Raw genomic sequence first — 72,089 nt, forward strand, 5'->3', positions numbered from 1 at the left:
ACCTGACGCTGCCGCGAGTGCGGAGCTAGTAACGCTGTGGAGACGGCCGTCCGAGACCCAAGAGGAGCTCATCGCGAGCCTGGCGGTCCCGGTGAAAAGCCGGTCGCCTAGCCGACCGCGGGCAGAGAGTGGGGAGAGGCCAACCAGGCCAGCACAGCCGGAGCAAGGGAGCGCGAGAAACCCACAGAGGGAGGATGAAGGGAGAGCAGGGGAGGATCGTCGACGGGGACTCGATGAACAAAACCACGAGTCCGTCCAGTTCGAGTTTTGCCCACGTCGCCAAGAAGGTCAGGGAGTGGTCGTTTCGGTTCGACGGAACGGCGAAACCACTCGAGTTCCTGGAACAGATCGAGTGGTCAGCCGACATGTACGGGTTGGAGTTGAATTTAATTCCGCGAGCCATGCCTGAGCTGCTAAAGGGTCGGGCGCTCATGTGGTTTGTAGCCAACAACAGGCAGTGGCAAGCATGGAACGCATTTGCGCGTAGCTTCCAAGCATACTTCCTGCCGAGGGGGTATTTTGAAAAATTACTCCAGGAGGTGAGGTTGAGGAAGCAAAGATGGGGAGAGCCATTCAAGGACTACATGGTGGAGATGCAGACCCTCATGCGGCCACTAAAATGCACGCCCGAAGAGCAGTTGGAGCTCATTACAGACAACAGCATGCCCGATTTGAGGGTGTTCATCCGGCCACATAGGTGCTGAGACCTGGATCACATGATGACGCTGGCCGACGAGTTTGAGGCTCTGGAGAGAGACCGGCTGGAGTTCCAACGGGAGTGTCCGGCGAGTAAAGCAAAAGCAAACAATCCGTTCGCTCGTCCGGCAGTAACGGAGATATGTCGCCGCTGCCAGGGCGAAACGGCAGCCAGCTCTGATTCGACAGGGGAAAAAAGGCCGGTCCCAACGCGGCGGGACGACCAAGCGAACACGAACATAGAGGCGGGGTTCGTGAAAAACCCAGCCCAGGCGTGTCGACGATGCGGGAGTGACCGCCATTGGGCACAAGCATGCAATGGCCGACCTCTAACATTCTGCTGGAGGTGCGGCAAGGTAGGGGCCCCGACATGGCAGTGCTGCCCGAAAGCGGGAAACGCCGCGCGACCCAAGCCGCGGAGGGCCGTGCCAGGGTCGCAAGACGAAGCCCCCCAAAGCTCGTAGGAGAACTCACGGAGGAGGATGTCCAGCTGTCGGCGGTGGTGAGGATCGCGGGCAGCAACTGGAAAGCAACGGTCGATACCGGGGCGACAAGCAGTTTTATCAGCTGCGAGGCGGCGAGTAGACTGGGGGAAGAGAGGCGACAGAAAGAGACGAGGAAGCTGGTGCGGCTGGCTGACGGACGCAGCCGGGAAATCAATTCCCAGATCGAGGTGGAGCTGGCCTTCGGGGACAAGATCGTTACAATCCCGCTTCTCGTGATGCCCGGAGTAATAGATGAGCTGGTCCTGGGATGGGATTTCCTCGCCGCGGTCGGAGCAGAGGTGACCTGTGCGGGACACAGGGTTGTGATCCCTGCGAGAGGCCACCGCCAGGGGCGGTTGGAGGAGAAGTTGTCAGTGGCGGTGGTAGCGAACACGGAAGGGTCTGTCGAGCCCGCATCCGACGGAACGCGAGCGGAGGAGGGATCGGTTGAAAACTTCCTGGCAAAGGAGTTGGAAGAGTTCCGAGAACTGAAGGGAGTGTCGAACATAGCTACACACACGATCATGTGTGGACAAGTGTCAATTTTTTAGGAAGGAGCTACGATACCTGGGGCATTTGGTAACGGGAGACGGAATCTGCACCGATCCCGAGAAAGTGGCGGCCATTAAGGAGTTACAGCCGCCAGCGAATGTCAAAGAGCTACGACAATACTTGGGCGTGGCCTCCTGGTACAGGCGTTTCGTAAAGGGATTCGCCACTTTGGTGCAGCCCCTCAGCACTTTGCTGAAGAGGAAGGCCAAGTGGGAATGGTCAACGGAGCAGCAACAAGCGTTCGAGGACGTAAAAAGTTGGCTGACAGCAGACCCGGTGTTGGCATGCCCAGATTTCTCAAAGAAATTCGTGCTCCAGACGGACGCCAGCGACTACGGACTGGGGGCGATCCTGACGCAAGAGACGGAGAAGGGCGAGAGGGTCATCTCATACGCCAGTAGGACCCTGAATAGCGCGGAAAAGAACTATTCGGCGACTGAAAAGGAGTGTCTGGCCATTATATGGGCTATAATGCGGCCGGAAAAATGCTGACACGAGTGCAAGAGGAGCCGTGGTCAACGGTGTGTGCCGACTTCGTGGTCCCTCTGCCCAGGTCAAAGCATGGGAATGCCATGTTATTGGTGATGGTGGATCGGTTCTCGAAATGGACCGAGTTGGTCCCCTTGAGAAAGGGCACGGCGGAAGCACTAACAAAAGCGTTCCGAGAGCGCATCGTGTCCCGGTTTGGCGTGCCGAAGGTGGTGATCACGGATAATGGCGTCCAGTTCACCAGTAGAGCTTTTAAGAGGAGCAGATGGGTGTACGGCATCAGTTCACGGCCCCGTACACGCCGCAGGAGAACCCGACGGAGCGAACTAACCGGACAGTGAAAACTATGATAGCTCAGTTCACCGAAGGGAACCAGAGGAACTGGTATGAGAAATGGCCAGAGATAATGCTGGCCGTAAATTCAGGAGTCCGAATCCACCGGGTACTCGCCGGCGTTTGTGGTCCAAGGGAGAGAGCCGAGGCTACCAAAGGCTCTATACGATGACGAAGCGCTGGGCACAGGACAGGGCACGCCCACTCCGGACGAGAACGCGGCCAAGTTGAGAGAGGTATTTCAACTGGTGAGGCGGAATCTCGAAAGAGCGGCGCAGTACCAGGCGAGGTATTATAACCTGAGGAGGAGAGCGTGGAAACCCACGATTGGAGACAAGGTATGGGCCAAGCAACACCATCTATCCAACGCGGCCGAAGGGTTTGCGGCAAAACTGGCCCCGAAATATGACGGTCCCTACACCATAATAGATTTCGTGTCCCCGGTCATTTGTAAATTAAAGAAGGACAGCGAGAAACGGACGCGGACCGCCCATATAGGGGACTTGAAGCCACAACCCGGGGAAGGAACCCCTGAAACAGGCCCTGGAACCGAAGGGTAGACGACGCACAAGGAGGGGCAACGGGCGAGGCATACGGAGAAGGATGGACGAGCACGAAAGACAGAAACTAGCGGCAGGGGCAGAAAGGAGAGTCCCAGCTGGATGCCACGCAGGACAAGTTCGTACAGGATACTCCTACAACTAAGGTTCAGTAAAACTAAGAACCACGCGTGTCACGCAGGACAGGAATCGCTCACAAGGGAGGAGCGGGCGGCCCAACTGGATGCCACGCAGGACAAGGCCATACAGGATACTCTTACAATTAAGGTTCAGTAAAACTAAGCAGCAGACGGCGGCCGGCGGACCAATGAAGCTGGACCTACAAGAAAAAAAAAGGGAGGATTAGCTCGTCAGCCAATAGGAACTGATCAAAGGCAAAGAAGGTAGAAGATACCCGGGTTACCATTACCCCAGAGGGCGGGTTGCGTGGTGCGTCGACGGACGAGGGGGCACCCGAGAAGGGGGTTCCGAGATGAGCAGAAGTTCGGGTCCGGGTCCAGGGCATCGAAGCCAGCTCCTAAGGTCGGGGATGGCGGGACAGAGACGGGCGGAGCTGGCCACGGGGGGCGGGCCGATGTTTGGCAGCACGGGCGAAAGGTCGGAGGACCTATTGATCACGGGCTGGGAGATCGGTCAGCACCGTGGATCGGAACCCAAGGACGGGCTGGAAGAAAAGGCATGGTGAGATGAGGAACCCAAGAACTCGGGAGGCTTACCAGATTCAAGGCGAAGCCAAACAACACGTCGCCAGACCTGGAAGTAGAAAGGGCCAAATAAAAAAAAAAAAAGAGAAATAGGAAGAAGTGGGAACCGAAGGAAGGCTAACAAAACCAGGGGGCACCCTAGGGTTAACGCGGCGAGAGGCGCGGATAACTTTCAAAACGGGAGCGAGCGAGAGAGCCAGCTGGAAGGCAAGAGAGAGCCGTCCCACGGGCTTATGTAAGGCACCGTTACAGGGAACGGTGAGCACCGGCACGAGCCCTTATAAAGGAGGGGGCAGCGCACGATCAGGTATTTTCAAAAGTTGACCACGTGGAAAAAAAGGGTAAGATGCAGCAGCATTTAATAAGGTATATAACGGAGCAGCGAAAATGGATTCGCCGCGGGTATCAGGCTATGGGTGATACGCAAAGTCGGCGGCAGGCGTACCAGGTCGAGCGCGAGGAGCAAAGGGCGAGCAGGAGTAGGTCCCCGGAGCTGCAGCTATTGGCCTCACCGCTAGTGTCAACCGCGGGATCCATGGGACCGACGGTGTCCCCGGTGGTATCGCCGGGGTACACCGAGGCGGAAAGTGATCTGGAATTGGTGAGCTGTGAGTCGGCGCCACGGAGAAAACGCGCACGCGAGGCGAAGCGCGAGGAGCCCCGGACCAGCAGACGCGAGGAGCCCCCACACCAAGCGCGAGGAGCACCGGACCAGCAGACGCAAGGAGCCCCGCACCATCAAGCGCGAGGAGCCCCACACCGGCAAGCGCGAGGAGCCCCGGACCAGCAAGCGCGAGGAGCCCCGTTCCAGCAAGCGCGAGAAGCCCCACCCCAGCAAGCGCGAGGAGCGGCCTGAGGGAGGAAGGAGGGGGCGCACGGAGACGCGGAAGGAGGAGCCCAGGGAGCGGGCCTCGAAGCGGGCGTCCACGCGTTCGACGCGTACGGCCAAGGAAGAGGAGTCGTCGGCACGCACAAGGGGGAGGTCGACGGCGCGGCGAGGGGATCAACGACCGACAGACCCACAGGTCGAGGAGCGGCAGCCAACGCCGACCGAAACCGCGGTCAAGGAGCCGCAGACAACGCAGGCCGACATCACGGAAAACAACGCGGCCGCTGAGGCACGACGCCTCGCGGAATGGCACCGGCGGTTCGCGCTGGCCGCGGCGACGGAGGAGCGGAGGCAACGGCGTGTATGGGAGGACGCCCTGACGCTGGCAAAGAGGCTGAAGGCCACGCAGGAGGCTGAAAAGGAGGCGCAAGAAGCGGAGGCGGAGCGCCACAAACGGGACGTCGCGCACCAATGGCGACGAACACGCCAACATCACTGACGGCGGAGGGCCCAGCGGCGGCACCCGAAGTCGAGGTGGCGACCGACGGCGAAGCGGATGACGGCGCGAGAGCAACGGCGGAAGCGAAGAAGGACGAGGCCGCGGAACAACACTCACCTGAGCCATGGGAGAGAGGTCCTTGGCGATGGCCGGAACCCGGCCAGGGCGAGCGACCGAAGCTGGGCCGACAGGCGTCGTGCCCAGGGGAGCGGGCGGAGGCGCGCCGGCCCGAGCTCCAGCGCCAGGCATCGTGGCCCCAGACGAGGTCGGCGGACAACTCACGGTGGCGGTCCGTCAACCGCGAGGAGTGGCCGGCCGTCGTCACGCGCTCTCTCGCGCGGATAAAGCCAACCGCAAGGAGGGTGAAGCGTCTGGTCAACGACGGTGGCGTCCGGTACCGGCTGTTGGTGTCCGCCGATCGGCAGGAGGTATTCCGGGCTAAGTATTGAGGAGAAAAGAAGAGTAGAGAAGAGGAATGGGAAAAAGGAAGTAACGGAAAAAAAGAACAACTAAAAAAAAAAAACAAAAACAAAAAAAAAAAACCTGGTCTTACCTTGCAGCAGAGGAACTAACCCTACGCTTTATCGAGTGGAGCGTAAGGGCAACGCTGTGTCATATCGAGTAGGTCAGAATAGCGACCATACCCTATATCGGGCGGGGCGAAAGAAGCTCCTATGCGAACTATCGATAAGGGGGAATCGAATCGATCGCGCGCATCGAAGAGATACGGCAACGCCGCAAGGCGCAAGGCCGAAAGAGGGCGCCAGGGGGCACCCGGGTCGAGAACAAAGCACGCGCGCGCCAGTCGCGCGGGGTTTTTGAAACATCCCAAACCTGGGACGCGGAAAACCGGGATTTTCCGCCAATAAAAGAAAGGGGGAAGTGTGAGGAAAGGTATTCCCACACGTAGGGGGCAGTATAGGGTTAAGCGCTAACGGCCGTTATCCGGGGATATCCGGAGGCGGCGAATTCCCAAGGAGAGCTCTCCCGGGGTCCCAAGATGAGAGGGGAGGACCCCTGGAGAGAGAGCAGCGGGATGACGGGATCGGGCCGGCAGTGGCCCAGCGCATGACCAAATATGGTCATGAGATCACGCCACCAGCCAGGTCCCGTTGGAGAGCGACAAGGGAATGAAGGAACGCCGATGGAAAAATACGGGCACCGCATGGCGGAAAGTGCCGTTAGCGCCAGGCGGCATCGGCGGCGCCGACGCAGAAGCGAGCCTATAAGAGGAGGGCCGCGACCAGGAACGAGGACAGTCAGCAAACGGAGCTAACAAGAGTGAAGTGAATAGTGAGCCACGAAAGTGAGACCAAGCGAAGGGAAAAGAACTTTAGAAAGCGAACGCGTTGTGTGAGGATTGAGAGGCGGACTCGAGCGTGCAGCCAAGAGCCAAAGACCCCAATCCCTTGAACCAACGGCGCCACGCTTGAAGCGCATCCCACCAGGAGTGAGGCACCCTCGGGCCGAAAAGCCAAGTGAGTCGAGTGAGAGCGAACGCGTCAGGCGCCTGACTGAGAGGCGTATTTGGGCCACGTGCCAAGAATCGCTAGCCCCAGTCAGTAGAGCCGGCGGTGCCACGCTTGACGACGCCGTGGGGGTCCCAGGGAGCGACGCGCTCATCGAACCACAGAGGAGAACCAAGAGGAGAACCAGCACCGGAGTCGGAATAGCGTAAGATAGACTTAAGATACCAATAAAGCATATTAGCATACCAGTACAAGACCCAACCCGTGCCTTCTTACTTGTCGTCGGGGCAACATACAAATATTGTTGCAGCGAGCCTACCGACCGCTGAGCCAGCCCAGCTGCATCAGACGGATAAGAACGGTTCGTTACAAACTATGGCGGCTCACCAACACAATCAAGAGACAGCCCATTCCAAATCTGCCAGTCAGAAGGCACGTGGCGGAAGGGCAGCAAGCTCCTGCTGATCCTTGGTGCAAAACTACGGAGGAAAAAGCTGAGGCCTTTGCGCAGCACCTGGAAGCACGTTTCACGCCAAAGATCACGGCAGCCCTAGAAGACAGAGAAGAAATTAACGCAGTATTACAAGAAAACGGTCCAGATGAAGCTGCTCAAATAATCAGACCTGTGACCATCCAGAAACTCAAATCGGAAATTAAGAAGCTCAAGACGAAAAAGGCACCCGATTTCGACAGTATCGACAGTATCGACAATCGCGTCATTAAATCTCTGCCAACATCCGCCATCGAGTATCTGCTGTTGATATGCAACTCGGCTCTGCAGTTCGGCCACTTCCTAAAGTCCTGGAAATGCGCAAAAATCTCTATGTTAAGGAAACCAGGAAAGCCGAGTGATAGGCTTGAGTCCTATAGACCCATCAGCCAGCTTACAGGCTTCTCCAAAATCCTTGAACACCTCATCCTCAAGCGACTCTTTGAAGAAGAAAGCTTTGCCATGGCTATTCCAAACCATCAATTTGGCTTCAGAAATCAGCACTCAGCGGAACAGCAAATCGGACGAGTCACGCAATTTATCCTCAGATCCTACGAAGCGCAGCGGCATTGCAGTGCTGTGTACATGGATATCCAGGAAGCTTTTGATAGGGTCTGGCATCAGGATCTTCTCTGCAAAGTTAAAACGATAATACCTGACAATTTATACATTCTACTCACCAGCTATCTCTCAGACAGAAGCTTCAAAGTCGTCTGCTGTAACAACATCACCTCAAGCCTAAAGCACATAACCGCTGGAGTGCCGCAAGGAAGCGTACTTGGCCCAGTGCTCTATAATCTTTACACTGCCGACATGCCGCAGCCACCAAGACACGCAAACTCAACCCAAATGCTAGCAACGTACGCTGATGACGCAGTATACCTCGTATCTGCCCTAAGTCCAAAACAAGCCAACGAAAATGTGGAGCGGCTCGTGGCTGATGCATTATCATGGTCTAAGAAATGGGGAATAACCATCAGTCTTGCAAAAACTGCTCATGTTCTACACACTCTCTCACCTGTGCAGCAACACACTCCAGCTCCAAGGTTAGCCGGGCAACTCGTGGCCAAAAAATCCGTCATGCCATACCTGGGAATACATATGGATACGAAGCTCAATTTCAATAAGCATGTAGCGGCTATTGGCACTAAAACAAGGGCCCGGATCAAAAAGCTCGACTGGATCATCGGCAGAAACAGTAAACTCTCACTACCTCCAAAGGTCCTCCTCTATAAGCAGCTGATTGCCCCAATATGGCAGTATGCCATGCCAGTCTGGGGGCCACTGACTTCAAGCATGCAAATGGCCAAGCTCCAGACGATCCAAAGCAAAGCCCTCAGAGCAATGTCAAATGCTCCCCGGTATGTGAGCAACAACGCACTGCATGCGGATCTCCAAGTAGCAACTGTGGAGAAAGTTTATAACAGACTCTGAAGGAACTGCTACACTCGGCTAATGCAGCACACAAATTTACTTGCCTGTGAGATCGCAACGCACCCATACATTCCAAGAAGGCTGGCCAGGCCAAGGTATGCCGCAATGATAGAAGAGCACAATCCAAACAGCAACAGAAGCCTGACAGCCATCCAAACAATACTGCTCCAAGTCAGACGCGAGAACTGGCTGCGCAATCCATTTGCAACACACAATATGGAAATCAGCCGCAGTAGCGCTAATGCAGATGCTACGCAGGCAAATGACGGCCCCAGCAGAGAACCTGATGATGGACGGCGGCAGCTCCAGAATCCAGATGATGGCGGCGGCTGAAAAGAAACTAAAAACCTTTTTATTCTTCCACAGATACGAAGCCACTTCACCTTCACAGAAATTGGTAATCCACATCCAGAATGACGATGCACTGGACCTCGGCCAGCTTCAGCCCTGTTGATGCTGTCCTGCAGTCACAGTTTAGCGCCGACACTCGCAAGGATTCCACTTCGCAGCCGACGACGAGACCAATAGGCGTAATGATGTTCTTCACGGCTGCATACTCCACCTGAAATAATTAAAAACAAAAACAATGTAAAGAAAGTAGCAATAAGTTTAGTGTTACCCTGGCATTTAGCCAAATTATCGATAGCTACTAAAAAAAAATAAATACCAAATAAGCCAATACCGTAAGAAATGTTACCCTGCCAATTTACAGCCACTTCTGCAACTACATGTAATGTAGATAAGCAGTTGGCGCGAAACAATTTGTAAAATATGCTAATTATAAGAGTAGAATAAAGGTGGAGAAATTTAACTTCTCTTATGCCAGGGAGATAGCGTCGTTTAAGATAAGAATCTCCCCAACTCAATTTGACACCATTTGCTCCACCAAATTTTGGCCGGAGCATTTGGTGGTGAAGGAGTTTAAGGCTAAGAAGAAGAATAGGCCCCCCATATCGCTTCCAAATCTTTCCAGCGTGCCACCCTCAACCTCAACTTCCTCTTTCTCAACTTCCCGTCTTGCTCCAACCTTTCCAAAAAACTAACTTCTCTTTTAGTAACCTATCAGAATGTAAGAGGCTTGCGTAGTAAGCTCAGCATTCTTTTCCGGGATAGTGTTGCATTTGCTTCCCACGTTATTGTGTTTACTGAAACCTGGTTAAAGCCGGACATTCTTAGTTCCGAGGTTTTGGCAGGTCTGTACACAACTTTTAGAAAGGACCGTTCGTCTCGACGTGCAGGAGGGGTTCTAATTGCAGTGGACTCTTACTTCACGTCAGAGCACTTCACAGTCCAAGTTCAACAGGAACTGGAATTCCTGTGTGTAAAACTGATTCTTCCCGCTTTCGCTATATTCATTACTTGCTCGTATATCCCACCTTCTTCGGATATTTCAATTTATGAGCAGCACTTGTCCGCTTTAACCGCTGTTGCTTCCTCGCTATCTGATAAAGATCGTATGATAGTTCTTGGTGACTTCAACTTGCCAGGAACTGTTTGGTCTTCGGTAAACGAGTCTAGTATCCTAGTGCCCATGTCACGACATGACTTTGTTGACGGCTTGCTTGACCTGTCCCTGTCTCAAGTCAATCATGTGAAAAATTCCTTGGGTCGATTGCTTGATCTATGCTTTGTATCGGATCCGACCATAGTGTTGTTAACCCGAGCCCTTCCGCTCACTATACCTGAAGACGCCTACCACCCTACTTTCGAGGTGTCGCTAGACATAGGACCAACTGTATTGGATCGGTCGAGTAGACTACCTGAACGTATCCGCTGCTTTCGTAAAGCCGAGTTTGCGAAGCTTAATAACCTAATTAGGGATTTTGATTGGTCCGCTTTGTACTTGTGCACTGATGTCACAAAAGGCACAAACATTTTTTACAATGCTCTTGGCACATTTTTATACCCGATACTCAAAATGAGTATTGGGGTATATTAGATTTGTGGTAAAAGTGGATGTGTGTAACGTCCAGAAGGAATCGTTTCCGACCCCATAGAGTATATATATTCTTGATCAGCATCAATAGCCGAGTCGATTGAGCCATGTCTGTCTGTCCGTCTGTCCGTCCGTCCGTCTGTCCGTCCCCTTCAGCGCCTAATGCTCAAGGACTATAGGAGCCAGAGCAACGATGTTTTGGATCCAAACTTCTGTGATATGTCACTGCTGCAAAAATATTTCAAAACTTTGCCCCGCCCACTTCCGCCCCCACAAAGGGCGAAAATCTGTGGCATCCACAATTTTAAAGATACGAGAAAACCAAAAACGCAGAATCATAGATAACGACCATATCTATCAGATTGCTGAATCTGGATCAGATCAGATCATTTTTATATCCAAAAGGAACAAATCAATTTGCAGTGGCTACGCAGCGCCCGACGTCACGCTCAGACTCTTTGTCGTGTCGTTTAATATTAGCGGCGTCTGCCGGAGGAGAGCCATACTGACTAAGTATCGGGTATAACTGTAGAGTTGCGGTGTCCGCAGCAACTCACAACGTTCCCCCTCGTTATACCCGATACTCAAAAAGAGTATTGGGGTATATTAGATTTGTGGTAAAAGTGGATGTGTGTAACGTCCAGAAGGAATCGTTTCCGACCCTATAAAGTATATATATTCTTGATCAGCATCAATAGCCGAGTCGATTGAGCCCTGTCTGTCTGTCCGTCCGTCCGTCTGTCCGTCTGTCCGTCCGTCCGTCTGTCCGTCCCCTTCAGCGCCTAGTGCTCAAAGACTATAAGAGCTAGAGCAACGATGTTTTGGATCCAGACTTCTGTGATATGTCACTGCTACAAAAATATTTCAAAACTTTGCCCCGCCCACTTCCGCCCCCACAAAGGACGAAAATCTGTGGCATCCACATTTTTAAAGATACGATAAAACCAAAAACGCAGAATCGTAGAGAATGACCATATCTTTTAGACTGCAGAATCTGAATTGGATCGTATTATTATTATACCCAGCATCAAGAAAACAATTTCATTTTTTCTCGCCCTGTCTCTCTCTAACACACACGTAGCATAGGCGGCTTTCCTTAGAGTAAAACATTAGCGCCTAGATCTCAGAGACTATAAAAGCTAGAGCAACCAAATTTGGTATCCACACTCCTAATATATCAGACCGAGACGAGTTTGTTTCAAAATTTCGCCACACCCCCTTCCGCCCACACAAAGGACGAAAATCTGTTGCATCCACAATATTGCAGATTTGAGAAAACTAAAAACGCAGAATCATAGATAACGACCATATCTATCAGATTGCTGAATCTGGATCAGATCAGATAATTTTTGTAGCCAAAAGGAACAAATCAATTTGCATTGGCTACGCAGCGCCCGACGTCACGCTCAGACTGATTTTCTGTCTCTCTCGCACGCACTCTTTGTCGTGTCGTTTAATATTAGCGGCGTCTGCCGGAGGAGAGCCATACTGACTTAGTATCGGGTATAACTGTAGAGTTGCGGTGTACGCAGCAACTCACAACGTTCCCCCTCGTTTGATTCTTGTGTCCCGCTTTCTTGTCCGATTAGATCTGGAAAACCCCCTTGGTTTACCAAAGAGTTATCCAGTCTAAAAAACTTAAAATCAAGACTTTATAAAAAATTTCAAGAAGTGGGTTCTCCTACTTCTCACTCTCGTTATGTAATAGCTCGGTCAAACTTTTCAGTTCTTAATGCTCAATGCTATAAGAACTACCTATCTCGTTGCAGGATACGTTTTTCTCAGGACCCTAAACAGTTTTACTGCTTCGTAAACAGTAAGCGTAGAACGTCCGCACACCCTCGCTATCATTTTGTAATACGTCGGCAAATAATGATCAGGCAATTGCCGATCTTTTTGCCCAGTTTTTCCAAACCACCTATTCTGAGGAACGCTACTCTGGTCAACCGTACCCATACGGATTACCGAGGTCGAACGGCATTTTCAGTCCCTTGTTAAATGAATATTCCTTACTTCAAGATCTTCGACTAGTTAAGCCGGTGTTTTCACCGGGTCCAGACGGGGTTCCAGGTTGTGTACTCAGGTACTGCGCCGAGGCTCTGTGTGGACCATTGCTTAAACTATTCACCCTGTCCATTGATTCCTCTTGCTTCCCCCCAATCTGGAAGGAATCGTTTATAATTCCTCTCCATAAAAAAGGTAGCAAGTCTGATGCAAAAAATTATAGAGGTATAGCAAAGTTATCCGCTATTCCCAAATTGTTTGAGAAGGTTTTAACTCCGCACTTGCAACATCTCTGCAAGTCACTTATATCTCCAACTCAGCATGGATTTATAAGGCGGCGATCAACCACCACGAACTTGTTAGAGTTTACCTCTTTCATTATTAAAGGCTTTCAAGGTAACTTACAGACGGATGTTATTTACACCGACTTTAGTAAAGCATTCGACTCTGTAAACCATTCCCTTTTAGCACATAAACTTGACCTTTTAGGGTTTCCGCCCAACCTCCTGAGATGGATTTCTAGCTTTCTCAAAGAGTCCTCTTCAAAACCTCCCTCTCCTTACCATTAAAGGTTTCTTCGGGAGTACCACAGGGCAGCCATCTAGGCCCCTTACTCTTCACACTCTTTATTAATGACTTGCCTTCAGTATTAACATACTCTCGAGTACTTATGTATGCGGATGATGTTAAACTCTGCGTCCAGTACAAGGACATTTCATTTCATTCTCGCTTGCAATCCGATCTCAATAGCTTTCAGTCATGGTGTTGTGCAAACTTGTTACACCTTAATGCCTCGAAATGCAAAGTTATGACATTTCATCGTTCTAACCCTTTGTTGGCTCCCTACACCCTATTTGGGGGTTCTCTTGAGAGAATTACCCTGGTGGATGATCTGGGTGTTATGTTAGACCCCAGGTTAAAGTTTTCCGAACACATTTCTACCATGGTAAATAAGGCAATGGGCGTGCTTGGGTTTATAAAGAGGTGGTCAAAGGAATTTGACGACCCCTATATAACAAAGACTCTCTATACCTCGCTTGTTCGTCCGATCTTAGAATACGGCTCCTGTGTATGGTGCCCTCAGTACAAAGTACACCAGGACCGTATAGAACCAGTACAGAAAAACTTTTTACTCTTTGCTCTGCGGGGCCTTAACTGGGATGCGGGTGTAAGACTCCCATCTTACTCTAGTAGACTATTATTAGTAAACCTCCCATCCTTAGTTAACCGTAGAAAAATGCTTGGTGTGATATTTATGCACAACTTGATCAGGGGTGACATAGACAGCCCTGATCTGTTGAGCCGCATAAACTTCACGATCCCTATTAGACTGACTAGAAACTTTATACCGTTGTTCCTTCCACTTTGTAGATCGAATTATTCCTTGCATGAACCGTTTAGGGTCTTATGCTCGGATTATAATTCCCTCTACCATATTATATCCTCCACTAATTCTCTTCCTCTTATTAAATTACTAATCCTTACACACCTTTCTAGTAATTAGTAATTGTAGTGGTACTTGTATTTTGTATTATATTGCATGCTTAATTTCTTAATAAGTTTAGTGCTAATTTTCCTCGAATGTTAGTCTAATATCTATCTTTCCTGCATGCTCGCGTTTGGTTCGGCTACGCACCGCGCGTCATGCGGCAGCGCCCCTCGGTCGGTTGGGCGGGAGGAGGGCTGCGTTTTGCCTGGGATCCGCGCGTAACAGCCTTCTGCTGGTGTCACACGGGCCACTTGACGGTGCAGTAATTGCATCGCCTCTTGATAGATGCAGTCATTGCATGTCAACGTCCAAAGTATATGACTTAGGTTCAGATCACAACATGCAAATCATTAAACTCCTCCTGAGACCTGAATATGGAAAAAAGAAGATACTATTACCAAAAAATGCAAATATCAGAAGATTTCAAGCTCACCTAGAACAGCGAATCCATCTGGAGACAAATGACAAACAAATGAACAGACTGCTACACGACATCGACCCAACTGATAGGTACAGCATGCAGAAACTATGGCGGCTCACCAACACAATCAAGAGACAGCCCATTACACATCTGCCAGTCAGAAGGCACGTGGCGGAAGGGCAGCAAGCTCCTGCTGATCCTTGGTGCACCTGGAAGCACGTTTCACGCCAAAGATCACGGCAGCCCTAGAAGACAGAGAAGAAATTAACGCAGTATTACAAGAAAACGGTCCAGATGAAGCTGCTCAAATAATCAGAAATTAAGAAGCTCAAGACGAAAAAGGCACCCGGTCTCGACAGTATCGACAATCGCGTCATTAAATCTCTGCCAACATCCGCCATCGAGTATCTGCTGTTGATATGCAACTCGGCTCTGCAGTTCGGCCACTTCCCAAAGTCCTGGAAATGCGCAAAAATCTCTATGTTAAGGAAACCAGGAAAGCCGAGTGATAGGCTTGAGTCCTATAGACCCATCAGCCAGCTTACAGGCTTGTCCAAAATCCTTGAACGCCTCATCCTCAAGCGACTCTTTGAAGAAGAAAGCTTTGCCATGGCTATTCCAAACCATCAATTTGGCTTTAGAAGTCAGCACTCAGCGGAACAGCAAATCGGACGAGTCACGCAATTTATCCTCAGATCCTACGAAGCGCAGCGGCATTGCAGTGCTGTGTACATGGATATCCAGGAAGCTTTTGATAGAGTCTGGCATCAGGATCTTCTCTGCAAAGTTAAAACGATAATACCTGACAATTTATACATTCTACTCACCAGCTATCTCTCAGACAGAAGCTTCAAAGTCGTCTGCTGTAACAACATCACCTCAAGCCTAAAGCACATAACCGCTGGAGTACCGCAAGGAAGCGTACTTGGCCCAGTGCTCTATAATCTTTACACTGCCGACATGCCGCAGCCACCAAAACTCGCAAACTCAACCCAAATGATAGCAACGTACGCTGATGACGCAGTATATCTCGTACCTGCCCTAAGTCCAAAACAAGCCAACGAAAATGTGGAGCGGCTCCTGGCTGATGCATTATCATGGTCTAAGAAATGGGGAATAACCATCAGTCTTGCAAAAACTGCTCATGTTCTACACACTCTCTCACCTGTGCAGCAACACACTCCAGCTCCAAGGTTAGCCGGGCAACTCCTGGCCAATAAATCCGTCATGCCATACCTGGGAATACATATGGATACGAAGCTCAATTTCAATAAGCATGTAGCGGCTATTGGCACTAAAACAAGGGCCCGGATCAAAAAGCTCGACTGGATCATCGGCAGAAACAGTAAACTCCCACTACCTCCAAAGGTCCTCCTCTATAAGGAGCTGATTGCCCCAATATGGTAGTATGCCTTACCAGTCTGGGGGCCACTGACTTCAAGCATGCAAATGGCCAAGCTCCAGATGATCCAAAGCAAAGCTCTCAGAGCAATGACAAATGCTCCCCGGTATGTGAGCAACAAAGCACTGCATGCGGATCTCCAAGTAGCAACTGTGGAAGAAGTTTATAACAGACTCCGCAGGAACTGCTACACTCGGCTAATGCAGCACACAAATTTACTTGCCTGTGAGATCGCAACGCACCCATACAGTCCAAGAAGGCTGGCCAGGCCAAGGTATGCCGCAATGATAGAAGAGCACAATCCAAACAGCAACAGAAGCCTGACAGCCATCCAAACAATACTGCTCCAAGTCAGACGCGAGAACTGGCTGCGCAATCCATTTGCAACACACAATATGGAAATCAGCCGCAGTAGCGCTAATGCAGCTGCTACGCAGGCAAATGACGGCCCAGCAGAGAACCTGATGATGGACGGCGGCAGCTCCAGAATCCAGATGATGGCGGCGGCTGAAAAGAAACTAAAAACCTTTTTATTCTTCCACAGATACGAAGCCACTTCCCCTTCACAGAAATTGATAATCCACATCCAGAATGACGATGCACTGGACCTCGGCCAGCTTCAGCCCTGTTGATGCTGTCCTGCAGTCACAGTTTAGCGCCGACACTGGCAAGGATTCCACTTCGCAGCCGACGACGAGACCAATAGGCGTAATGATGTTCTTCACGGCTGCATACTCCACCTGAAATCATTAAAAACAAAAACAATGTAAACAAAGTAGCAATAAGTTTAGTGTTACCCTGGCATTTAGCCAAATTATCGATAGCTACTAAAAAAAATAAATACCAAATAAGCCAATACCGTAAGAAATGTTACCCTGCCAATTTACAGCCACTTCTGCAACTACATGTAATGTAGATAAGAAGTTGGCGCGAAACAATTTGTAAAATATGCTAATTATAAGAGTATAAACGAGGGGGAACGTTGTGAGTTGCTGCGGACACCGCAACTCTACGGTTATACCCGATACTAAGTCAGTATGGCTCTCCTCCGGCAGACGCCGCTAATATTTAACGACACGACAAAGAGTGCGTGCGAGAGAGACAGAAAATCAGTCTGAGCGTGACGTCGGGCGCTGCGTAGCCACTGCAAATTGATTTGTTCCTTTTGGCTATAAAAATGATCTGATCTGATCCAGATTCAGCAATCTAATAGATATGGTCATTATCTATGATTCTGCGTTTTTAGTTTTCTCAAATCTGCAATATTGTGGATGCAGCAGATTTTCGTCCTTTGTGGGGGCGGATGGGGGTGGGGCGAAATTCTCAGATATACGTTTTATAGTGACATCTTAAAGGAGTGTGTGTACCAAATTTGGTTACTCTAGCCTTAATAGTCTCTGAGATTTGTGGTTGCCTCAGATTTTCGTCCTTTGCGGGGGCGGAAGGGGGTGTGGCGAAATTTGGACATGAAACGGTCAAGGTCCGATATCACAGGAGTGTGGATACCAAATTTGGTTGCTCTGGCTTTTATAGGTTCTGAGATCCTTGAACTCATATTTTGCAATTGGCAAAACCGACCATGAAACCTGTGTGTTAGAGTGAGACAGAGCGAGAAAGAGTGAAATTGTTTTCGTGATTCTGGCTGTAATAATTATACGATCTGGTTCAGATTTTGCACTCTAGAAGATATAGTCATCTTCTACGATTCTGCGTTTTTAGTTTTCTCGTATCGTCGAAATTGTGGATGCCACAGATTTGCGCCCTTTGTGGGGTCGGAAGTGGGCGGGGCAAAGTTTTGAAATATTTTTGAGCAGTGACATATCACAGAAGTCTGGATCCAAAACATCGTTGCTCTAGCTCTTATAGTCTTTGAGCATTAGGCGCTGAAGGGGACGGACAGACGGACAGACGGACGGACGGACAGACGGACAGACAGACATGGCTCAATCGACTCGGCTATTGATGCTGATCAAGAATATATATACTTTATGAGGTCGGAAACGATTCCTTCTGGACGTTACACACATACACTTTTACCACAAATCTAATATACCCCAATACTCATTTTGAGTATCGGGTATAAAAGACAAACAAATGAACAGACTGCTACACGACATCGACCAAACTGATAGGTACAGCATGCAGAAACTATGGCGGCTCACCAACACAATCAAAAGACAGCCCATTCCAAATCTGCCAGTCAGAAGGCACGTGGCGGAAGGGCAGCAAGCTCCTGCTGATCCTTGGTGCAAAACTACGGAGGAAAAAGCTGAGGCCTTTGCGCAGCACCTGGAAGCACGTTTCACGTCAAAGATCACTTCAGCCCTAGAAGACAGAGAAGAAATTAACGCAGTATTACAAGAAAACGGTCCAGATGAAGCTGCTCAAATAATCAGAAATTAAGAAGCTCAAGACGAAAAAGGCACCCGGTCTCGACAGTATCGACAATCGCGTCATTAAATCTCTGCCAACATCCGCCATCGAGTATCTGCTGTTGATATGCAACTCGGCTCTGCAGTTCGGCCACTTCCGAAATTTCTGGAAATGCGCAAAAATCTCTATGTTAAGGAAACCAGGAAAGCCGAGTGACAGGCTTGAGTCCTACAGACCCATCACCCAGCTTACAGGCTTCTCCAAAATCCTTGAACGCCTCATCCTCAAGCGACTCTTTGAAGAAGAAAGCTTTGCTTTGAAATCTTCTGATATTTGCATGGTTTGGAATAGCCATGGCAAAGCTTTCTTCTTCAAAGAGTCGCTTGAGGATGAGGAGACTGAACTTCACAACGGCGACGACATAGATGATGCAGTGGCTATCCTTGAAAATAACATTTTCATTGCAGCTGAATTGGCTTCGCAAACCTCAAGTAACCAGCACACAGTGTACGGACCGCAAAACTTTCATCTTGACTCGCAAACGCTGAAAGCGATCAAGATCAAAAGAATTCTCTGCAAAATCAACCAAAAAGATAGGTGCTCCAACCCCCTCATTGCACGCACTATCAATCAGCTGACTAACAGAATAAGTAACGGATCAAGCTACAACCAGGGGGAACGTTGTGAGTTGCTGCGGACACCGCAACTCTACAGTTATACCCGATACTAAGTCAGTATGTCTCTCCTCCGGCAGACGCCGCTAATATTAAACGACACGACAAAGAAGGCGTGCGAGAGAGACAGAAAATCAGTCTGAGCGTGACGTCGGGCGCTGCGTAGCCAATGCAAATTGATTTGTTCCTTTTGGCTACAAAAATTATCTGATCTGATCCAAATTCAGCAACCGGATAGATTTAGTCATTCTCTATGATTCTGCGTTTTTAGTTTTCTCGAATCTGCAAATTTGTGGTTGCCTCAGATTTTCGTCCTTTGCGGGGGCGGAAGGGGGTGTGGCGAAATTTTGACACAAAACGGTCAAGGTCCGATATCACTGGAGTGTGGATACCAAATTTGGTTGGTCTAGCTCTTATGGGTTCTGAGATCCTTGAACTCATATTTTGCAATTGGCAAAACCGACCATGAAACCTGTGTGTTAGAGTGAGAAAGAGCGAGAAAGAGTGAAATTGTTTTCGTGATTCTGGCTGTAATAATTATACGATCTGGTTCAGATTTTGCACTCTAGAAGATATAGTCATCTTCTACGATTCTGCGTTTTTAGTTTTCTCGTATCGTCGAAATTGTGGATGCCACAGATTTGCGCCCTTTGTGGGGTCGGAAGTGGGCGGGGCAAAGTTTTGAAATATTTTTGAGCAGTGACATATCACAGAAGTCTGGATCCAAAACATCGTTGCTCTAGCTCTTATAGTCTTTGAGCATTAGGCGCTGAAGGGGACGGACAGACGGACAGACGGACGGACGGACAGACGGACAGACAGACATGGCTCAATCGACTCGGCTATTGATGCTGATCAAGAATATATATACTTTATGAGGTCGGAAACGATTCCTTCTGGACGTTACACACATACACTTTTACCACAAATCTAATATACCCCAATACTCATTTTGAGTATCGGGTATAAAAGACAAACAAATGAACAGACTGCTACACGACATCGACCAAACTGATAGGTACAGCATGCAGAAACTATGGCGGCTCACCAACACAATCAAAAGACAGCCCATTCCAAATCTGCCAGTCAGAAGGCACGTGGCGGAAGGGCAGCAAGCTCCTGCTGATCCTTGGTGCAAAACTACGGAGGAAAAAGCTGAGGCCTTTGCGCAGCACCTGGAAGCACGTTTCACGCCAAAGATCACGGCAGCCCTAGAAGACAGAGAAGAAATTAACGCAGTATTACAAGAAAACGGTCCAGATGAAGCTGCTCAAATAATCAGAAATTAAGAAGCTCAAGACGAAAAAGGCACCCGGTCTCGACAGTATCGACAATCGCGTCATTAAATCTCTGCCAACATCCGCCATCGAGTATCTGCTGTTGATATGCAACTCGGCTCTGCAGTTCGGCCACTTCCGAAATTTCTGGAAATGCGCAAAAATCTCTATGTTAAGGAAACCAGGAAAGCCGAGTGACAGGCTTGAGTCCTACAGACCCATCACCCAGCTTACAGGCTTCTCCAAAATCCTTGAACGCCTCATCCTCAAGCGACTCTTTGAAGAAGAAAGCTTTGCTTTGAAATCTTCTGATATTTGCATGGTTTGGAATAGCCATGGCAAAGCTTTCTTCTTCAAAGAGTCGCTTGAGGATGAGGAGACTGAACTTCACAACGGCGACGACATAGATGATGCAGTGGCTATCCTTGAAAAGAACATTTTCATTGCAGCTGAATTGGCTTCGCAAACCTCAAGTAACCAGCACACAGTGTACGGACCGCAAAACTTTCATCTTGACTCGCAAACGCTGAAAGCGATCAAGATCAAAAGAATTCTCTGCAAAATCAACCAAAAAGATAGGTGCTCCAACCCCCTCATTGCACGCACTATCAATCAGCTGACTAACAGAATAAGTAACGGATCAAGCTACAACCAGGGGGAACGTTGTGAGTTGCTGCGGACACCGCAACTCTACAGTTATACCCGATACTAAGTCAGTATGGCTCTCCTCCGGCAGACGCCGCTAATATTAAACGACACGACAAAGAAGGCGTGCGAGAGAGACAGAAAATCAGTCTGAGCGTGACGTCGGGCGCTGCGTAGCCAATGCAAATTGATTTGTTCCTTTTGGCTACAAAAATTATCTGATCTGATCCAAATTCAGCAACCGGATAGATTTAGTCATTCTCTATGATTCTGCGTTTTTAGTTTTCTCGAATCTGCAAATTTGTGGTTGCCTCAGATTTTCGTCCTTTGCGGGGGCGGAAGGGGGTGTGGCGAAATTTTGACACGAAACGGTCAAGGTCCGATATCACAGGAGTGTGGATACCAAATTTGGTTGCTCTAGCTCTTATGGGTTCTGAGATCCTTGAACTCATATTTTGCAATTGGCAAAACCGACCATGAAACCTGTGTGTTAGAGTGAGAAAGAGCGAGAAAGAGTGAAATTGTTTTCGTGATTCTGGCTGTAATAATTATACGATCTGGTTCAGATTTTGCACTCTAGAAGATATAGTCATCTTCTACGATTCTGCGTTTTTAGTTTTCTCGTATCGTCGAAATTGTGGATGCCACAGATTTTCGCCCTTTGTGGGGTCGGAAGTGGGCGGGCCAAAGTTTTGAAATATTTTTGGAGCAGTGACATATCACAAAAGTCTGGATCCAAAACATCGTTGCTCTAGCTCTTATAGTCTTTGAGCATTAGGCGCTGAAGGGGACGGACAGACGGACAGACGGACGGACGGACAGACGGACAGACAGAAATGGCTCAATCGACTCGGCTATTGATGCTGATCAAGAATATATATACTTTCTGGGGTCGGAAACGATTCCTTCTGGACGTTACACACATCCACTTTCACCACAAATCTAATATACCCCAATACTCATTTTGAGTATCGGGTATAAAAACAAATAAAACGGTTCTCTCTTCATGTCAGCCTCCCTGCCCCCTGCTAATGCAGGTGGCGATGGAAATTGGTTCGACATGAAGAGAGACTACCAATTTAGTTCGCAAGACGAACACAACAGAAACAACATCCCGCACATTTCCCTCGCACCAACAAGAGAGAACTCCATCCAGATGTGCACCATAGCTGCAAAAATAAAAAACCACCTGCACACGAATGGATTGATACACAATTTAAACAGGTATTTGACTCTCTGGGTAGCAGATTTATCGTAGCTGGGGATTGGAACGCCAAAAGCCAATGGTGGGGCAGTGCAAGATCGTGTAGAAGACGGGCTGCACTTCTGAAATGCATCCAGGAAAACGACCAAAGCATACTGGCCACTGGATCCCCCACCCATTTCCCTTCAAATCGACGTCATATGCCGTCTGCTATAGACTTTGCGGTTTATAAGGGTATTAGACACAATTTAATTCACATTAAAACATCATATGACTTAGGATCAGATCACAACATGCAAATCATTAAACTCCTCCTGAGACCTGAATATGGGAAAAAGATGATACTATTACCAAAAAATGCAAATATCAGAAGATTTCAAGCTCACCTAGAACAGCGAATCCATCTGGAGACTGAACTTCACAACGGCGACGACATAGATGATGCAGTGGCTATCCTTGAAAAGAACATTTACATTGCAGCTGAATTGACTTCGCAAACCTCAAGTAACCAGCACACAGTGTACGGACCGCAAAACTTTCATCTTGACTCGCAAACGCTGAAAGCGATCAAGATCAAAAGAATTCTCTGCAAAATCAACCAAAAAGATAGGTGCTCCAACCCCCTCATTGCACGCACTATCAATCAGCTGACTAACAGAATACGTAACGGATCAAGCTACAAAAAGACAAACAAATGAACAGACTGCTACACGACATCGACCAAACTGATAGGTACAGCATGCAGAAACTATGGCGGCTCACCAACACAATCAAAAGACAGCCCATTCCAAATCTGCCAGTCAGAAGGCACGTGGCGGAAGGGCAGCAAGCTCCTGCTGATCCTTGGTGCAAAACTACGGAGAAGAAAACGGTCCAGATGAAGCTGCTCAAATAATCAGACCTGTGACCATCCAGGAACTCAAATCGGAAATTAAGAAGCTCTGGACGAAAAAATCTCTATGTTAAGGAAACCAGGAAAGCCGAGTGATAGGCTTGAGTCCTACCACCCAGCTTACAGGCTTCTCCAAAATCCTTGAACGCCTCATCCTCAAGCGATTCTTTGAAGAAGAAAGCTTTGCCATGGCTATTCCAAACCATCAATTTGGCTTTAGAAGTCAGCACTCAGCGGAACAGCAAATCGGACGAGTCACGCAATTTATCCTCAGATCCTACGAAGCGCAGCGGCATTGCAGTGCTGTGTACATGGATATCCAGGAAGCTTTTGATAGAGTCTGGCATCAGGATCTTCTCTGCAAAGTTAAAACGATAATACCTGACAATTTATACATTCTACTCACCAGCTATCTCTCAGACAGAAGCTTCAAAGTCGTCTGCTGTAACAACATCACCTCAAGCCTAAAGCACATAACCGCTGGAGTGCCGCAAGAAAGCGTACTTGGCCCAGTGCTCTATAATCTTTACACTGCCGACATGCCGCAGCCACCAAGACACGCAAACTCAACCCAAATGATAGCAACGTACGCTGATGACGCAGTATACCTCGTATCTGCCCTAAGTCCAAAACAAGCCAACGAAAATGTGGAGCGGCTCCTGGCTGATGCATTATCATGGTCTAAGAAATGGGGAATAACCATCAGTCTTGCAAAAACTGCTCATGTTCTACACACTCTCTCACCTGTGCAGCAACACACTCCAGTTCCAAGGTTAGCCGGGCAACTCCTGGCCAAAAAATCCGTCATGCCATACCTGGGAATACATATGGATACGAAACTCAATTTCAATAAGCATGTAGCGGCTATTGTCACTAAAACAAGGGCCCGGATCAAAAAGCTCGACTGGATCATCGGCAGAAACAGTAAACTCCCACTACCTCCAAAGGTCCTCCTCTATAAGCAGCTGATTGCCCCAATATGGCAGTATGCCTTGCCAGTCTGGGGGCCACTGACTTCAAGCATGCAAATGGCCAAGCTCCAGACGATCCAAAGCAAAGCTCTCAGAGCAATGACAAATGCTCCCCGGTATGTGAGCAACAACGCACTGCATGCGGATCTCCAAGTAGCAACTGTGGAAGAAGTTTATAACAGACTCTGCAGGAACTGCTACACTCGGCTAATGCAGCACACAAATTTACTTGCCTGTGAGATCGCGTCATTAAATCTCTGCCAACATCCGCCATCGAGTATCTGCTGTTGATATGCAACTCGGCTCTGCAGTTCGGCCTCTTCCCAAAGTCCTGGAAATGCGCAAAAATCTCTATGTTAAGGAAGCCAGGAAAGCCGAGTGATAGGCTTGAGTCCTACAGACCCATCAGCCAGCTTACAGGCTTCTCCAAAATCTTTGAACGCCTCATCCTCAAGCGACTCTTTGAAGAAGAAAGCTTTGCCATGGCTATTCCAAACCATCAATTTGGCTTTAGAAGTCAGCACTCAGCGGAACAGGAAATCGGACGAGTCACGCAATTTATCTTCAGATCCTACGAAGCGCAGCGGCATTGCAGTGCTGTGTACATGGATATCCAGGAAGCTTTTGATAGAGTCTGGCATCAGGGTCTTCTCTGCAAAGTTAAATCGATAATACCTGACAATTTATACATTCTACTCACCAGCTATCTCTCAGACAGAAGCTTCAAAGTCGTTTGCTGTAACAACATCACCTCAAGCCTAAAGAACATAACCGCTGGAGTGCCGCAAGGAAGCGTACTTGGCCCAGTGCTCTATAATCTTTACACTGCCGACATGCCGCAGCCACCAAGACACGCAAACTCAACCCAAATGATAGCAACGTACGCTGATGACGCAGTATACCTCGTATCTGCCCTAAGTCCAAAACAAGCCAACGAAAATGTGGAGCGGCTCCTGGCTGATGCATTATCATGGTCTAAGAAATCGGGAATAACCATCAGTCTTGCAAAAACTGCTCATGTTCTACATACTCTCTCACCTGTGCAGCTACACACTCCAGCTCCATGGTTAGCCGGGCAACTCGTGGCCAAAAAGGCGAAACCAAGTCTAATGAAAATTGTTGATAAATTTCTAGTGCGCTTCATCAGTTCGGAAATGGTATTGATATTCGTTATGGCCAGAGGTTAGTGGTCACAGATGGACTTAACCACGAAATAATCTTAGGTATTTCTGCTGAAATGAAAGTGATGAAAATTAATTGGTAGCCAGATAGGGAATATCTACTCATACTCTTCTCGTGATGGCCATGTAAAAATCACAAATTTGATTTATTCGATACAGCTTCAAGGCACCTTGGGCAATATATTTATGAAGTTTACAGAGCCCTTAAATATTTATTGAAGCTAAAATAACTTTTGCCAGGATGCAAGACCAAACTACGAGTAGAAAGCTAGTTTCGCCTGACAGCTGCATTTGGAGATAAGCAGCCAGAAGCTGGAAGCTCTGGTCACTTTCAATGCATACAGAGACAAAATTAAAATTCAAAGAACTCTGCATAAGCCAACGTTTGACAGGAATGAGAGAGTTACAGCTAGAGCTAGTTGTCACACAAGTGCAAAAATGCAGACAATAGGAAAATGCCATGCAAAGGAAAACATGAAATTTAATATCCAAACGGATCCAAACCATATGAAATTTAAAACCGAATCTGCCGCACCACACCACTCCCTCTCCTATTTATATAGTGCATAGACGATATACGATATACGATAGACGATAGTAGGTTGATATAGTGTAAATATTTTGACATGGCAATATGTTGTCACAATCATGCTTGTGTATGTCTGATGAGTGTTTGTTCAGAATTTGGTCATTGTTGAGCTGAAGATGGAGGCCGGAGATGGGGACGGAGAGTTTATTTGTTTGCCCATGTCTCTGCATTTGCAGTTAATTTGTTAAAATTTCACTTGATAAATAAAGTTTCAGAAATTTGTTTTGCCCAAGTGGACGTGGGCTCGGCATCGTTCTAGCTTGTTGTACCATAAGTTTTCCAATTTGCATACTTCCGCAGCTGCTGGGACTGGACTATAAATATGCAAAGGGTTTACGACCACACTATGTATATGCAAGTACCTCAAGAAACTATCCCCCCACTGCCTGGAAGGCAACAGGAGTGGAAACGGATGGATACGATAGCTCTTTGTTTACTGTTTGTTGTTTAGTCGGTTTCAGTAGCCCTTGAATTGGAATTGAAGGGGGGCTCGATTGAAAGGAAACGCAATGAATGCTGTTTGTACTACAGATGAGATCGGATCGGAGTAAACATTTCAAATCATTTGATAAGCAACCATTGGAGAGTTGGTTTCTATTTAAAAATCAGCAGTTCACATTATTCGGGTATCAAAAAAATCACAGTTTGAAAAACCTCGTCGAATCATTCATATCTAAAACATTTTCTGTGGTAAGGTAAGCTCAGACATTTGGTAAGGTCGCGCACTTGCCAAATAAATCCAATGCTCTTCCCTCATGCAGGAGCAGTATCCAATCAGTCATGGGGTTCGATATTAACTACATTATCGGCCATGTCGATGAGGAGTTGATTTGTCCGATCTGTACCGATGTGCTCGAGACGCCTGTGCAATCGCTCCACTGTGAGCACGCCTTCTGCAGGGTCTGCATCGAGAAGTGGATGCTGCTAAAGAAACAGTGCCCCGTGGACCGGTCCGAACTGTTGCCGAGCCACCTAGCGCCGGCCTCGCGGCTCATGCGCAACATGCTCGGGCGCCTCCAGATCCGGTGCCCCTTCTCGGAGAACGACTGCCCTTTGATACTGTCGCTGGACGACTACCGCGCCCACGTGCTTATCTGCCAGTTCAACCCCAAGGCCATAGTGGAGTGCAAGAACTGCCTTATGAAGGTGCCCAAGGACGAGCTGCCCGACCACAACTGTATCATCGAGCTGCGGAAGATTGTGCAGGACCAGGCGACGGAGATAGCAGTGCTCAAGCACACCCAGGTGGATCACGAGATACGAATCGGGGTCCAGATTCGGGAGCTGGAGTTGCTGCAGTACTACTTGGCAGCACTGCGCTCAACCAGTCCCATTATGCGCAACGTTGGGAACCAGCTCGACGGCTACGCGGTGTCCCACTGGTGCGCCGGCCTGCCCACGGCACGGGTGAACAACTGGAGTAGTGTGGTCTCCACGCCGGACAACGAGATGCACTTTTTGGTCAGAAACAGCCTGCGAGCCAGCGGCTGTCCAATGCACTTGCTCAACACGATGGTGGAGCATTGCCACGAGGAGCGCTGGCCCGCCGCCATGGCCACCCTGCAGCGCCGTCGCGCCAACCAAACTCAAATGACGCAATTCGTCTCTAGACTGATTAGGCCCCTCTCATCGGGCCGGCAGTGTCTGTGTATCTTTGGAGTCGACAACTACCATGTTCCCGAAAACTTGCGACCATTTTTGGGCATAACAATGATATTCGTTGATGGCGTGGAGCAGTTGCCCACTGATAGCGTGCACCTCTAAGGGGAACATAATACAGGTGGCAGGTGGAAGGTGGCAGGTGGCAGGTGGCCGGAGTGTTTACTCCATCGTATTCCAATTCAAAATTTAATTTTGTTTCTACTTTAATAACGTTGCTTTGGAGCCAATTTACGATTCTTACACCATACATTACATACATTCAGTAAGCACAACCATAGAACCACACCGGTCAAATTTCTGAGTACATTTAAATCAAACAGGGGGAGCCATTCTTTGTTATACAAATAAGGTCATACAAACAAAAAATATATGTAATTTTCGGGTTAGTATTTGTGTGAAATATTACTGGGTAAATGCAATGAAATTTATGCCACATATAGCTACACACTCCAGCTCCAAGGTTAGCCGGGCAACTCGTGGCCAAAAAATCCGTCACATCCAGAATGACGATGCACTGGACCTCGGCCAGCTTCAGCCCTGTTGATGCTGTCCTGCAGTCACAGTTTAGCGCCGACACTCGCAAGGATTCCACTTCGCAGCCGACGACGAGACTAATAGGCGTAATGAAATATAAAAAGAGCAAGCAAGCAAGCAAGTCGTGTACAACATACAGAGGAACAAAATCGTGAAAAACTCAAGTGATACACTATTATTTATTAAATAGAGTGTTTTGTTCACATCATAAACTGTGTACGCATTGAAAGACAACAATTGACGGTGGAAATAATTGAAGATAACGCTACAAAGCCAATTTTAATAAAATACAGTGGAAAAATATTTGTTATTGGTTGTGCTGAGGAAGAAGAATATTTGTTATTGTTCTGAACCACTCTCTGTAAACGAGCATTTGATCTTTCGGAGTCACTGAGAGAATAACGTAGCCATACCCAATAAAAGGTTGCAAGCAGTGCAGACAGCAAAGTTATTGGCAACGCATTGTAAAGAGTCGGCAAAGCAGTATTTCAAGCAGTTTAAAGCAGTATTTCAAGCAGCACCGTAACGGAAAAACGTTTTGAACATGGCTCCAGTTTCAAAACGTCTGCGAGAAAAATCTGGAACTGATCTCAAGGGCTCGAAGAGTTCTGAGGAAATACCAGAAAATATTCAGAAAGCCCTGGACAGAATGTTTGCTAAGCAGGCTGAACTAATCACGGCAAATACGTTAAAGTCTGAGGGTGTATTGCAGGCCATAGAGGAAAAGTTCACAGCTATGACCAATCAAATTCTTGGTATGGCAGTAGATGTGAAGAAACTCACTGAACGTGTCCTGCAATTGGAAAAGGCGCGTGAGGTAATCCACGAAATGGAGCAGCAAATTATCAAACTCAAAAATGAGGTACATGGTATGCAAGAAATACGTGCGCAAGTTAGAGATCTAAGCACACAATGTGTTGAGCGCGCCAAAGCGGACATTGCGTGTGATCTCCGTATTCATGGAATACCCTTTGAAGAAGGTGAAATGTTGAAGGTCCGATTCAACAAGATGTGCTTTGCCCTTAACCTAACACCCCTCCCAAGGGTGAAAGACATCTTTAGGATCCGACAGAGAACACACGGAACAGCTGTTGATCCAGTGATAATCCTGCGACTAGAGAGTGTGAGAGAGAAGGCGGCGTTGTTGCAAGCTGTTGGCAACTATCGCAGGGAATCGAAAAAACTGCTATCACTGGACCTAATGGAATTCGACTCACAGGCTGCGTTTTATATTAATGAGCAGCTGTCTAAAGAGAATCTGGCTGTTTTCAAAGAGGCTATGAAAATGAAAAAAGGAAAAGCACTATCGGCTGTTTTCACTCGTCGGGCGATCGTGCATGTTAAGAAGCATCCAGCTGGAGAGATTTTTAGAGTGGATAACATGCATGACCTGCAAACATTGCGGGATACTTCCGAGGATGAGCTTGCAGCAGTTGATCCAGGTGCAGTTAACAGGCCAGTTGAGACAGACCAGAATAACCTTTTTCGTTAGTAAAACTTCCCTTAGCCATAGTAATATAATGTTGAAGTTTAAGGTTTTATGTTTTTATATAGTTATAATTGATTTGTGTATATTGCGTGTGCTGCTAATATGCTATTTAGTAACTTTTAAATGGTCCATAATATGAATAGACTTCCAACGAATAGTAGGATATTGATTCGTACGCTGGCTAAACAAAAAGATGGCATAAATATTTGTCATATAAATGCTCAGAGTCTGTATGGTAAGATTGATGAGTTCCGATATATGTTTGAACAATCGAATGTTGATGTAGTTTGTGTTTCGGAAACGTGGTTCATGCCGCATCTATGTGATAATGTTATTTTGTGTACCGGATTTGATCTATACCGATCTGATCGGGAAGGAAATGGTGGGGGTGTTGCTGTATACATAAACAAGAAACTCAAATCCAAATTAATATGCAAGCACCCTCCAGAAAGTGCAATAGAATACCTTTTTATAGAATTATCGGCCTCTAACAGTTCTCTTAAATTACTATTGGGCTGTCTGTACAGACCACACCGCAGTACAATCTACCAACAAGTAATTGATGCAATTTCAGACCTATCTGTAAGCTATACTGACGTAATTATAATCGGGGATCTAAACAGCAATATACTGAAGGAACGACATATGGAGTCAGCGATGGCATCGTTAGGCTTGCATCTAGTCAATAATAGTAGACCAACACATTTCTCAAACACTGCAAGTACATTATTGGACCTTTGTTTTGTCAATGATAAAGAAAAAATCGTTCTTTATGATCAGTTATCTGTCCCAACATTTTCCAGACACGACCTACTTTTCCTGACTTATGATTTTAATTGTAAAAAGATTGACGACGACATATGGTACCGAAATTTTAAGAGCATTGACATTACCAAACTTAATGACGAATTCAATACATATGACTGGAATATAATATTTGGCATGGATGATGTTAATTCTCAAGTAGAACAACTACGAGCTCACATAACATGTCTTTATGAAAAATTCGTACCACTGCGTAAATTAAAGATTGCACAAAAGAAAAATCCATGGTTCAATCAATGTATTGCACACAATATATCATTAAGGGACAAAGCATATAACAAATGGAAACGCTACAGAACGTCTGTTCAGTATCAAGAATTTAAAACTTTAAGGAAAAAAACCAACCTATTAATACTGACAGCTAAAAAATCTTTTTATTCTGTAAGGTTTCAAAGTGCAATATTAACAAGAAGGACATGGAGGGAGCTCAAAGACTTGGGAATAGGGAAGAGGACAAATAACACCAAAATTGATGTAGACATAGATGAATTAAATAGAAAATTTGTGATAAACGGGGTACCTGAAGTAGCATATAATCATTATCTTGACAATATACCGAATAGTTCCTGTGATAATAACTTTAGCTTCATGTGTGCCAGTCAGTGTGATGTCCTTGAATCTGTGCTTAAAATTAAGTCAAATGCAATAGGACTGGATGAAATACATCCAAAATTTCTCAAAATCTTACTTCCAAAAATATTACCACATGTGACTTATATTTGCAATACTGTCTTAACAAAATCAATATTTCCAAGTACATGGAAGCTTGCGAAAATAACACCGGTCCCTAAAGGAAAAAATGAATATAGACCTATATCAATTCTATCGTTTTTGTCAAAAGTCCTTGAACAATTAATGTCACAACAAATTCGAACTTTTCTAGATAACAATGCACTACTAAGTGACAAACAGTCAGGTTACAGAAGACAAAGAAGCTGTACTACGGCAATAGTAAATATAACGGAAGACATTAGATTAACACAAGATGAAGGAAATGTGACGCTATTAGTACTACTTGACTTCAGTAAAGCATTTGACACGGTTAACCACGAAATCTTATTAAGTAAATTAGTTAACTTTTTCAATTTTAGTAAGGTAGCTATAAAGCTATTAAAATCGTATTTAACGGATAGAAGACAGGTAGTGGTAAGTGGAAGTAGAATTTCTTCAATGATGAGCACTGCACGTGGTGTGCCTCAAGGTTCAGTTCTTGGGCCGCTTTTGTTCTCATTATATGTGAATGACCTGCCAGACGTCCTGTTAAATTGTAAAAGTTATATGTATGCGGATGACGTCCAAATGTATGTTAGTCGTCCATTGAGTAAAATTGATGAGTGTATAAGTGTGTGTAACAGTGATTTGCTCAATGTGAGTAGCTGGGCGAAGCGTAACGGTCTGGCACTTAATCCAGATAAATGTAAATGTGTAATTATATACAAGAAGCAACTAAATACGATGGCCTATCCAAAACTTGAAATCGAAGGAAAACAAATTAATTACGTAGATCAGGTGGAAAACTTAGGATTAACATTTAACAATACGCTTTCTTGGAGTAGCCAAGTAGTGAAAGCTACTGGTAGAACATATAGTCTACTAAGAAAACTCGCACCAACACAAAAATACCTGCCAGATATACTCAAACTAATGATAGCTAAGACATATTTGACACCCACCTTATTCTATGGTATTGAAATATTTGGAAATTGTGACGCTGAATCTCAAAAAAAACTAAAAGTAACATTTAACAACATTGCCCGCTACATATATAATAAGAGACGAACCGATCATATCTCAATCTTAGCAAGACAAATATTCAAAATGGATTTAAAGACATGGATAGGGTACAGAACAATTATTTTTCTACATCGAATAATCTATACCAGACAGCCGAGCTACTTATATGATAAATTAACCTTTGCTTCATCAAATAGAACGTTGAATCTGGTAACCATAAGGTACAAACTTGCCAATTCAGGAAAACAATTTTTAACAAATGCTATTCGGTTATGGAATGAGTTACCTTTCAATATTAAAAATATTAGTAGAGCAACGAAATTTAGGGATAAACTAGAAAAACACTTGATAAACACATAAAAAACAAAAAAAAATAAATAAATAAATAAATAAAAATAAATAAATAAGTAAATAAAAATAAATAATAAAAATAATAATAATAATAATAATAAAAAATAATAATAAAAAAAAATAAATAAATAAATAAATAAAAAAAAAAATAAAATAGGAAAAAAACAAAAAAAAAATTAGAATTAGTATTAGTATTAATAATACAAATATTAGTCATAATAATAAAAATATTAGTCATACCAAAAATGTTAGAATAAGACAATCATTCTGCTTAAAGCATACAACTACATACATATGTGAACTCCATGTGACTAGCGCTTTAACATAAAGTAGGAATACTGTTGCGTTAGGAATATATATACAAATAAAAAATACAAATAGGCGTAATGATGTTCTTCACGGCTGCATACTCCACCTGAAATCATTAAAAACAAAAACAATGTAAACAAAGTAGCAATAAGTTTAGTGTTACCCTGGCATTTAGCCAAATTATCGATAGCTAATAAAAAAAAATAAATACCAAATAAGCCAATACCGTAAGAAATGTTACCCTGCCAATTTACAGCCACTTCTGCAACTACATGTAATGTAGATAAGCAGTTGGCGCGAAACAATTTGTAAAATATGCGAATTATAAGAGTATAAACCAATAAAACGGTTCTCTCTTCATGTCAGCCTCCCTGTCCCCTGCTAATGCAGGTGGCGATGGAAATTGGTTCGACATGAAGAGAGAATACCAATTTAGTTCGCAAGACGAACACAACAGAAACAACATCCCGCACATTTCCCTCGCACCAACAAGAGAGAACTCCATCCAGATGTGCACCATAGCTGCAAAAATAAAAAACCATCAAACAATAAACATTGGTGCGATCTATTGTCCACCTGCACAAGAATGGATTGATAAACAATTTAAACAGGTATTTGACTCTCTGGGTAGCAGATTTATCGTAGCTGGGGATTGGAACGCCAAAAGCCAGTGGTGGGGCAATGCAAGATCGTGTAGAAGACGGGCTGCACTTCTGAAATGCATCCAGGAAAACGACCAAAGCATACTGGCCACTGGATCCCCCACCCATTTCCCTTCAAATCGACGACATATGCCGTCTGCTATAGACTTTGCGGTTTATAAGGGTATTAGACACAATTTAATTCACATTGAAACATCATATGACTTAGGTTCAGATCACAACATGCAAATCATTAAACTCCTCCTGAGACCTGAATATGGAAAAAAGAAGATACTATTACCAAAAAATGCAAATATCAGAAGATTTCAAGCTCACCTAGAACAGCGAATCCATCTGGAGACTGAACTTCACAACGGCGACGACATAGATGATGCAGTGGCTATCCTTGAAAAGAACATTTACATTGCAGGTGAATTGGCTTCGCAAACCTCAAGTAACCAGCACACAGTGTACGGACCGCAAAACTTTCATCTTGACTCGCAAACGCTGAAAGCGATCAAGATCAAAAGAATTCTCTGCAAAATCAACCAAAAAGATAGGTGCTCCAACCCCCTCATTGCACGCACTATCAATCAGCTGACTAACAGAATAAGTAACGGATCAAGCTACAAACGACCAAACTGATAGGTACAGCATGCAGAAACTATGGCGGCTCACCAACACAATCAAGAGACAGCCCATTCCAAATCTGCCAGTCAGAAGGCACGTGGCGGAAGGGCAGCAAGCTCCTGCTGATCCTTGGTGCAAAACTACGGAGGAAAAAGCTGAGGCCTTTGCGCAGCACCTGGAAGCACGTTTCACGCCAAAGATCACGGCAGCCCTAGAAGACAGAGAAGAAATTAACGCAGTATTACAAGAAAACGGTCCAGATGAAGCTGCTCAAATAATCAGACCTGTGACCATCCAGGAACTCAAATCGGAAATTAAGAAGCTCAAGACGAAAAAGGCACCCGGTCTCGACAGTATCGACAATCGCGTCATCTCTGCCAACATCCGCCATCGAGTATCTGCTGTTGATATGCAACTCGGCTCTGCAGTTCGGCCACTTCCGAAAGTCCTGGAAATGCGCAAAAATCTCTATGTTAAGGAAACCAGGAAAGCCGAGTGATAGGCTTGAGTCCTACAGACCCATCACCCAGCTTACAGGCTTCTCCAAAATCCTTGAACGCCTCATCCTCAAGCGACTCTTTGAAGAAGAAAGCTTTGCCATGGCTATTCCAAACCATCAATTTGGCTTCAGAAGTTAGCACTCAGCGGAACAGCAAATCGGACGAGTCACGCAATTTATGGCCAGAGGTTAGTGGTCACAGATGGACTTAACCACGAAATAATCTTAGGTATTTCTGCTGAAATGAAAGTGATGAAAATTAATTGGTAGCCAGATAGGGAATATCTACTCATACTCTTCTCGTGATGGCCATGTAAAAATCACAAATTTGATTTATTCGATACAGCTTCAAGGCACCTTGGGCAATATATTTATGAAGTTTACAGAGCCCTTAAATATTTATTGAAGCTAAAATAACTTTTGCCAGGATGCAAGACCAAACTACGAGTAGAAAGCTAGTTTCGCCTGACAGCTGCATTTGGAGATAAGCAGCCAGAAGCTGGAAGCTCTGGTCACTTTCAATGCATACAGAGACAAAATTAAAATTCAAAGAACTCTGCATAAGCCAACGCTAGTTGTCACACAAGTGCAAAAATGCAGACAATAGGAAAATGCCATGCAAAGGAAAACATGAAATTTAATATCCAAACGGATGGCAGAACCATATGAAATTTAAAACCGAATCTGCCGCACCACACCACTCCCTCTCCTATTTATATAGTGCATAGACGATTTACGATATACGATAGACGATAGTAGGTTGATATAGTGTAAATATTTTTACATGGCAATATGTTGTCACAATAATGCTTGTGTATGTCTGATGAGTGTTTGTTCAGAATTTGGTCATTGTTGAGCTGAAGATGGAGGCCGAGGCGGAGGCGGAGATGGAGACGGAGATGGAGACGGAGAGTTTATTTGTTTGCCCATGTCTCTGCATTTGCAGTTAATTTGTTAAAATTTCACTTGATAAAGTTTCAGAAATTTGTTTTGCCCAAGTGGACGTGGGCTCGGCATCGTTCTAGCTTGTTGTACCATAAGTTTTCCAATTTGCATAAATATGCAAAGGGTTTACGACCACACTATGTATATGCAAGTACCTCAAGAAACTATCCCCCCACTGCCTGGAAGGCAACAGGAGTGGAAACGGATGGATACGATAGCTCTTTGTTTACTGTTTGTTGTTTAGTCGGTTTCAGTAGCCCTTGAATTGGAATTGAAGGGGGGCTCGATTGAAAGGAAACGCAATGAATGCTGTTTGTACTACAGATGAGATCGGATCGGAGTAAACATTTCAAATCATTTGATAAGCAACCATTGGAGAGTTGGTTTCTATTTAAAAATCAGCAGTTCACATTATTCGGGTATCAAAAAAATCACAGTTTGAAAAACCTCGTCGAATCATTCATATCTAAAACATTTTCTGTGGTAAGGTAAGCTCAGACATTTGGTAAGGTCGCGCACTTGCCAAATAAATCCAATGCTCTTCCCTCATGCAGGAGCAGTATCCAATCAGTCATGGGGTTCGATATTAACTACATTATCGGCCATGTCGATGAGGAGTTGATTTGTCCGATCTGTACCGATGTGCTCGAGACGCCTGTGCAATCGCTCCACTGTGAGCACGCCTTCTGCAGGGTCTGCATCGAGAAGTGGATGCTGCTAAAGAAACAGTGCCCCGTGGACCGGTCCGAACTGTTGCCGAGCCACCTAGCGCCGGCCTCGCGGCTCATGCGCAACATGCTCGGGCGCCTCCAGATCCGGTGCCCCTTCTCGGAGAACGACTGCCCTTTGATACTGTCGCTGGACGACTACCGCGCCCACGTGCTTATCTGCCAGTTCAACCCCAAGGCCATAGTGGAGTGCAAGAACTGCCTTATGAAGGTGCCCAAGGACGAGCTGCCCGACCACAACTGTATCATCGAGCTGCGGAAGATTGTGCAGGACCAGGCGACGGAGATAGCAGTGCTCAAGCACACCCAGGTGGATCACGAGATACGAATCGGGGTCCAGATTCGGGAGCTGGAGTTGCTGCAGTACTACTTGGCAGCACTGCGCTCAACCAGTCCCATTATGCGCAACGTTGGGAACCAGCTCGACGGCTACGCGGTGTCCCACTGGTGCGCCGGCCTGCCCACGGCACGGGTGAACAACTGGAGTAGTGTGGTCTCCACGCCGGACAACGAGATGCACTTTTTGGTCAGAAACAGCCTGCGAGCCAGCGGCTGTCCAATGCACTTGCTCAACACGATGGTGGAGCATTGCCACGAGGAGCGCTGGCCCGCCGCCATGGCCACCCTGCAGCGCCGTCGCGCCAACCAAACTCAAATGACGCAATTGGTCTCTAGACTGATTAGGCCCCTCTCATCGGGCCGGCAGTGTCTGTGTATCTTTGGAGTCGACAACTACCATGTTCCCGAAAACTTGCGACCATTTTTGGGCATAACAATGATATTCGTTGATGGCGTGGAGCAGTTGCCCACTGATAGCGTGCACCTCTAAGGGGAACATAATACAGGTGGCAAGTGGAAGGTGGCAGGTGGCAGGTGGCCGGAGTGTTTACTCCATCGTATTCCAATTCAAAATTTAATTTTGTTTCTACTTTAATAACGTTGCTTTGGAGCCAATTTACGATTCTTACACCATACATTACATACATTCAGTAAGCACAACCATAGAACCACACCGGTCAAATTTCTGAGTACATTTAAATCAAACAGGGGGAGCCATTCTTTGTTATACAAATAAGGTCATACAAACAAAAAATATATGTAATTTTCGGGTTAGTATTTGTGTGAAATATTACTGGGTAAATGCAATGAAATTTATGCCACATATAGCTACACACTCCAGCTCCAAGGTTAGCCGGGCAACTCGTGGCCAAAAAATCCGTCACATCCAGAATGACGATGCACTGGACCTCGGCCAGCTTCAGCCCTGTTGATGCTGTCCTGCAGTCACAGTTTAGCGCCGACACTCGCAAGGATTCCACTTCGCAGCCGACGACGAGACTAATAGGCGTAATGAAATATAAAAAGAGCAAGCAAGCAAGCAAGTCGTGTACAACATACAGAGGAACAAAATCGTGAAAAACTCAAGTGATACACTATTATTTATTAAATAGAGTGTTTTGTTCACATCATAAACTGTGTACGCATTGAAAGACAACAATTGACGGTGGAAATAATTGAAGATAACGCTACAAAGCCAATTTTAATAAAATACAGTGGAAAAATATTTGTTATTGGTTGTGCTGTGGAAGAAGAATATTTGTTATTGTTCTGAACCACTCTCTGTAAACCAGCATTTGATCTTTCGGAGTCACTGAGAGAATAACGTAGCCATACCCAATAAAAGGTTGCAAGCAGTGCAGACAGCAAAGTTATTGGCAACGCATTGTAAAGAGTCGGCAAAGCAGTATTTCAAGCAGTTTAAAGCAGTATTTCAAGCAGCACCGTAACGGAAAAACGTTTTGAACATGGCTCCAGTTTCAAAACGTCTGCGAGAAAAATCTGGAACTGATCTCAAGGGCTCGAAGAGTTCTGAGGAAATACCAGAAAATATTCAGAAAGCCCTGGACAGAATGTTTGCTAAGCAGGCTGAACTAATCACGGCAAATACGTTAAAGTCTGAGGGTGTATTGCAGGCCATAGAGGAAAAGTTCACAGCTATGACCAATCAAATTCTTGGTATGGCAGTAGATGTGAAGAAACTCACTGAACGTGTCCTGCAATTGGAAAAGGCGCGTGAGGTAATCCACGAAATGGAGCAGCAAATTATCAAACTCAAAAATGAGGTACATGGTATGCAAGAAATACGTGCGCAAGTTAGAGATCTAAGCACACAATGTGTTGAGCGCGCCAAAGCGGACATTGCGTGTGATCTCCGTATTCATGGAATACCCTTTGAAGAAGGTGAAATGTTGAAGGTCCGATTCAACAAGATGTGCTTTGCCCTTAACCTAACACCCCTCCCAAGGGTGAAAGACATCTTTAGGATCCGACAGAGAACACACGGAACAGCTGTTGATCCAGTGATAATCCTGCGACTAGAGAGTGTGAGAGAGAAGGCGGCGTTGTTGCAAGCTGTTGGCAACTATCGCAGGGAATCGAAAAAACTGCTATCACTGGACCTAATGGAATTCGACTCACAGGCTGCGTTTTATATTAATGAGCAGCTGTCTAAAGAGAATCTGGCTGTTTTCAAAGAGGCTATGAAAATGAAAAAAGGAAAAGCACTATCGGCTGTTTTCACTCGTCGGGCGATCGTGCATGTTAAGAAGCATCCAGCTGGAGAGATTTTTAGAGTGGATAACATGCATGACCTGCAAACATTGCGGGATACTTCCGAGGATGAGCTTGCAGCAGTTGATCCAGGTGCAGTTAACAGGCCAGTTGAGACAGACCAGAATAACCTTTTTCGTTAGTAAAACTTCCCTTAGCCATAGTAATATAATGTTGAAGTTTAAGGTTTTATGTTTTTATATAGTTATAATTGATTTGTGTATATTGCGTGTGCTGCTAATATGCTATTTAGTAACTTTTAAATGGTCCATAATATGAATAGACTTCCAACGAATAGTAGGATATTGATTCGTACGCTGGCTAAACAAAAAGATGGCATAAATATTTGTCATATAAATGCTCAGAGTCTGTATGGTAAGATTGATGAGTTCCGATATATGTTTGAACAATCGAATGTTGATGTAGTTTGTGTTTCGGAAACGTGGTTCATGCCGCATCTATGTGATAATGTTATTTTGTGTACCGGATTTGATCTATACCGATCTGATCGGGAAGGAAATGGTGGGGGTGTTGCTGTATACATAAACAAGAAACTCAAATCCAAATTAATATGCAAGCACCCTCCAGAAAGTGCAATAGAATACCTTTTTATAGAATTATCGGCCTCTAACAGTTCTCTTAAATTACTATTGGGCTGTCTGTACAGACCACTCCGCAATACAATCTACCAACAAGTAATTGATGCAATTTCAGACCTATCTGTAAGCTATACTGACGTAATTATAATCGGGGATCTAAACAGCAATATACTGAAGGAACGACATATGGAGTCAGCGATGGCATCGTTAGGCTTGCATCTAGTCAATAATAGTAGACCAACACATTTCTCAAACACTGCAAGTACATTATTGGACCTTTGTTTTGTCAATGATAAAGAAAAAATCGTTCTTTATGATCAGTTATCTGTCCCAACATTTTCCAGACACGACCTACTTTTCCTGACTTATGATTTTAATTGTAAAAAGATTGACGACGACATATGGTACCGAAATTTTAAGAGCATTGACATTACCAAACTTAATGACGAATTCAATACATATGACTGGAATATAATATTTGGCATGGATGATGTTAATTCTCAAGTAGAACAACTACGAGCTCACATAACATGTCTTTATGAAAAATTCGTACCACTGCGTAAATTAAAGATTGCACAAAAGAAAAATCCATGGTTCAATCAATGTATTGCACACAATATATCATTAAGGGACAAAGCATATAACAAATGGAAACGCTACAGAACGTCTGTTCAGTATCAAGAATTTAAAACTTTAAGGAAAAAAACCAACCTATTAAAACTGACAGCTAAAAAATCTTTTTATTCTGTAAGGTTTCAATGTGCAATATTAACAAGAAGGACATGGAGGGAGCTCAAAGACTTGGGAATAGGGAAGAGGACAAATAACACCAAAATTGATGTAGACATAGATGAATTAAATAGAAAATTTGTGATAAACGGGGTACCTGAAGTAGCATATAATCATTATCTTGACAATATACCGAATAGTTCCTGTGATAATAACTTTAGCTTCATGTGTGCCAGTCAGTGTGATGTCCTTGAATCTGTGCTTAAAATTAAGTCAAATGCAATCGGACTGGATGAAATACATCCAAAATTTCTCAAAATCTTACTTCCAAAAATATTACCACATGTGACTTATATTTGCAATACTGTCTTAACAAAATCAATATTTCCAAGTACATGGAAGCTTGCGAAAATAACACCGGTCCCTAAAGGAAAAAATTAATATAGACCTATATCAATTCTATCGTTTTTGTCAAAAGTCCTTGAACAATTAATGTCACAACAAATTCGAACTTTTCTAGATAACAATGCACTACTAAGTGACAAACAGTCAGGTTACAGAAGACAAAGAAGCTGTACTACGGCAATAGTAAATATAACGGAAGACATTAGATTAACACAAGATGAAGGAAATGTGACGCTATTAGTACTACTTGACTTCAGTAAAGCATTTGACACGGTTAACCACGAAATCTTATTAAGTAAATTAGTTAACTTTTTCAATTTTAGTAAGGTAGCTATAAAGCTATTAAAATCGTATTTAACGGATAGAAGACAGGTAGTGGTAAGTGGAAGTAGAATTTCTTCAATGATGAGCACTGCACGTGGTGTGCCTCAAGGTTCAGTTCTTGGGCCGCTTTTGTTCTCATTATATGTGAATGACCTGCCAGACGTCCTGTTAAATTGTAAAAGTTATATGTATGCGGATGACGTCCAAATGTATGTTAGTCGTCCATTGAGTAAAATTGATGAGTGTATAAGTGTGTGTAACAGTGATTTGCTCAATGTGAGTAGCTGGGCGAAGCGTAACGGTCTGGCACTTAATCCAGATAAATGTAAATGTGTAATTATATACAAGAAGCAACTAAATACGATGGCCTATCCAAAACTTGAAATCGAAGGAAAACAAATTAATTACGTAGATCAGGTGGAAAACTTAGGATTAACATTTAACAATACGCTTTCTTGGAGTAGCCAAGTAGTGAAAGCTACTGGTAGAACATATAGTCTACTAAGAAAACTCGCACCAACACAAAAATACCTGCCAGATATACTCAAACTAATGATAGCTAAGACATATTTGACACCCACCTTATTCTATGGTATTGAAATATTTGGAAATTGTGACGCTGAATCTCAAAAAAAACTAAAAGTAACATTTAACAACATTGCCCGCTACATATATAATAAGAGACGAACCGATCATATCTCAATCTTAGCAAGACAAATATTCAAAATGGATTTAAAGACATGGATAGGGTACAGAACAATTATTTTTCTACATCGAATAATCTATACCAGACAGCCGAGCTACTTATATGATAAATTAACCTTTGCTTCATCAAATAGAACGTTGAATCTGGTAACCATAAGGTACAAACTTGCCAATTCAGGAAAACAATTTTTAACAAATGCTATTCGGTTATGGAATGAGTTACCTTTCAATATTAAAAATATTAGTAGAGCAACGAAATTTAGGGATAAACTAGAAAAACACTTGATAAACACATAAAAAAAAAAAAAAATAAATAAATAAATAAATAAAAATAAATAAATAAGTAAATAAAAATAAATAATAAAAATAATAATAATAATAATAATAAAAAATAATAATAAAAAAAAAAAAATAAATAAATAAATAAAAAAAAAATAAAATAGGAAAAAAACAAAAAAAAAATTAGAATTAGTATTAGTATTAATAATACAAATATTAGTCATAATAATAAAAATATTAGTCATACCAAAAATGTTAGAATAAGACAATCATTCTGCTTAAAGCATACAACTACATACATATGTGAACTCCATGTGACTAGCGCTTTAACATAAAGTAGGAATACTGTTGCGTTAGGAATATATATACAAATAAAAAATACAAATAGGCGTAATGATGTTCTTCACGGCTGCATACTCCACCTGAAATCATTAAAAACAAAAACAATGTAAACAAAGTAGCAATAAGTTTAGTGTTACCCTGGCATTTAGCCAAATTATCGATAGCTACTAAAAAAAAATAAATACCAAATAAGCCAATACCGTAAGAAATGTTACCCTGCCAATTTACAGCCACTTCTGCAACTACATGTAATGTAGATAAGCAGTTGGCGCGAAACAATTTGTAAAATATGCGAATTATAAGAGTATAAACCAATAAAACGGTTCTCTCTTCATGTCAGCCTCCCTGTCCCCTGCTAATGCAGGTGGCGATGGAAATTGGTTCGACATGAAGAGAGACTACCAATTTAGTTCGCAAGACGAACACAACAGAAACAACATCCCGCACATTTCCCTCGCACCAACAAGAGAGAACTCCATCCAGATGTGCACCATAGCTGCAAAAATAAAAAACCATCAAACAATAAACATTGGTGCGATCTATTGTCCACCTGCACAAGAATGGATTGATAAACAATTTAAACAGGTATTTGACTCTCTGGGTAGCAGATTTATCGTAGCTGGGGATTGGAACGCCAAAAGCCAGTGGTGGGGCAATGCAAGATCGTGTAGAAGACGGGCTGCACTTCTGAAATGCATCCAGGAAAACGACCAAAGCATACTGGCCACTGGATCCCCCACCCATTTCCCTTCAAATCGACGACATATGCCGTCTGCTATAGACTTTGCGGTTTATAAGGGTATTAGACACAATTTAATTCACATTGAAACATCATATGACTTAGGTTCAGATCACAACATGCAAATCATTAAACTCCTCCTGAGACCTGAATATGGAAAAAAGAAGATACTATTACCAAAAAATGCAAATATCAGAAGATTTCAAGCTCACCTAGAACAGCGAATCCATCTGGAGACTGAACTTCACAACGGCGACGACATAGATGATGCAGTGGCTATCCTTGAAAAGAACATTTACATTGCAGGTGAATTGGCTTCGCAAACTTCAAGTAACCAGCACACAGTGTACGGACCGCAAAACTTTCATCTTGACTCGCAAACGCTGAAAGCGATCAAGATCAAAAGAATTCTCTGCAAAATCAACCAAAAAGATAGGTGCTCCAACCCCCTCATTGCACGCACTATCAATCAGCTGACTAACAGAATAAGTAACGGATCAAGCTACAAACGACCAAACTGATAGGTACAGCATGCAGAAACTATGGCGGCTCACCAACAAAATCAAGAGACAGCCCATTCCAAATCTGCCAGTCAGAAGGCACGTGGCGGAAGGGCAGCAAGCTACGGTGCAAAACTACGGAGGAAAAAGCTGAGGCCTTTGCGCAGCACCTGGAAGCACGTTTCACGCCAAAGATCACGGCAGCCCTAGAAGACAGAGAAGAAATTAACGCAGTATTACAAGAAAACGGTCCAGATGAAGCTGCTCAAATAATCAGACCTGTGACCATCCAGGAACTCAAATCGGAAATTAAGAAGCTCAAGACGAAAAAGGCACCCGGTCTCGACAGTATCGACAATCGCGTCATCTCTGCCAACATCCGCCATCGAGTATCTGCTGTTGATATGCAACTCGGCTCTGCAGTTCGGCCACTTCCGAAAGTCCTGGAAATGCGCAAAAATCTCTATGTTAAGGAAACCAGGAAAGCCGAGTGATAGGCTTGAGTCCTACAGACCCATCACCCAGCTTACAGGCTTCTCCAAAATCCTTGAACGCCTCATCCTCAAGCGACTCTTTGAAGAAGAAAGCTTTGCCATGGCTATTCCAAACCATCAATTTGGCTTCAGAAGTTAGCACTCAGCGGAACAGCAAATCGGACGAGTCACGCAATTTATGGCCAGAGGTTAGTGGTCACAGATGGACTTAACCACGAAATAATCTTAGGTATTTCTGCTGAAATGAAAGTGATGAAAATTAATTGGTAGCCAGATAGGGAATATCTACTCATACTCTTCTCGTGATGGCCATGTAAAAATCACAAATTTGATTTATTCGATACAGCTTCAAGGCACCTTGGGCAATATATTTATGAAGTTTACAGAGCCCTTAAATATTTATTGAAGCTAAAATAACTTTTGCCAGGATGCAAGACCAAACTACGAGTAGAAAGCTAGTTTCGCCTGACAGCTGCATTTGGAGATAAGCAGCCAGAAGCTGGAAGCTCTGGTCACTTTCAATGCATACAGAGACAAAATTAAAATTCAAAGAACTCTGCATAAGCCAACGTTTGACAGGAATGAGAGAGTTACAGCTAGAGCTAGTTGTCACACAAGTGCAAAAATGCAGACAATAGGAAAATGCCATGCAAAGGAAAACATGAAATTTAATATCCAAACGGATCCAAACCATATGAAATTTAAAACCGAATCTGCCGCACCACACCACTCCCTCTCCTATTTATATAGTGCATAGACGATATACGATAGACGATAGTAGGTTGATATAGTGTAAATATTTTGACATGGCAATATGTTGTCACAATCATGCTTGTGTATGTCTGATGAGTGTTTGTTCAGAATTTGGTCATTGTTGAGCTGAAGATGGAGGCCGAGGCGGAGGCGGAGATGGAGACGGAGAGTTTATTTGTTTGCCCATGTCTCTGCATTTGCAGTTAATTTGTTAAAATTTCACTTGATAAAGTTTCAGAAATTTGTTTTGCCCAAGTGGACGTGGGCTCGGCATCGTTCTAGCTTGTTGTACCATAAGTTTTCCAATTTGCATAAATATGCAAAGGGTTTACGACCACACTATGTATATGCAAGTACCTCAAGAAACTATCCCCCCACTGCCTGGAAGGCAACAGGAGTGGAAACGGATGGATACGATAGCTCTTTGTTTACTGTTTGTTGTTTAGTCGGTTTCAGTAGCCCTTGAATTGGAATTGAAGGGGGGCTCGATTGAAAGGAAACGCAATGAATGCTGTTTGTACTACAGATGAGATCGGATCGGAGTAAACATTTCAAATTATTTGATAAGCAACCATTGGAGAGTTGGTTTCTATTTAAAAATCAGCAGTTCACATTATTCGGGTATCAAAAAATCACAGTTTGAAAAACCTCGTCGAATCATTCATATCTAAAACATTTTCTGTGGTAAGGTAAGCTCAGACATTTGGTAAGGTCGCGCACTTGCCAAATAAATCCAATGCTCTTCCCTCATGCAGGAGCAGTATCCAATCAGTCATGGGGTTCGATATTAACTACATTATCGGCCATGTCGATGAGGAGTTGATTTGTCCGATCTGTACCGATGTGCTCGAGACGCCTGTGCAATCGCTCCACTGTGAGCACGCCTTCTGCAGGGTCTGCATCGAGAAGTGGATGCTGCTAAAGAAACAGTGCCCCGTGGACCGGTCCGAACTGTTGCCGAGCCACCTAGCGCCGGCCTCGCGGCTCATGCGCAACATGCTCGGGCGCCTCCAGATCCGGTGCCCCTTCTCGGAGAACGACTGCCCTTTGATACTGTCGCTGGACGACTACCGCGCCCACGTGCTTATCTGCCAGTTCAACCCCAAGGCCATAGTGGAGTGCAAGAACTGCCTTATGAAGGTGCCCAAGGACGAGCTGCCCGACCACAACTGTATCATCGAGCTGCGGAAGATTGTGCAGGACCAGGCGACGGAGATAGCAGTGCTCAAGCACACCCAGGTGGATCACGAGATACGAATCGGGGTCCAGATTCGGGAGCTGGAGTTGCTGCAGTACTACTTGGCAGCACTGCGCTCAACCAGTCCCATTATGCGCAACGTTGGGAACCAGCTCGACGGCTACGCGGTGTCCCACTGGTGCGCCGGCCTGCCCACGGCACGGGTGGTCATAACAATGATATTCGTTGATGGCGTGGAGCAGTTCCCCACTGATAGCGTGCACCTCTAAGGGGAACATAATACAGGTGGCAGGTGGAAGGTGGCAGGTGGCAGGTGGCAGGTGGCCGGAGTGTTTACTCCGTCGTATTCCAATTCAAAATTTAATTTGGTTTCTACTTTAATAACGCTGCCTTGGAGCCAATTTACGATTCTTACACCATACATTACATACATTCAGTAAGCACAACCATAGAACCACACCGGTCAAATTTCTGAGTACATTTAAATCAAACAGGGGGAGCCATTCTTTGTTACACAAATAAGGTCATACAAACAACAAATATATGTAATTTTCGGGTTAGTATTTGTGTGAAATATTACTGGGTAACTGCAATGAAATTTATGCCACATATAGCTACACACTCCAGCTCCAAGGTTAGCCGGGCAACTCGTGGCCAAAAAATCCGCCACATCCAGAATGACGATGCACTGGACCTCGGCCAGCTTCAGCACTGTTGATGCTGTCCTGCAGTCACAGTTTAGCGCCGACACTCGCAAGGATTCCACTTCGCAGCCGACGACGAGACCAATAGGCGTAATGATGTTCTTCACGGCTGCATACTCCACCTGAAATCATTAAAAACAAAAACAATGTAAACAAAGTAACAATAAGTTTAGTGATACCCTGGCATTTAGCCAAATTATCGATAGCTACTAAAAAAAAATAAATACCAAATAAGCCAATACCGTAAGAAATGTTACCCTGCCAATTTACAGTCACTTCTGCAACTACATGTAATGTAGATAAGCAGTTGGCGCGAAACAATTTGTAAAATATGCGAATTATAAGAGTATAAACCAATAAAACGGTTCTCTCTTCATGTCAGCCTCCCTGTCCCCTGCTAATGCAGGTGGCGATGGAAATTGGTTCGACATGAAGAGAGACTACCAATTTAGTTCGCAAGACGAACACAACAGAAACAACATCCCGCACATTTCCCTCGCACCAACAAGAGAGAACTCCATCCAGATGTGCACCATAGCTGCAAAAATAAAAAACCATCAAACAATAAACATTGGTGCGATCTATTGTCCACCTGCACAAGAATGGATTGATAAACAATTTAAACAGGTATTTGACTCTCTGGGTAGCAGATTTATCGTAGCTGGGGATTGGAACGCCAAAAGCCAGTGGTGGGGCAATGCAAGATCGTGTAGAAGACGGGCTGCACTTCTGAAATGCATCCAGGAAAACGACCAAAGCATACTGGCCACTGGATCCCCCACCCATTTCCCTTCAAATCGACGACATATGCCGTCTGCTATAGACTTTGCGGTTTATAAGGGTATTAGACACAATTTAATTCACATTGAAACATCATATGACTTAGGTTCAGATCACAACATGCAAATCATTAAACTCCTCCTGAGACCTGAATATGGAAAAAAGAAGATACTATTACCAAAAAATGCAAATATCAGAAGATTTCAAGCTCACCTAGAACAGCGAATCCATCTGGAGACTGAACTTCACAACGGCGACTACATAGATGATGCAGTGGCTATCCTTGAAAAGAACATTTACATTGCAGCTGAATTGGCTTCGCAAACCTCAAGTAACCAGCACACAGTGTACGGACCGCAAAACTTTCATCTTGACTCGCAAACGCTGAAAGCGATCAAGATCAAAAGAATTCTCTGCAAAATCAACCAAAAAGATAGGTGCTCCAACCCCCTCATTGCACGCACTATCAATCAGCTGACTAACAGAATAAGTAACGGATTAAGCTACAAACGACCAAACTGATAGGTACAGCATGCAGAAACTATGGCGGCTCACCAACACAATCAAGAGACAGCCCATTCCAAATCTGCCAGTCAGAAGGCACGTGGCGGAAGGGCAGCAAGCTACGGTGCAAAACTACGGAGGAAAAAGCTGAGGCCTTTGCGCAGCACCTGGAAGCACGTTTCACGCCAAAGATCACGGCAGCCCTAGAAGACAGAGAAGAAATTAACGCAGTATTACAAGAAAACGGTCCAGATGAAGCTGCTCAAATAATCAGACCTGTGACCATCCAGGAACTCAAATCGGAAATTAAGAAGCTCAAGACGAAAAAGGCACCCGGTCTCGACAGTATCGACAATCGCGTCATCTCTGCCAACATCCGCCATCGAGTATCTGCTGTTGATATGCAACTCGGCTCTGCAGTTCGGCCACTTCCGAAAGTCCTGGAAATGCGCAAAAATCTCTATGTTAAGGAAACCAGGAAAGCCGAGTGATAGGCTTGAGTCCTACAGACCCATCACCCAGCTTACAGGCTTCTCCAAAATCCTTGAACGCCTCATCCTCAAGCGACTCTTTGAAGAAGAAAGCTTTGCCATGGCTATTCCAAACCATCAATTTGGCTTCAGAAGTTAGCACTCAGCGGAACAGCAAATCGGACGAGTCACGCAATTTATCCTCAGATCCTACGAAGCGCAGCGGCATTGCAGTGCTGTGTACATGGATATCCAGGAAGCTTTTGATAGAGTCTGGCATCAGGATCTTCTCTGCAAAGTTAAAACGATAATACCTGACAATTTATACATTCTACTCACCAGCTATCTCTCGGACAGAAGCTTCCATGTCGTCTGCTGTAACATCACCTCAAGCCTAAAGCACATAACCGCTGGAGTGCCGCAAGGAAGCGTACTTGGCCCAGTGCTCTATAATATTTACACTGCCGACATGCCGCAGCCACCAAGACACGCAAACTCAACACAAATGATAGCAACGTACGCTGATGACGCAGTATACCTCGTATCTGCCCTAAGTCCAAAACAAGCCAACGAAAATGTGTAGCGGCTCCTGGCTGATGCATTATCATGGTCTAAGAAATGGGGAATAACCATCAGTCTTGCAAAAACTACTCATGTTCTACACACTCTCTCACCTGAGCAGCAACACACTCCAGTTCCAAGGTTAGCCGGGCAACTCCTGGCCAAAAAATCCGTCATGCCATACCTGGGAATACATATGGATACGAAACTCAATTTCAATAAGCATGTAGCGGCTATTGTCACTAAAACAAGGGCCCGGATCAAAAAGCTCGACTGGATCATCGGCAGAAACAGTAAACTCCCACTACCTCCAAAGGTCCTCCTCTATAAGCAGCTGATTGCCCCAATATGGCAGTATGCCTTGCCAGTCTGGGGGCCACTGACTTCAAGCATGCAAATGGCCAAGCTCCAGATGATCCAAAGCAAAGCTCTCAGAGCAATGACAAATGCTCCCCGGTATGTGAGCAACAACGCACTGCATGCGGATCTCCAAGTAGCAACTGTGGAAGAAGTTTATAACAGACTCTGCAGGAACTGCTACACTCGGCTAATGCAGCACACAAATTTACTTGCCTGTGAGATCGCAACGCACCCATACATTCCAAGAAGGCTGGCCAGGCCAAGGTATGCCGCAATGATAGAAGAGCACAATCCAAACAGCAACAGAAGCCTGACAGCCATCCAAACAATACTGTTCCAAGTCAGACGCGAGAACTGGCTGCGCAATCCATTTGCAACACACAATATGGAAATCAGCCGCAGTAGCGCTAATGCAGCTGCTACGCAGGCAAATGACGGCCCCAGCAGAGAACCTGATGATGGACGGCGGCAGCTCCAGAATCCAGATGATGGCGGCGGCTGAAAAGAAACTAAAAACCTTTTTATTCTTCCACAGATACGAAGCCACTTCACCTGCACAGAAATTGGTAATCCACATCCAGAATGACGATGCACTGGACCTCGGCCAGCTTCAGCCCTGTTGATGCTGTCCTGCAGTCACAGTTTAGCGCCGACACTGGCAAGGATTCCACTTCGCAGCCGACGACGAGACCAATAGGCGTAATGATGTTCTTCACGGCTGCATACTCCACCTGAAATAATTAAAAACAAAAACAATGTAAACAAAGTAGCAATAAGTTTAGTGTTACCCTGGCATTTAGCCAAATTATCGATAGCTACTAAAAAAAAATAAATACCAAGTAAGCCAATACCGTAAGAAATGTTACCCTGCCAATTTACAGCCACTTCTGCAACTACATGTAATGTAGATAAGCAGTTAGCGCGAAACAATTTGTAAAATATGCTAATTATAAGAGTATAAACAAATAAAACGGTTCTCTCTTCATGTCAGCCTCCCTGCCCCTGCTAATGCAGGTGGCGATGGAAATTGGTTCGACATGAAGAGAGACTACCAATTGTAGCAAGGTAATAATTAGTGAGGCATTCAACTAGTATTTAAAATAGCATACAGCGCGCATTGGTATTTACCGCACCATCGATACACTCGGCGGGAAATACCAATAGTGAGATATCGGATAAGAAACATCGATAAGAGAGTAAGTTCACTTTGTAAATGGCGATTGTGAGAGACGGACGCGCAGCTAATAAAAAAGAGTTATATCAAATCGCCGGGCTTGTGTTTTTATACCTAAACAGTTCACTCACGCACCGATATTGGTCACTACAATTCCTGGGTTAGACGGCCTACACAATTTAGTTCGCAAGACGAACACAACAGAAACAACATCCCGCACATTTCCCTCGCACCAACAAGAGAGGACTCCATCCAGATGTGCACCATAGCTGCAAAAATAAAAAACCATCAAACAATAAACATTGGTGCGATCTATTGTTCACCTGCACACGAATGGATTGATACACAATTTAAACAGGTATTTGACTCTCTGGGTAGCAGATTTATCGTAGCTGGGGATTGGAACGCCAAAAGCCAGTGGTGGGGCAATCCAAGATCGTGTAGAAGAGGGGATGCACTTCTGAAATGCATCCAGGAAAACGACCAAAGCATACTGACCACTGGATCCCCCACCCATGCCGTCTGCTATAGACTTTGCGGTTTATAAGGGTATTAGACACAATTTAATTCATATTAAAACATCATATGACTTAGGTTCAGATCACAACATGCAAATCATTAAACTCCTCCTGAGACCTGAATATGGAAAAAAGAAGATACTATTACCGAAAAATGCAAATATCAGAAGATTTCAAGCTCACCTAGAACAGCGAATCCATCTGGAGACTGAACTTCACAACGGCGACTACATAGATGATGCAGTGGCTATCCTTGAAAAGAACATTTACATTGCAGCTGAATTGGCTTCGCAAACCTCAAGTAACCAGCACACAGTGTACGGACCGCAAAACTTTCATCTTGACTCGCAAACGCTGAAAGCGATCAAGATCAAAAGAATTCTCTGCAAAATCAACCAAAAAGATAGGTGCTCCAACCCCCTCATTGCACGCACTATCAATCAGCTGACTAACAGAATAAGTAACGGATCAAGCTACAAACGACCAAACTGATAGGTACAGCATGCAGAAACTATGGCGGCTCACCAACACAATCAAGAGACAGCCCATTCCAAATCTGCCAGTCAGAAGGCACGTGGCGGAAGGGCAGCAAGCTACGGTGCAAAACTACGGAGGAAAAAGCTGAGGCCTTTGCGCAGCACCTGGAAGCACGTTTCACGCCAAAGATCACGGCAGCCCTAGAAGACAGAGAAGAAATTAACGCAGTATTACAAGAAAACGGTCCAGATGAAGCTGCTCAAATAATCAGACCTGTGACCATCCAGGAACTCAAATCGGAAATTAAGAAGCTCAAGACGAAAAAGGCACCCGGTCTCGACAGTATCGACAATCGCGTCATCTCTGCCAACATCCGCCATCGAGTATCTGCTGTTGATATGCAACTCGGCTCTGCAGTTCGGCCACTTCCGAAAGTCCTGGAAATGCGCAAAAATCTCTATGTTAAGGAAACCAGGAAAGCCGAGTGATAGGCTTGAGTCCTACAGACCCATCACCCAGCTTACAGGCTTCTCCAAAATCCTTGAACGCCTCATCCTCAAGCGACTCTTTGAAGAAGAAAGCTTTGCCATGGCTATTCCAAACCATCAATTTGGCTTCAGAAGTTAGCACTCAGCGGAACAGCAAATCGGACGAGTCACGCAATTTATCCTCAGATCCTACGAAGCGCAGCGGCATTGCAGTGCTGTGTACATGGATATCCAGGAAGCTTTTGATAGAGTCTGGCATCAGGATCTTCTCTGCAAAGTTAAAACGATAATACCTGACAATTTATACATTCTACTCACCAGCTATCTCTCAGACAGAAGCTTCAAAGTCGTCTGCTGTAGCAACATCACCTCAAGCCTAAAGCACATAACCGCTGGAGTGCCGCAAGGAAGCGTACTTGGCCCAGTGCTCTATAATCTTTACACTGCCGACATGCCGCAGCCACCAAGACACGCAAACTCAACCCAAATGATAGCAACGTACGCTGATGACGCAGTATACCTCGTATCTGCCCTAAGTCCAAAACAAGCCAACGAAAATGTGGAGCGGCACCTGGCTGATGCATTATCATGGTCTAAGAAATGGGGAATAACCATCAGTCTTGCAAAAACTACTCATGTTCTACACACTCTCTCACCTGAGCAGCAACACACTCCAGTTCCAAGGTTAGCCGGGCAACTCCTGGCCAAAAAATCCGTCATGCCATACCTGGGAATACATATGGATACGAAACTCAATTTCAATAAGCATGTAGCGGCTATTGTCACTAAAACAAGGGCCCGGATCAAAAAACACGACTGGATCATCGGCAGAAACAGTAAACTCCCACTAACTCCAAAGGTCCTCCTCTATAAGCAGCTGATTGCCCCAATATGGCAGTATGCCTTGCCAGTCTGGGGGCCACTGACTTCAAGCATGCAAATGGCCAAGCTCCAGACGATCCAAAGCAAAGCTCTCAGAGCAATGACAAATGCTCCCCGGTATGTGAGCAGCAACGCACTGCATGCGGATCTCCAAGTAGCAACTGTGGAAGAAGTTTATAACAGACTCTGCAGGAACTGCTACACTCGGCTAATGCAGCACACAAATTTACTTGCCTGTGAGATCGCGTCATTAAGTCTCTGCCAACATCCGCCATCGAGTATCTGCTGTTGATATGCAACTCGGCTCTGCAGTTCGGCCACTTCCCAAAGTCCTGGAAAGCCGAGTGATAGGCTTGAGTCCTACAGACCCATCAGCCAGCTTACAGGCTTCTCCAAAATCTTTGAACGCCTCATCCTCAAGCGACTCTTTGAAGAAGAAAGCTTTGCCATGACTATTCCAAACCATCAATTTGGCTTTAGAAGTCAGCACTCAGCGGAACAGCAAATCGGACGAGTCACGCAATTTATCCTCAGATCCTACGAAGCGCAGCGGCATTGCAGTGCTGTGTACATGGATATCCAGGAAGCTTTTGATAGAGTCTGGCATCAGGGTCTTCTCTGCAAAGTTAAAACGATAGTACCTGACAATTTATACATTCTACTCACCAGCTATCTCTCAGACAGAAGCTTCAAAGTCGTCTGCTGTAGCAACATCACCTCAAGCCTAAAGCACATAACCGCTGGAGTGCCGCAAGGAAGCGTACTTGGCCCAGTGCTCTATAATCTTTACACTGCCGACATGCCGCAGCCACCAAGACACGCAAACTCAACCCAAATGATAGCAACGTACGCTGATGACGCAGTATACCTCGTATCTGCCCTAAGTCCAAAACAAGCCAACGAAAATGTGGAGCGGCACCTGGCTGATGCATTATCATGGTCTAAGAAATGGGGAATAACCATCAGTCTTGCAAAAACTGCTCATGTTCTACACACTCTCTCACCTGTGCAGCAACACACTCCAGCTCCAAGGTTAGCCGGGCAACTCCTGGCCAAAAAATCCGTCATGCCATACCTGGGAATACATATGGATACGAAGCTCAATTTCAATAAGCATGTAGCGGCTATAGTCACTAAAACAAGGGCCCGGATCAAAAAGCTCGACTGGATCATCGGCAGAAACAGTAAACTCCCACTACCTCCAAAGGTCCTCCTCTATAAGCAGCTGATTGCCCCAATATGGCAGTATGCCTTGCCAGTCTGGGGGCCACTGACTTCAAGCATGCAAATGGCCAAGCTCCAGACGATCCAAAGCAAAGCTCTCAGAGCAATGTCAAATGCTCCCCGGTATGTGAGCAACAACGCAATGCATGCGGATCTCCAAGTAGCAACTGTGGAAGAAGTTTATAACAGACTCTGCAGGAACTGCTACACTCGGCTAATGCAGCACACAAATTCCGAGAAGGCTGGCCAGGCCAAGGCATGCCGCAATGATAGAAGAGCACAATCCAAACAGCAACAGAAGCCTGACAGCCTGCAAATGACGGCCCCAGCAGAGAACCTGATGATGGACGGCGGCAGCTCCAGAATCCAGATGATGGCGGCGGCTGAAAAGAAACTAAAAACCTTTTTATTCTTCCACAGATACGAAGCCACTTCACCTTCACAGAAATTGGTAATCCACATCCAGAATGACGATGCACTGGACCTCGGCCGGCTTCAGCCCTGTTGATGCTGCCCTGCAGTCACAGTTTAGCGCCGACACTCGCAAGGATTCCACTTCGCAAACGACAACGAGACCAATAGGCGTAATGATGTTCTTCACGGCTGCATACTTCACCTGAAATAATTAAAAACAAAAACAATGTAAACAAAGTAGCAATAAGTTTAGTGTTACCCTGGCATTTTGACAAATTATCGATAGCTACTAAAAAAAATATATACCAAATAAGCCAATACCGTAAGAAATGTTACCCTGCCAATTTACAGCCACTTCTGCAACTACATGTAATGTAGATAAGCAGTTGGCGCGAAACAATTTGTAAAATATGCTAATTATAAGAGTATAAACAAATAAAACGGTTCTCTCTTCATGTCAGCCTCCCTGCCCCCTGCTAATGCAGGTGGCGATGGAAATTGGTTCGACATGAAGAGAGACTACCAATTTAGTTCGCAAGACGAACACAACAGAAACAACATCCCGCACATTTCCCTCGCACCAACAAGAGAGAACTCCATCCAGATGTGCACCATAGCTGCAAAAATAAAAAACCATCAAACAATAAACATTGGTGCGATCTATTGTCCACCTGCACACGAATGGATTGATACACAATTTAAACATGTATTTGGCTCTCTGGGTAGCAGATTTATCGTAGCTGGGGATTGGAACGCCAAAAGCCAGTGGTGGGGCAATGCAAGATCGTGTAGAAGAGGGGCTGCACTTCTGAAATGCATCCAGGAAAACGACCAAAGCATACTGACCACTGGATCCCCCACCCATTTCCCTTCAAATCGACGACATATGCCGTCTGCTATAGACTTTGCGGTTTATAAGGGTATTAGACACAATTTAATTCACATTGAAACATCATATGACTTAGGTTCAGATCACAACATGCAAATCATTAAACTCCTCCTGAGACCTGAATATGGAAAAAAGAAGATACTATTACCAAAAAATGCAAATATCAGAAGATTTCAAGCTCACCTAGAACAGCGAATCCATCTGGAGACTGAACTTCACAAGGGCGACGACATAGATGATGCAGTGGCTATCCTTGAAAAGAACATTTACATTGCAGGTGAATTGGCTTCGCAAACCTCAAGTAACCAGCACACAGTGTACGGACCGCAAAACTTTCATCTTGACTCGCAAACGCTGAAAGCGATCATGATCAAAAGAACTCTCTGCAAAATCAACCAAAAAGATAGGTGCTCCAACCCCCTCATTGCACGCACTATCAATCAGCTGACTAACAGAATACGTAAACGGATCAAGCTACAAAAAGACAAACAAATGAACAGACTGCTACACGACATCGACCCAACTGATAGGTACAGCATGCAGAAACTATGGCGGCTCACCAACACAATCAAGAGACAGCCCATTCCAAATCTGCCAGTCAGAAGGCACGTGGCGGAAGGGCAGCAAGCTCCTGCTGAGCCTTGGTGCAAAACTACGAAGGAAAAAGCTGAGGCCTTTGCACAGCAACTGGAAGCCCTAGAAGACAGAGAAGAAGTTAACGAAGTATTACAAGAAAACGGTCCAGATGAAGCTGCACAAATAATCAGACCTGTGACCATCCAGAAACTCAAATCGGAAATTAAGAAGCTCAAGACGAAAAAGGCACCCGGTTTCGACAGTATCGACAGTATCGACATTATCGACAATCGCGTCATTAAATCTCTGCCAACATCCGCCATCGAGTATCTGCTGTTGATATGAAACTCGGCTCTGCAGTTCGGCCACTTCCCAAAGTCCTGGAAATGCGCAAAAATCTCTATGTTAAGGAAACCAGGAAAGCCGAGTGATAGGCTTGAGTCCTACAGACCCATCAGCCAGCTTACAGGCTTCTCCAAAATCCTTGAACACCTCATCCTCAAGCGACTCTTTGAAGAAGAAAGCTTCGCCATGACTATTCCAAACCATCAATTTGGCTTCAGAAGTCAGCACTCAGCGGAACAGCAAATCGGACGAGTCACGCAATTTATCCTCAGATCCTACGAAGCGCAGCGGCATTGCAGTACTGTGTACATGGATATCCAGGAAGCTTTTGATAGAGTCTGGCATCAGGGTCTTCTCTGCAAAGTTAAAACGATAATACCTGACAATTTATACATTCTACTCACCAGCTATCTCTCAGACAGAAGCTTCAAAGTCGTCTGCTGTAACAACATCACCTCAAGCCTAAAGCACATAACCGCTGGAGTGCCGCAAGGAAGCGTACTTGGCCCAGTGCTCTATAATCTTTACACTGCCGACATGCCGCAGCCACCAAGACACGCAAACTCAACCCAAATGCTAGCAGCGTACGCTGATGACGCAGTATACCTCGTATCTGCCCTAAGTCCAAAACAAGCCAACGAAAATGTGGAGCGGCTCCTGGCTGATGCATTGTCATGGTCTAAAAAATGGGGAATAACCATCAGTCTGGCAAAAACTGCTCATGTTCTACACACTCTCTCACCTGTGCAGCAACACACTCCAGCTCCAAGGTTAGCCGGGTAACTCCTGGCCAAAAAATCCGTCATGCCATACCTGGGAATACATATGGATACGAAGCTCATTTTCAATAAGCATGTAGCGGCTATTGTAACTAAAACAAGGGCCCGGATCAAAAAGCTCGACTGGATCATCGTCAGAAACAGTAAACTCCCACTACCTCCAAAGGTCCTCCTCTATAAGCAGCTGATTGCCCCAATATGGCAGTATGCCATGCCAGTCTGGGGGCCACTGACTTCAAGCATGCAAATGGCCAAGCTCCAGACGATCCAAAGCAAAGCTCTCAGAGCAATGTCAAATGCTCCCCGATATGTGAGCAACAATGCACTGCATGCGGATCTCCAAGTAGCAACTGTGGAAGAAGTTTATAACAGACTCTGCAGGAACTGCTACACTCGGCTAATGCAGCACACAAATTTACTTGCCTGTGAGATCGCAACGCACACATACATTCCAAGAAGGCTGGCCAGGCCAAGGTATGCCGCAATGATAGAAGAGCACAATCCAAACAGCAACAGAAGCCTGACAGCCATCCAAACAATACTGCTCCAAGTCAGACGCGAGAACTGGCTGCGCAATCCATTTGCAACACACAATATGGAAATCAGCCGCAGTAGCGCTAATGCAGCTGCTACGCAGGCAAATGAAGGCCCCAGCAGAGAACCTGATGATGGACGGCGGCAGCTCCAGAATCCAGATGATGGCGGCGGCTGAAAAGAAACTTGTGATGGACCTATTTCAGGCTGAGGTAAGCTCAGTCACGTCCAGGGGTCAATCCACAAGAAATTTGTAGAAATGTGATGGAACCTTAAGGGCGGCGTCAGGGGGGCGGCTTGTCATATAGAGGTGGATCGGGGCTAGAATGGGCGTCGCTCGTCGTGTATACGAAACAACCGTGTGGACTCGGGCGGGGCGACGTCGGTGCCTCGGCTGATTGTGGTGAACTTACGCAATCGGGTGTTTTTATACCCGATACTCAAAATGAGTATTGGGGTATATTAGATTTGTGGTAAAAGTGGATGTGTGTAACGTCCAGAAGGAATCGTTTCCGACCCCATAAAGTATATATATTCTTGATCAGCATCAATAGCCGAGTCGATTGAGCCATGTCTGTCTGTCCGTCTGTCCGTCCGTCCGTCTGTCCGTCCGTCCGTCTGTCCGTCCCCTTCAGCGCCTAATGCTCAAAGACTATAAGAGCTAGAGCAACGATGTTTTGGATCCAGACTTCTGTGATATGTCACTGCTACAAAAATATTTCAAAACTTTGCCCCGCCCACTTCCACTCCACTTCCACTGTGGCATCCTCAATTTTAAAGATACGAGAAAACCAAAAACGCAGAATCGTAGAGAATGACCATATCTTTTAGACAGCGGAATCTGAATTGGATCGTATTATTGTTATAGCCAGCATCAAGAAAACAATTTCATTTTTTCTCGCCCTGTCTCTCTCTAACACACACGTAGCATAGGCGTCTTTCCTTAGAGTAAAACATTAGCGCCTAGATCTCAGAGACTATAAAAGCTAGTGCAACCAAATTTGGTATCCACAATCCTAATATATCGGACCGAGACGAGTTTGTTTCAAAATTTCGCCACACCCCCTTCCGCCCCCGCAAAGGATGCAAATCTGGGGATATTCACAAATCTCAGAGACTATTAGAGCTAGAGTAACCAAATTTAGTATCCGCACTCCTGTTAGATCTCACTATTAAACGTATATCTCAAAATTTCGCCCCACCCCTTTCCGCCCCCACAAAGGACGAAAATCTGTTGCATCCACAGTATTGCAGATTTGAGAAAACTAAAAACGCAGAATCATAGATAATGACCATATCTATCAGATTGCTGAATCTGGATCAGATCAGATCATTTTTATAGCCAAAAGGAACAAATCAATTTGCAGTGGCTACGCAGCGCCCGACGTCACGCTCAGACTGATTTTCTGTCTCTCTCGCACGCACTCTTTGTCGTTTCGTTTAATATTAGCGGCGTCTGCCAGAGGAGAGCCATACTGACTAAGTATCGGGTATAACTGTAGAGTTGCGGTGTCCGCAGCAACTCACAACGTTCCCCCTCGTTTTACTTTGCAAATTTGACACTTTATTGTATTTCTTAGCGGTTTAAATGACTTATTTTTAAATGGGCGCCGATGTCTTCTGGTGAGTTCCGGGTACCGCATCTGTACTCCGGGCCGCGTCTCTGCGAAAGTCTTGGTACAACGACCGTACTGCGAGCCGGATCTCTGCGTAAGTTCCTTTCTGGTTTCAGTCGGCGTCTATTTATACGCCAATGGGCGCTGTGTCAGCGGGTTCGGAAGTGCTTCCGCGTCGGGGTGCACTTCGCCGTTCTGGCGATCGCGGGTTGACCTAGTTCCGTCCCTTCGTGTTTTTGGCGAGCTGGCGGGTTTGCCGTTGGGTGCTTGTCGTGGGCTTCCGCGGTGTCATCGTTTTGTAGTTGATGAACCCGGAAGACTGCGCCTGGCCGGTTGCTTGGTCTGGAGTGGTGGAAGTCCGCGCGACCTGGTGTGTTTGGTCAGCGTTATGAAGACGGCGCGTGTCAATCGGTGGTTATGTGTGGAGGGGGGGTGTTCGTGTAGTACGTTAGGCGAGGTGTCGCAATTTAGTAGCCGGGTTTTTATTGGGCGTTGGGAGAGGCGTTGTAGCGAACCCTTTTGGGTTCGTTACACCCTCCCCTTTCTTCCCCGACGAGAGTCACGAAGACCCGTGCGTGGGGCGCGCGGCGGTGGGTTGTTGGCTCGGATGGCTTCGCCTTCTTCTGGTGAGAGTGCACTGATTGATGGGAGCCAGAGTTGCGGCTATTTAAGCCGTTCTGCAGGGTCCGTATTTGCGGAGCAAGCTTTTCTTCTCTCTTCCGTGTTGCACCGGGGGTGCGTTTTGGGGTCGCCGCCGACTTGCGATCATCTCGTCCCTTGCCTCGTTAGCGGGTCTGTTTACTTCGTGGTCGAGGGGTTTGTTGTGCTCGCGTTGTTGTTGGCGTAGCGCCGCCGGTCGGTGTTTCGCAGACGTTGTCTCTCTTGGCCGGGTGCCCATCGGTTCATCGGTTTCTTCCGCGATGTCAGCATTCCTGTGTGGGCTCGTCGGGCTCGTGGTCGAGGAACTCTCTCAGGTCTTTGATATTCGCGGTCTTCTGTTTCCGGCTTTCGCAATGTTGTAATTTGGCGATGTTTGGCGATGGAAAACTGTTGATTCGGTAGGGGCCGTCGAACTTCGGAGCTAACTTTGCCGCGAAGCCCTCGGCGGCGTTCGAGAAGTGGTGTTGGCGTAGTAGTACCAATGATCCGATGGCGGGGCGCCATAGTCTCCGGCGGAGGTTGTAATGTCTCCCTTGCTCTTGGCTGGCTCTCTGGATGTTGTTTCGGACGATGGCGAATACTTCTTTTAGTCTCGTCGCTTTGCTGCTGGCCGTCTCTTGTGTACTCCCTGTCCCGGGCGTGACTTCGTCGTAAAGGGTGCCGGGGGGTCGGGGTTCTCTTCCTTGCAGGAGGAAAGCGGGGCTGAATCCGGTCGTCTCGGAGATGCTGGAGTTGATCGCCAATGTCATCTCGGGTAGGAGTTCGTCCCACGTGTTCTGGTGGTCGTCGATGAACTGTGCGATCATCGTTTTCACAGTCCGATTGGCTCTCTCCGTCGGGTTTTCTTGGGGGCAATACGGGGCTGTGTGTTGTAGGTCCACGCCTGCGGTTCGCAGGAATGTTTTTAACGATCGGCTGGTGAACTGGGTTCCGTTGTCGCACACGAATAGTTTCGGCACGCCGAAGCTGCTCAGTATTCGTTCTCTGAAGGCTCGTTCGAGGTTTGCTGTTGTCGCTTTCTTGAGGGGTACCAGTTCGACCCACTTGGAGAAAGTGTCGAAGAAGACCAGTAAGATGGTGTTCCCGTGCTTGGACCGTGGTAATGGTCCGACGAAATCGGCACACAGGGTGGCGAAGGGTTCTTCGGCTTTGCGCGTGAGCATCCTGCCCACGGCCTTGCGCTGTGTGGCCTTGAACTTCTGGCAACTTATGCAGCGCTGCACGTACCGTCGTACGTCTCGGTGTAGTCCTGGCCAGTAATATCGTTGCGTTGTCCTCAGGATGGTTTTCCGGACGCCGAGGTGTCTTGCTGTTGGTTCGTCATGGCATTCGCGGAGTACTCTCGTCCGACCGTTTTTAGGCACGCATAGTTTCCACGGTATGTGGTCGTCGTCGTCGGCTCCGTGTCCTAGATAGCGGTATAGTTGCCCGTTTTCGTGCGTGTAGTCCGGGTATTTCTGGGGTTCGTCTTGGACTTGCTGGATCCTTTGTTTAAGCCAGGTGCATGCTGTGTTGTCTTCCTCCTCGATGCGGGAGAGGGTCTCCAATGGTTGTCTTGACAGCGCGTCAGCGACTACGTTCTGGTTGCCGGCCCGATAGTGCACGTCGTATTGATATTGCTGCAGTTCGAGCGCCCATCTTGCTACTCTCCCGTAAGGACTCTCGAGGGTATTCAGCCATTTTAGTGCGAGGTGATCGGTTATGACATCGAATCGGTAGCCTTCGAGATAGCATCGCAGTTTTTGGATCGCCCAGATGACGGCGAGGCATTCCTTGTCGGTGGCCCAGTAGTTTCCCTCTGCTTTGTTGAGGCGTCGTCTGACGTATGCGATGACCCGCTCTTTCCCTTCGATCTCTTGGGTGAGGACTGCGCCCACTCCAAGGTTGCTTGCGTCCGTCTGCAGGGAAAATTTGACGTTAAAGTCTGGGCAGGCGAGTACTGGTGCAGTGTTTTCAGCTCGTCGAAGGCGTCTTGTTGTTCTTGGCCCCATGTCCATGCTTTCCCTTTCTTCAGCAGCAGTGACATTGGTTGGACTACGGTGGCAAAGTTTGGGACAAATCTGCGGTACCAACCAGCCATGCCTACGCATTGTCGTAGCTCCTTCAGGTTGGACGGCGGCCTCAGATCCTTTACGGCTGCGATTTTGTCGGGGTCCGTGTGGATACCTTCTTCGCTGATCACGTGGCCCAGGTATTTTATCCGGCGCTGGAAGAAGGCACACTTGTCCGTGTTGACCCGTAGGTTTGCCTTTCGCAGTCGTGCGAAAACTTCTTTTACGTTGTTCAGGTGTTCCTGGAAGCTTTTCCCGACGATGACGATGTCGTCGAGATATGCGAACGCAAATGGTCCCATGTCTGCGCCGATAACGGCGTCGAGGGTCCGTTGAAACGTGGCTCCCGCGGAGTGTAAACCGAAAGGCATTACTTTCCATTGGTATAATCCTCGGCCGGGTATCGTGAATGCCGTGGCTTCCTGGCTGTCGCGGGCCATTGGTATCTGCCAGTACCCGTTTTTCAGGTCCAGGGTCGTGATGAAATGGGCATTTCGGAGTCGCTCTAGTATGTAGTTGATCCTGGGTAGCGGGTACGCGTCCGGGATAGAACGCTCGTTTAGCTGCCGATAATCTACACACATGCGCCATCTCCCGTCCTTTTTGCGGACCAGGACGATTGGCGCGCTGTGGGGGCTCCGGGATGGTTCGATTAGGTCCTCTGCTATCAGTTGGTCGACCTGTTCATCGATGATCCGCCGCATGGCTGGATTTTTCAGGTAGTACCGCTGTTTTATGGGTCGGTTGTCTCTCATGACGATGGTGTGTTCTGTTAGATCCGTCGTCCCTCGGAGGCCTGCGAGTGTCGGCAGTTCTTCGTCTAGAAATTCCTGTATTCTCGGCGCGATGTCGGGAGGCCATGGGTCGGAGATTCGTTCCGAATCGTCCTCCGGTGGTTCGTCGATTCCTGAGTCGCAAGTGTAGTCGGGGTTCTCGGGGAGGATCGTTGTGTCGAATGCGCTTGGTGGTTCGACTTCGCGAGTGTATTCGCTTATGCCGGCGACGACGGCGGGTGCGTCGCTCAGGTGTGGGGTGCTCGTGTGTGTCCTGGGGGGTGCTTGCGCGACGTTGTACTCAGCGTGATGTACGAACGTGCGGGTCTCAATTGCGGTCGTAGCGTTTGACCGACGGCTAGTTTGGGCGGTGAGGTTCACCGACATGGCTCCAGGCGTGGTGCTGGGCCGCATGCCGGCGCCGTACGAGGTGTTGCCCGGGAGGCGTTTCATGTTGTCGGTGACGATCGATGGTGTGTCGGCTCCAGGTGCGGCGTGGTTCCGATTGATGCCTCGTGCGGCAGTGATCGCATCTCCCGGTTCCTGCCTGAGAGGACGCGGGAGTAGCGGGTCGGTCGGTGTCGTAGGGGTCGTCTTCGCGTCGAGGGCGGTGTCGACGCGTTCGTGGGCCAGGGTGGCGGTCGGAGGTGGTACCTCGAGCGCCTGGCTGCTGCGTGGCGGCTGTCGTTGTTGGGGCCGGGTTGTCTTCTGGAGGGGCGTCCTGGGTTCCTTTCCCTTCGTTGGTGGAACCGCGTCGGTGCCCTCGGGAGACCGGCTCGCTTTCTTCGTTGCTTTGCTTGGTTTTGGGTTTCTCGGAGTGGGCCTGGGGCTAGTGTGTCTCGTCGTGGCCATGGGTTCTGTGTTCCTTGTTCCTTGTGTTCGTGTCTCGTGTCGTGGCGGAGATTCGTTGGCGGCGGGGGTCTCAAGTTCGTGGGTCCGTGGGCGTGTACTTGGCTGGCGGTGATCATCGGCGTGTTTGGGAGGGGGCGTTGGGAGCCCTGGAGATGGAGGCGTGTGGTGCCACATTGTATTGTGGTTTCGATGGCGCACAGGAAGTTCATCCCTATGATGCCTTGCTCTAGCATGTTGGGCAGCACCAAGAGCGGCACCTGTACCTCTTGCTCGTCTAGTTTGACGCGCGCTAGCAAGATCTGAGTTATCTCGCGTGCTGAGCCGTCGGCTAGGCGTATCGGGACGCAAGCGTCGCGCAGGTCGTTGTCGTGGCCGAGTTGGCGGGCGAGGTCGGCGTTGATGAAACTTCGGGATGCCCCGGTGTCCTCCGATGGTCACTCTCGCCACTATCCGGCCGTCGTGTACTTGCAGCGGGTTTCTTAGTTGGTTGTCTGAGGAAGCGTCGTGCCCGGCTGTTCCCGTGTCAGCTGGGGACGCGAGTCGTTTCCCGACGGGTCCTGGCGGCAACAGCCCACGGTGCGCGTTCCGCGCTTGCCGCATTCCCAACAGAAGAGGATCGATGGGTTGGTGCAGTCGCGAGATACATGTCCCGCTTCTCCGCAGCGTCGACAGGCTGCGTGCGGGTTGGCGATGGGGGTGGTGATCATTCGATGTGTCGCTTCCTGTGCTGAAACGCCGGCTTGGTGCGGCTTCCTAGCGGGTTCCGAGATGTTCCAGTGGGGCTTTCGGAATTGGGCCCGATTCGCCCCGTTTTCGTTATGCACTTGTTGTGCCGCTGGCCGTGTGTACCTAGGTGGTTGTCGAGGGGGGATGAGGGTCGCCGGTATGCTCCGCTCCTGGATACTCTCGAATTCTGTGGCCAACATTGTCAGTTGCGTCAGACTTCTCAGTTCGTGCCTTCGCTCATACAGCTGGTACGCCGGGAGGGTGTTGTCATAGATCCGGCTAAGTTCCTTGGCTTCGTCGTATCCGGCGTGGTGCATGAGCAACCGGAGCTCGATGACGAAGTCTTTGAACGGTTCGCCCACCGCTTGTTTTGCGGTCCCTGATCTGGTCTTCCAATTGCTCGAAGTACCGGGGAGGCAGGAAAAAGGCTAGGAATTCCTGGCGGAAATCGGCCCATGAGGCGCTGGTGCGGAACCAACGGTTGGCTCGGTCGGTGAGGAGCTCTGCCATGGCTCGCAGCACGTAGTTCATGTCTACCCCGTACGAGAGGGCACGCTCTTCCAGTAGTTCGACGAACGACAGTGGGTCGTCCTGCCCGTCGAACTGGATTCCCCACTTTCGGACCCGTTCCGCCATCTGCGCGGCGTGACTGTAGTAGTGGCCGTCTGTGGGGCCATTTCCCCCTGCTGTCGGCAAGATCCTTCTCATGGGCGAAGGCCTTGGCTCCGGGGGCGGGGGCTTCGGTAGATCTTCGGCTTTGCCTTCCATGATTCCTGGAACTTGTAGGCTGAGTTTGGGGTCCGTCTTCCGCTTCTCCGTTGGTGCTGAGGTGTCGGGCTGGGGCGATCTGGCGTACTGCCGCTCGAGCTCCGCCAACCTGACCCAGGCATCGTGTTCGAGGGGCCCGGCGACTAGTTCGGCGAAACTCCTCCGCAAATCTTCCACGTTCCCCTCGCGGCTGAATCCGAATTCCTCCGCGAAGGACACCAGCTCCTCTCGGCGACATTTGTGTATCCAGCCGGTACTCACCCCTGGGTTGGCGACGAATTCTCCAGGGTAATACCCGCTGGCCTGTTCCTCTGTGTGGGATTCCATCGCTCCGATCGTTACTTGAGTTGGCTGTTTCGCTGGGCTTGCGCTTTTCCTTCACTAGGGCACTGTGTCGAGCTTCGCGGCTGACGCTTCGAATTTCTTCTCGGGGTGACGGCACTGTTCGCGTTTCTCTGTCGCTGTGTCGCGCTTTCGTCTGCTCGTTGCGCAACTCTTGCTGTTGATATTGCGCGAGGTCGGGGTTTTCTTTGGGTTGTTCTCTTGTGTTCTTGCTCTGGTGTTCTAGTGACCGTGAGGTTTTATCCCACAAACCCTCGCTGACGTTCCCTTGAGTCCCTGCTCGGGCGCCACTTGTGATGGACCTATTTCAGGCTGAGGTAAGCTCAGTCACGCCCAGGGGTCAATCCACAAGAAATTTGTAGAAATGTGATGGAACCTTAAGGGCGGCGTCAGGGGGGACGTGGAGGGGGGGTGTTCGTGTAGTACGTTGGGCGAGGTGTCGCAATTTAGTACCCGGGTTTTTATTGGGCGTTGGGAGAGGCGTTGTAGCGAACCCTTTTGGGTTCGTTACAAACTAAAAACCTTTTTATTCTTCCACAGATACGAAGCCACTTCACCTTCGCAGAAATTTGTAATCCACATCCAGAATGACGATGCACTGGACCTCGGCCAGCTTCAGCCCTGTTGATGCTGTCCTGCAGTCACAGTTTAGCGCCGACACTCGCAAAGATTCCACTTCGCAGCCGACGACGAGACCAATAGGCGTAATGATGTTCTTCACGGCTGCATACTCCACCTGAAATAATTAAAAACAAAAACAATGTAAACAAAGTAGCAATAAGTTTAGTGTTACCCTGGCATTTAGCCAAATTATCGATAGCTACTAAAAAAAATAAATACCAAATAAGCCAATACCGTAAGAAATGTTACCCTGCCAATTTACAGCCACTTCTGCAACTACATGTAATGTAGATAAGCAGTTGGCGCGAAACAATTTGTAAAATATGCTAATTATAAGAGTATAAACAAATAAAACGGTTCTCTCTTCATGTCAGCCTCCCTCCCCCCTGCTAATGCAGGTGGCGATGGAAATTGGTTTGACATGAAGAGAGACTACCAATTTAGTTCGCAAGACGAACACAACAGAAACAACATCCCGCACATTTCCCTCGCACCAACAAGAGAGGACTCCATCCAGATGTGCACCATAGCTGCAAAAATAAAAAACCATCAAACAATAAACATTGGTGCGATCTATTGTCCACCTGCACACGAATGGATTGATACACAATTTAAACAGGTATTTGACTCTCTGGGTAGGAGATTTATCGTAGCTGGGGATTGGAACGCCAAAAGCCAGTGGCGGGGCATTGCAAGATCGTGTAGAAGAGGGGCTGCACTTCTGAAATGCATCCAGGAAAACGACCAAAGCATACTGGCCACTGGATCCCCCACCCATTTCCCTTCAAATCGACGACATATGCCGTCTGATATAGACTTTGCGGTTTATAAGGGTATTATACACAATTTAATTCACATTGAAACATCATATGACTGAGATGGATTTCTAGCTATCTTTGTTCTAGGTCTCAAAGAGTCCTCTTCAAAAACTCCCTCTCTTTACCAGTAAAGGTTTCTTCGGGAGTACCACAGGGCAGCCATCTAGGCCCCTTACTCTTCACACTCTTTATTAATGACTTGCCTTCAGTAATAACATACTCTCGAGTACTTATGTATGCGGATGATGTTAAACTCTGTGTCCAGTACAAGGACATTTCATTTCATTCTCGCTTGCAATCCGATCTCAATAGCTTTCAGTCATGGTGTTGTGCAAACTTGTTACACCTTAATGCCTCGAAATGCAAAGTTATGACATTTCATCGTTCTAACCCTTTGTTGGCTCCCTACACCCTATTTGGGGGTTCTCTTGAGAGAATTACCCTGGTGGATGATCTGGGTGTTATGTTAGATCCCGAGTTAAAGTTTTCCGAACACATTTCTACCATGGTAAATAAGGCCATGGGCGTGCTTGGGTTTATAAAGAGGTGGTCAAAGGAATTTGACGACCCCTATATAACAAAGACTCTCTATACCTCGCTTGTTCGTCCGATCTTAGAATACGGCTCCTGTGTATGGTGCCCTCAGTACAAAGTACACCAGGACCGTATAGAATCAGTACAGAAAAACTTTTTACTCTTTGCTCTGCGGGGCCTTAACTGGGATGCGGGTGTAAGACTCCCATCTTACTCTAGTAGACTATTATTAGTAAACCTCCCATCCTTAGTTAACCGTAGAAAAATGCTTGGTGTGATATTTATGCACAACTTGATCAGGGGTGACATAGACAGCCCTGATCTGTTGAGCCGCATAAACTTCACGATCCCTATTAGACTGACTAGAAACTTTATACCGTTGTTCCTTCCACTTTGTAGATCGAATTATTCCTTGCATGAACCGTTTAGGGTCTTATGCTCGGATTATAATTCCCTCTACCATATTATATCCTCCACTAATTCTCTTCCTCTTATTAAATTACTAATCCTTACACACCTTTCTAGTAATTAGTAATTGTAGTGGTACTTGTATTTTGTATTATATTGCATGCTTAATTTCTTAATAAGTTTAGTGCTAATTTTCCTCGAATGTTAGTCTAATATCTATCTTTCCTGCATGCTCGCGTTTGGTTCGGCTACGCACCGCGCGTCATGCGGCAGCGCCCCTCGGTCGGTTGGGCGGGAGGAGGGCTGCGTTTTGCCTGGGATCCGCGCGTAACAGCCTTCTGCTGGTGTCACACGGGCCACTTGACGGTGCAGTAATTGCATCGCCTCTTGATAGATGCAGTCATTGCATGTCAACGTCCAAAGTATATGACTTAGGTTCAGATCACAACATGCAAATCATTAAACTCCTCCTGAGACCTGAATATGGAAAAAAGAAGATACTATTACCAAAAAATGCAAATATCAGAAGATTTCAAGCTCACCTAGAACAGCGAATCCATCTGGAGACAAATGACAAACAAATGAACAGACTGCTACACGACATCGACCCAACTGATAGGTACAGCATGCAGAAACTATGGCGGCTCACCAACACAATCAAGAGACAGCCCATTACACATCTGCCAGTCAGAAGGCACGTGGCGGAAGGGCAGCAAGCTCCTGCTGATCCTTGGTGCACCTGGAAGCACGTTTCACGCCAAAGATCACGGCAGCCCTAGAAGACAGAGAAGAAATTAACGCAGTATTACAAGAAAACGGTCCAGATGAAGCTGCTCAAATAATCAGACCTGTGACCATCCAGATACTCAAATCGGAAATTAAGAAGCTCAAGACGAAAAAGGCACCCGGTTTCGACAGTATCGACAATCGCGTCATTAAATCTCTGCCAACATCCGCCATCGAGTATCTGCTGTTGATATGCAACTCGGCTCTGCAGTTCGGCCACTTCCCAAAGTCCTGGAAATGCGCAAAAATCTCTATGTTAAGGAAGCCAGGAAAGCCGAGTGATAGGCCTACAGACCCATCAGCCTGCTTACAGGCTTCTCCAAAATCTTTGAACGCCTCATCCTCAAGCGACTCTTTGAAGAAGAAAGCTTTGCCATGGCTATTCCAAACCATCAATTTGACTTTAGAAGTCAGCACTCAGCGGAACAGCAAAACGGACGAGTCACGCAATTTATCCTCAGATCCTACGAAGCGCAGCGGCATTGCAGTGCTGTGTACATGGATATCCAGGAAGCTTTTGAAAGAGTCTGGCATCAGGGTCTTCTCTGCAAAGTTAAAACGATAATACCTGACAATTTATACATTCTACTCACCAGCTATCTCTCAGACAGAACAACATCACCTCAAGCCTAATGCACATAACCGCTGGAGTGCCGCAGGGAAGCGTACTTGGCCCAGTGCTCTACAATCTTTACACTGCCGACATGCCGCCGCCACCAAGACCCGCAAACTCACCCAAATGCTAGCAACGTACGCTGATGACGCAGTATACCTCTTATCTGCCCTAAGTCCAAAACAAGCCAACGAAAATGTGGAGCGGCTCCTGACAGATGCATTATCTTGGTCTAAGAAATGGGGAATAACCATCAGTCTTGCAAAAACTGCTCATGTTCTACACACTCTCTCACCTGTGCAGCAACACACTCCAGCTCCAAGGTTAGCCGGGCAACTCCTGGCCAAAAAATCTGTCATGCCATACCTGGGAATACATATGGATACGAAGCTCAATTTCAATAAGCACGTAGCGGCTGTTGTCAATAAAACAAGGGCCCGGATCAAAAAGCTCGACTGGATCATCGGCAGAAACAGCAAACTCCCACTACCTCCAAAGGTCCTCCTCTATAAGCAGCTGATTGCCCCAATATGGCAGTATGCCATGCCAGTCTGGAAGCCACTGACTTCAAGGATGCAAGGCCAAGCTCCAGACGATCCAAAACAAAGCTCTCAGAGCAATGACAAATGCTCCCTGGCATGTGATCAACAACGCACTGCATGCGGATCTCCAAGTAGCAACTGTGGAAGAAGTTTATAACAGACTCTGCAGGAACTGTTACACTCGGCTAATGCAGCACACAAATTTACTTGCCTGTGAGATCGCAACGCACCCACACATTCCAAGAAGGCTGGCCAGGCCAAGGTATGCCGCAATGATAGAAGAGCACAATCCAAACAGCAACAGAAGCCTGACAGAAGCCATCCAAACAATATTGCTCCAAGTCAGACGCGAGAACTGGCTGCGCAATCCATTCGCAACACACAATTGGAAATCAGCCGCAGTAGCGCTAATGCAGCTGCTACGCAGGCAAATGACGTCCCCAGCTAAGAACCTGATGATGGACGGCGGCAGCTCCAGAATCCAGATGATGGCGGCGGCTGAAAAGAAACTAAAAACCTTTTTATTCTTCCACAGATACGAAGCCACTTCACCTTCACAGAAATTGGTAATCCACATCCAGAATGACGATGCACTGGACCTCGGCCAGCTTCAGCCCTGTTGATGCTGTCCTGCAGTCACAGTTTAGCGCCGACACTCGCAAGGATTCCACTTCGCAGCCGACGACGAGACCAATAGGCGTAATGATGTTCTTCACGGCTGCATACTCCACCTGAAATAATTAAAAACAAAAACAATGTAAACAAAGCAGCCATTAGTTTAGTGTTACCCTGGCATTTAGCCAATATGACCTGACCAAATGCGAATACAAATTTATGGTGCTTAACCTTGGCTAAGTTCTTTGTGAGGACATCTGCTATCATCTCATCGGTTGGCAGATATGCAATGTTGACTTCACCTCTCTTGAGAACCTCTCGAATATGATGTATCTTGACGTCGATGTGCTTTGTACGTGCATGAAACATGGGGTTTCTAGCAAGCTGCTGTGCTCCAATGTTGTCGCCGTACATCTGAATAGCTGACTCCTTGGATATCAGCTTTAAGTCAATCAGTAGGCTGCGAAAGTATATCGCCTCTTTTGCTGCAGATGATAAGGCTATGTACTCTGCCTCCGTGGAACTGAGGGCAACCGTCGATTGCTTTCTTGACTCCCAAGAAACCGCTCCTCCTGCCAACATGCATACATAGCCAGTGAATGACTTTCGGTTCGTCATATCACTTGCCCAATCTGCATCAACAAAACACTCAATTGCCTTTCCTTGCTTTGTGTAGCATATCTCCCAGTCGATAGTTTTTGCCAAATATCGAAGGATGTGCTTGGCTGCCGCTTCATGCTCGGAATGAGGATCCTTGTTACGTTGTGCTAATTTGTTCACCGAATGCGCAATGTCTGGACGAGTCATAACAGCAAGATAAGATAACTCTCCAATTAGCTTTTGGAACGATGTGATGTCGACCCTGCGGCAATCCTCTTTGTTGCATGCCACCTGGTAACCAGCTTCAAGAGGCGTGGACGTCTGTCGACAATCTTTCAAATTGTACTGTTCGAGCAACTCTCTAATATATTTCCGTTGGCTGATTGAAATCGCACCCGTACTGCCTTCACGTTTCACCTCAATACCTAAAAAGTATTGCATAGGCCCGATGTCAACCACATCAAATTCTGCTGCGATCTTTATCTTGATATCAGATATATCATCTAGGTCCTTACACGCCAAAATAATGTCATCTACGTAGACAGCTATTAGACACATATTTTTACCTGGCTTACGATACAGACAGGGTTCGTTGACAGTCGGTATAAAACCAATGCGTCTCAGCGTTGCATCCAACGTAGAGTTCCACACTCTTCCTGATTGTTTTAGGCCATATATACTTTTGTGAAGCCTCAAAACGTGATTTGGGTGAACTTCGCTGATGAAGCCCTCAGGTTGTCTCATAAAAACCTCATCTTCCAATTCGCCGTTGAGATACGCCGTGACAACATCCATTTGATGTAGGTGGAGACCATGTTCGACTGCAAGTGCAATTATCAACCTGATAGTTGCGTGGCGTACAACTGGTGCAAATGTTTCCTTGTAGTCGATCCCGTAGCGTTGGCTACAACCTTTCGCCACCAGACGTGATTTGAGCCTGTTCACGCTTCCATCCGGATTGGACTTAACTGCGTAAACCCATCTGCATCCAATGGACTTTTTCCCGCTAGGCAATTTAGTAAGCGACCACGTGCCGTTCTTCACGAGAGATTCGTACTCGTCCTTCATTGATGCTTTCCATATCTCGCCTTCAGTAGACCGTTCAGCTTGTGCGTAGTTTTGTGGAACTTGTACGTCTGCTGCCAGTATCGCATTGAGCATATGATACTGCTTCCTTGGTCGTCCTGGTTTGCCCGTCCGTACTATGGTTGGGCGTCCTGGTCCTCTTATTGGTTCTGGAATTACAAGAATGTCATTACTAGACCTAATCTCCTCCTGATTTTCTGACTCATTTTCTGGATCTTTAAATTGCACGCTATCCATTTCGGGTTCAGCGTTCTGGTTTTGTTGAACCTCAATTGATGATATGTCATTGGAACATGATGCATCTAGTTTGCCCCCTTCAGGTTCTACAAAAATGACATCCCTACTCTCTACGAGTTTCCTGGTTTCTTTACTGACCA

At 46.4% G+C, this 72,089-nt stretch overlaps 3 pseudogenes; all 3 read left to right on the forward strand.

Annotated features, from left to right (window-relative positions):
• The first annotated feature begins 26,272 nt into the window (after positions 1-26,272).
• LOC113566993 lies at positions 26,273-27,646 on the forward strand (annotated as a pseudogene).
• Positions 27,647-35,684: 8,038 nt separating this feature from the next.
• LOC6593317 lies at positions 35,685-37,058 on the forward strand (annotated as a pseudogene).
• Positions 37,059-45,093: 8,035 nt separating this feature from the next.
• On the forward strand, positions 45,094-46,255 carry LOC113566992 (annotated as a pseudogene).
• Positions 46,256-72,089: the final 25,834 nt, after the last annotated feature.

Source organism: Drosophila persimilis, unplaced genomic scaffold (assembly GCF_003286085.1).
Source record: "Drosophila persimilis strain 14011-0111.01,24,50 unplaced genomic scaffold, DperRS2 tig00001487-arrow-arrow-pilon, whole genome shotgun sequence".
Lineage (NCBI taxonomy): Eukaryota > Metazoa > Arthropoda > Insecta > Diptera > Drosophilidae > Drosophila > Drosophila persimilis.